Raw genomic sequence first — 71,549 nt, 5'->3', positions numbered from 1 at the left:
TGTGTGTGTGTGTGTGTGTGTGTGTGTGTGTGTGTGTGTGTGTGTGTGTATGTTATGTGTGTGTATGTGTGTGTGTGTGTGTGTGTGTGTGTGTGTGTCATTGTGGGTATTGCATAATTAGTGATGGGGGGGTTACGCGTGTCAACGTGAGTAGCACTGTGCCAAACAGCAGATCCAGTTTGCCTTCACAGGTAGGATGGACTGAGGGATAAAAAACACACATCTCAGGGGTTGCCAGCTGACTTCTGAAGCCTTCTGAAGCACGACTTGTAAAGAAGACAAGGGCATGAAATGGAAATCAGAGGCCGAGGCCGGAGGTGAGAGCAGCCCTCTAGCCTGCAAAGTGGCTGTTCAGGCTGGGAAAGGCTTGATGTCATGCTGAAGGGGCTGGTAGGCACTAAATGATGCTACAACTCTCATTCCCATAATGAACATACCACATCAGTTATTTATTTTATCCTCCACTGAATATAGGATTATATGGGATAGGCGAAGCGCCTTTCAGCTTCGGATGACATTTATATTTTGACGAAAAGTCTGAAAATAATCTAAATCCAGTGGTTCTCAGGGACCACCAGAGGTCCTTGAGGGGGTTCCAGGGGGGTCCCCATCAGCAAACTGATGAGTTGTTAAACTTCAACAGTATTTAATTGACAAGATGTTAACACAATAGAGAAGGTATAAGAACAATGAGTGTTTTGATTACAGCTTCTCTGTTATCTCTCATACCTGTATATAGCCTCTATGGAATTCTGGACAAAATCATATCCGTCAATAAACTATTTTCACATTTGGGTCTGAGCGACAACATCTCGTCAAATGGGGGTCTGCGGCTGCAGAGGCTCTGTCTATGTGGACTAATTTAGGGGGGTCCAATTGATATGAACTGGTCTATTGAACAACAGCTGTCTGAATGAAATGCCTTATCACTGCAGCAGCTCAAAGCACAACGAGAATAACCAATTGCCTGCTGGCTGCCATAGACTATCTCATCATAAAACTGTCGAATCACGCGTAAAAGAGCAACACGGACAAATAGCTACGGGAATGATCCCGGGGTTGCTGAAGCCCGACGCTCAACAATTCGCTTCAAAACACTTTGTGCTGCAGCCAAGCCTGATCTCACGCCGCCGACATAAGCAAAATACACACACACACACACACGCTGACACGCACACGCACACACGCGCTCGGACACACTCACGCACAAGATCACGCACACCCGCACACATAAACATCATATATTTCAACATACCCTGCTGTCAAACTGACATCCAGGTGAGGCGCGTTGATGTTGCGCACCAGGGAATCAAAATCCTGCTCGTGCCGCCGCCGCCGCTCCTCCGTCTGTATTCCCCGGTCGGTTTGAGAGACGGGTTGGTTAGGGAGTGTGTCGGTGTGTTTGCCGGTGAAAAGCCAAAGCCTCACAGAGCCTCAGCTGCATGTGAGAGGGAGGAGGGATAGAGAGAGTGTGTGTGTGTGTGTGTGTGTGTGTGTGTGTGTGTGTGTGTGTGTGTGTGTGTGTGTGTGTGTGTGTGAGAGAGAGAGAGAGAGAGAGAGAGAGAGAGAGAGAGAGAGAGGGAGAGAGCCTACAGTACGCAGAAGGAAGACGCGCGCAGTCAATCCGTGTGTGGGGAATGCGTAAAGCCGAGCCCCCTCACTGCAAAAAATATGTCCCTTTCTACAAGTCCTTGGGAAATAGGCTACTGATGGACATTCCCCCCCCATTTTCATAAACGATTAATCTACAGATTAATTGATAATAGAAAATAATCATTAGTTGCAGCACTAAAGATGATACCTGATTGATTAAATTTGCATTGGCAAATTAGTGTTTTTTCAAGAAAAGATAGGGGCCTATTCAGAGTACTGCATCATCAAGAGCCAAATTCACAACTGTGGAGTGGGCGTGGCTTCGAAGGTCTGGAGCAGGCTAATAAAGAGTCTGAGTCTGAGTCAATAGGCCTACCTGATCCACCAAGGCCTGTGGATATTTTTGCAGTGTATTTCCACAGTCCCTGTGATATCATCACTAAGTCAAGTGCTACAGCCCACATTGCAAGGCCCTTGCCTTTGCATACAGTGACGATTTGGATGACAGGCTTTATTAACACAAAGGAAAAGCGCACTGGCTCATCTGCAACCAAAAATAATGGAAAGGAATCAAGATGCAAATCACCACCTGGTGGCTGGGTGGGAACTGCAGTGTGAATGAAAAGAAAAGACGCTCAGTCCATTAAGAATGATCATGACCACTGATGAAGATGTCGTCGTTGATATGATGAATCACTATCCCCCTGACAAAAATAACTAAAGTACTAATACCATGATCATTTTATATATTTTTATTATATAGGCCTACATCAGTGGTTCTTAAACTCTTTAATGTCAAGGAATTAGACCACAGCCCCCCATTGATAAGGTTTTGTCCCTGCAGGTCCCCCACCTGATAAGGTTTGAGCTTTTGTGACCCCCCCCCCCCCCCCCCCCACACACACACACACACACACACTCCTGGCGCTTGGACTTAAGAAGACCTTCAGTCAGACCATTCAGTCTCTCTCCCTCCTCACCGATGCACCTTTTGTTCTGTTCTTTTTTTATCCAGTTTGTGTTGTCTCATCACTTTCCCTTTAGTTTTAGTTAATGAATTATTGTTTTAACTTTTACTTTGGTGTAGGATGCATTTGTTACTTCCTTGAGCCGGGGTTGTAACATACGGGGGGAGTCATATTGTACACCAAAGAAGTTAAAACAATAATCTATTAACTAAAACTAAGGGAAATAGACAATACAAACTATATTAAATAAACGAGAAGAAAAGGTGCGTCGGTGAGGAGGGAGAGAGACTGAATGGGCCGAATGGGCCTTCTTAAGCCCATGAGTGCATCTGTGGAGTCAGTGTTGATCTATGGCTCTGAAACATGGAGCCTTGAGTCAACAGAGGGAGAACAGACTAAACGGATGCTACACGCGGATGCTTAAGCGTGCCCTCAACATCCACCCTGGCATCCATACCACAAACGTAGATCTTTACCAAGAGCTGCCTAAGCTAAGTGAGAAGATACGACTCAGGCGGCCGAGGCTTGCTGGACACTGTTATAGACACCCGGAGCTAGCAGCACAGAAGCTGGTACTGTGGGAGCTGACACACGGAACTAAAAGAAGGGGAAGACAGCAACTAACATTATGTGGACACTTTAAGGCGAGACACCGGGCTGACTGCAGGAGAAATTGGAACGTGTACGCAGGCGAGGGAGGAATGGAGATCCATCATTTGCCCGAGGAACCCACTCGACCTGATGATGCATCAGGTGCACCCAATCAGCCTAACAACCCCAACATCAGGCTCGTGCAAGAGAGTGTGGGAGGGCCTTTTAGATGTTTTATTACAGACAGTGTATGAAACCCATGACCAAAATAGTCATACATTCTGTCAGTGTTAATTATGGTTGGAATTCTACTAGTGAAAATAAATTATGACCCTTTTGCTGGGGACCCCCTGCACCTCCTGAAGGACCCCTGGGGGTCCAGGGCCTACTTTGAGAACCACTGCTATAGATGATACTAAACAAATGTCACTGGAAGCCTATACTAGTAAGTTCATTATTGAGTTCTAGAGACATTATAAGCAACCATAGGAATAGGCTATTATACGGATTTTAGCCTGTAGTGATTTTTTTTGCACCATAATAGTGTATGCTCCACACACGGACATTGCTCGCTGTGACTTCTTTCACATCATTAAGTCTATATCTCACGAGTTTCTCCATAAACGGATCCGGATCCCTGTGGAAAAAAAGTGGCACTAAGAAATTCAGGAGGCCAGCATGTGTCTCGCTTTACAGTTCACACTAATAAATTGTTTTTCTATTTAAGAGCATTAAAATTCCCGGACTTAGTTTAACTTAAAACAGCACAGATAGTTTATAAAGCAAGAAATAATTTTCTCCCCGGTAATTTACAGAAAATGTTTAGGGATAGAGAAGGGAGGTATGAATACAGGGGGGAACCAAATTTCCAACAGCCCAGGGCACGTACTACTCTAAAGAGCATGTGTGTTTCAGTCAATGGTGTGAAATTATGGAATAAACTTCCGGAGGAATTAAAAAAAAAGCAGGAATATATATCAATTCAAAAAGACCTTTAAAAAAACTAAACTTGACATGTATGACCTCATTACATAGGGCTAACATCCGGCGGGATGAGTTGTACAGGCAGAAAGTCTGTGTTTATGAACCTATGTACAGTATATGTGTGTACAAGCATGCATGTATGTGTATATCAAGGTATTCTCTATATGAATTGTTTACTTAGATTATATTGCTTACTTTTAGTGATTTACTTATACTAAGTTATTGACCATGTCTCATTTTTTACTTATCTTATATTCTTTATCACAAATTGCTTTATTTACATTAAGTCATTGTTCATTTCTTAGCAACAATCGGTTACCATTTGTTATCTTTTATTTGTCACTTAGCATTAATTGTAATAGAATGGCACTGTTACACTGTCTTCTATCATGATTGATTGAGCATTAATGAGATGTAAGTGGGTAGTTTACCATAAGCCTATGGCTTCTCACCTATCCTTTTCGGTTGTTTTTTGTTAAACACTCGAAATAAAAATCATTCATTCATTCATTCATACAGTTCACAGGGCACACAAATGCCTCCATAGGGGAAAAAAGAAAAGAAAAAGGAAAAAAGTTTTCCTCCATGGGTTTGACACCAACTTTATTTGTCATCTGTAATGTTACTGCTAGCATTTCTGCCTCAAGGACATAAAAGATAAGATAAGATAAGATATAGCCTTTATTAATCCCACACGTGGGAAATTCACTTGATGGTCCTTGTCTCTTCCCATTTTCTTCTGTTGTTCAGTTGAGTCCACAGGCTCTGTATGCAGAACGCACCGTACTCAATGAGAAAGCAAGAATTTACATACTTTCAATATTTTCAAGCCTTGATCTATGCTTCAAAGCTCCTCTTTATGCACACGGGGATTGTTTTAGTTACAGGTGGATAAATCAATCACGACGGCTTCAAAGCCGGAATGTTTAATAATGAAGCATAATTCTCTCTTGAAGCAACAAAACACCAGCGCAGGTAACTCTTCAAAAGGGTGAGAATGAGGAAGTGGGGGGTAGTCAAGTGTATACACATTAAAGGAACACTCTGCCCATTTTCAACCAGCTTTGTATCATTAGAACATCAGTAGTATATCAGAAAACTGTAAACGGTTTTGAAGTCTGTCATTTAATTTGACAGTTATTGAGTGTTAACTCATTAACTCAAATCAACTCTCAATAACTGTCAAACTATTCATCATTCATCTAGTTTGACAGTTATTGAGAGTTGATTTGAGTTAATGAGTTATTAATTTGAGTTAGTGTGGACCAGTGATGTCACTGGTCCACACTTTAACACTCAATAACTGTCAAATTAAATGACAGACTTCAAAACAGTTGACAGTTTTCTGATATACTACTGATGTTCTAATGATACAAAGCTGGTTGAAAATGGGCAGAGTGTTCCTTTAAATACACAGCCTACTAAAGTTACAATGCATTGCTGGTCCATGGAGACTTATACATCAAGTCAATAAGCACTGTGTAGGTCAGAGACATGACTCACTGCTCCCTGGTTAGGGTTCGACTGATTTTTCCGCCACTAATATTTTTAGGAAGAACATAATGTGTACAGAAATATCTATAAAGGCGATTCCATCTGTATATATGTGTCTGTCTGTCTATCTGTCTATCTATCTATCTATCTATCTATCTATCTATCTATCTATCTATCTATCTATCTATCTATCTATCTATCTATCTATCTATCTATCTATCCATCAATCTATCTATATCTATAAATTTGGCAATGTGTGCTCTGTCTGTTTGTTCTCTGTTTCAATTTTTGCGCCGGCCACAGTTATGCCGTTTTACGTGCGATCGGGCTGAAACTTTCAGGGGGGTGTAAAGAGTGGGTGACCTGATGGATCCAGATTTTTAAATTAGGGCAGATGAATTGCCCTAAGGCTGAGGCTATTGTTCAGTGATGATGTCATCAGTGATGTCATTAGTAATGATGTCATCAGTGATGGTGTCATCAGTGATGTCATCAGACTGAGGCTAAGTGATGGGAGTATAAGTAGGTAGAATCGGGGAGGAACCAGATGGAGATGATGCCTTCCACCCCTTGGCTGTGTGGGTGACCTGATGGAGCCGGGTGAGGCCGCGCAGCGGTCGAGCCAAGGAATCACACACACACACACACACACACACACACACACACACACACACACACACACACACACACACACACACACACACACACACACATATATATATATATATATATGTATATGTATATGTATATGTATATATATATATAATCAAATGTGCAGAGAAAATCAAACTTGTTTGGCAGTTTGAATATCACGGAGGAACCACCATCAACAATGACTGGCTGAATTGATTGGATTTATATACCGCTTCTAGATACTCAAACGCTTCACATATCAGGGGAGGGTGGGGCTGGGGGGGGGGGGGGGGGTGCACCCACTTGGCAGGAAAGTGGGCGCACTGCGGACTATAGAACTGCTGAAACCACATAAATCCTGATTAGACACGTCCACTCTGTCATTACACCTTTTATACATAACAGTATGCATCTTCCTCAGGGTCAGGGCTGCCTGGGCCAACGCTTCCTCAGCACAGGGCCAGGGCTGCCTGGGCCAATGCTTCCTCACCACAGGGCCAGGGCTGCCTGGGCTGAATTACAGCTGATACATAATCTATGGAAGACCCTTCACAGGGCCTTTTAGAATTCTAGTGGCTATCAGGTGCAGGTTGCCAAAGACTTTGGAGTTCTCATGGTGAGCAGTGTTATCATGTACTTTTCCCAGAAATGTGTTTTAAAGAGGGTGGAATAACATAATTCAAAGACAGGATCAGTTCTCACTGTGAGCAATGTTTTTTTTTTTATATACTTAAGTTAGCAGCAGGGTTGAGATGACAAAAGCTATAGTGATGAACGCCACCTCCTCTATGGACATCATCAACCCCCGGCCCAACGACTGAAGTCAAGAAGAAGCTTCCTCAGCCATGTCCAGCCCCTAACATCTCGAGAAGGAACCAGACTCCAGCTGGGGTGGAAAAGCTAGAGAATGACCCCATGGGAATCCCTCCTGCTGAAGACCTACCTCCTGGCTCAGAAGCACCTTGGGTTCAGTGGAGGACACACACTCAACCACCTGAGAACGAGAACGGGATGATCAAAAGCTGCTCTGGTCAGATGGGGCTACAAGACTGGCCCGAACCACCTGTGAATGTGGAGAAGGAGACCACACTATGGAGCACTGCCTTGTCTGTCCTCTACCCAACCATTGAAAGAAATAGGAAAGTTGTATATAACCATTGTGCTTCGAAGAAACGAAGATAAGAAGATATCATTTACCCAGAAAATGTTCAAATTAAAGAGGGTAGAATAATTGAAATACACATACAATTGACTTGTTGAATCACTAACGTTGAGATTCAGCGTTTCTGTGGTTTGCAGAAACAAACGTAAACATGCCAACAAGGCACCGAGCCACCATGCTGCCCCACAATAGCATAATCTGTATATTAATTCCACTTAAACAGCTTTGACTCTACAGTTCTAATTAGCCATAGAGAATGCCCAATCCACCCTTCCATTATGCTTGCTGCTACTCGTCTTTTTATGTAAAACAGTCACATCCCAGACCGTTCTCCTCCCTATGTGACATTGTCTGGCATGAAATGATAAAGCTGGCCCGTCCAAGTGATTTACAGTGTTTTTGAAAAGACTCAAAGGGGGAGCTCAGGCATCCTGTCTCTTCCCCGTCTGATCCTTTCTCTCTGCTGGCCCCCTCCGCTATCTCTTGGCCAGGACGCGGCTATTTCCCTCTCTTCATTTGTTCCGCCAGCACATGACCTCTTGGGTCGTGGAGGGAGTGAGGTGAAACGTCAACTCGAAAAGGTTGCGTTGCGAGTGCGCCGGTCTCTGCAGTGCGGTCTAGGCCAGTGATTCCCAACCTGTGGTCCGCGGCCCCCTGGTGGGCCGCGAAGGTATTGCAAGTGGGCCGCCAAATCTTTTCCAAAAAAGTATGATTTTTGAAAAAAAAAAAAATCAAAAAAAAAAAAAATCATTTTTTTTTTGAAAGATTTTGAAAAATCATACTTGAAAAAGTATGATTTTTGTTTCTTTGATGTTATTGCTTTTGCTTGAATTGAAGTTTCATCTTTACATCATCTTTATATTGGGTTTGTGTTTATTTGTAACCCTATCGATTTAATGGGCTTTCTTCTGATATTTGGATTTTGTTTGGATCTGATATTGGATGTCAAATTGTTATGAGAATGCATTTTTCCATTGTTGAAGGATACCGTTATTTATTAATCATTTGTTAATTAGCCTGTTACAGACAGCCCCTTGCTTGTCATTTCTGACATCTGTGTGGTGCTGATGGACAGCTCCTTGAATGATTGGTGTGTGTGTGTGTGTGTGCGTGTGTGTGTGTATGTGTGTGTGTGTGTGGACAGCTCCTTGAAAACTGTAATACTGAAGGTGTTGCAACATGTTACAGGTGCTGTGTTAGTGACTGTGGAGCTTCCAACATGTTTCTCCTGTATTCAGTTCAGTCCTTTATGTTCAATTTTCAATAAAAAAGTGCTCTGAGAACGCATTATATGGCCTTTGTATTTATGGGGTCGGAGGTGGGCCGCGAACATTTTTGAGACATAAAAGTGGGCCCTGAGTTGGAAAAGGTTGGGAACCACTGGTCTAGGCAGTGAATGAAAGAAAGCGTCCCCCCAGTTGTCTGACTGCCATGCATATCTCCACCAAAAGGGTGACAAAAAAAGGTGACACCTACTCTTACAAAATGATTGATGGCGGAATATTAACGTTCTAACAAATGACGGTGCTTTTTAAAGGATGGTAGCAAATTTGGCAATATTCCACAGTTTTAAGGTTATTTGGCACCTGACCGCCATGAAAATAATATAATAATCACCAGGATTGGATGTAGCTGGATGAGTTTGTAGTGTTAGGAAGGATTTTCTTTTACTTTCCATTCATTTGACTGAGGCCATGGAATTAGCCTGAAAATTAACATTTAACACGTTGGTCAACAGATTCAACAACCGATCCTGCTGCTGTTATTTTCAGTTGACCGTTGGTCCACTGTTTTAGGTACTAGTCACTGGCGCGTATTTCATTATGTGTCACGTGTCCAAGTTGCACCAAATCTGACACTGCATGTCCTCGGGTCCCCCAGCCAGCAATACACCTCGCCAAGTGTGAAGTCAATCGGACAGACGGTCCTCGAGATATGCGAAGGACATACACAAGTCACAGAGATTCTTGGAATTATAGTATGCCATACTATAATTCCATATACCATACTAAGTATGGTATATTCCTATGGCATCTGCAGCCTCGCCTCACCCACATGCATTGCAGTTCTGATTGCAGATGGCAGCGCCACGCCCTTGCAGCTGCACAGGAAACCAGCCATGGCGTCCTGAACCCGTCCCCGGGACTCCCAGCATGCAGCAGCCCACATCTGACTCACCACGACAATAACAACAACAATAACAACCACACCCCGCCAACATCGGGACAGACTGCAAGGTGTTGTTAACCTCAGCTCTAAAATGATTGGGCAACACAAAGATGCCTAGTACAGTTTAATAGTGCACACGTACTCAAGAAAACAAAATGAGATAATCAACGACCCCACACATGTCCTTTGACCTAATGCCATCAGAAATGCGTTTTAGACAGTCTGCATGTAAAACAAACAGAAGGAGGTTTGGGTTTGTTCCAGAGGCCATTCGACAGCCACAGTAGAATTGGTGAGTTGACTGTGTGTGTATAGACTTATAACACGCACTTGCACTTCATAATTCAGGCCCTCGCACTTTGACCCCTGTATGCCTCTGTGGTGTCGGATATTGTTGGCCAGCTGGAGACGGGCCGCTGACATTAATCCTTGTTCTAACATTGTCAAATCTGTATCTTTTCATCTTTTCTCTTTTTCTTCTTAAATGTGTATGAATGAACTGTATGTATTTGTTGGCAACGTATGCCTGCCTCAAATTGCCCCTCGAGGGACTAATAAAGTATTTTTAATTGAAATGACATGACTGGCATCAACTTGACTCAAATCAACTCTCAATAACTGCAAAACTAAATGTATGCCTGCAAAACGGTTTACAGTTTTCAGATATGTGTGAGATCATGTAAAAGAAATCAGCATTGTTTTTCGGTGGAGTGTCCCTCTTAAGTGTAACAACGTTACTTCACCATTTAACGGAACCAAAAGGATGTCGCAAACCTAGGTTTATTGATCAAAGGTTGGTCTAGAAGAGGAAGAAAATCTGTTTAGTTTGCAATTCTTAAAAACATGCATTTTAAGAGGGTTACATTTCAACGGCAGACTCCTTTCAAATTCAGCCCTCTCTGGAAATCATTTTTCAAAAGCGCCACAGCTTGCAATGTTTTGGCTGTAGAAGGAGCACCAACAGTGTACGGAGTGGAGGGCATGGATGGCTGCCCGGGGCCCACAGCTGCATGGCGCTGGGGCACAGACAGCCCTTCTCTCCGGGGCACATTGCTCCTTTTATGCCCAAACACACTGCGCCATTGATCGCCCATCTCCGCTGCACCAACACAACTCAGGTCAACGCAAACTTCAGTGGTAGCTATACTCAACAGACAACATATGACAGCATCTCTAATGCAAACATTAATTTTCTTCATAAGTCTTGTCAACATAGCAGAAAGTCAATAAGGCTGCACAAAGCATGAGATATTATAGGGATAGGGGAAGAAGAGTTGAAAAAGTTATCACTTGTAGCAATAGGCTACACGTTTTCAAAGGTATTTTATCTTGCTACACATAGACAACGATGCATACATCAGAGAACATTGATTTGAATGATAAATACACAAGGGCAATAGGTGATTTGTGAAGGGTATCTAATGTGCACCTCAACAGATAACAGGACAATATTTATTAATATTTGTAAAAATAAATAAATGGTCCATAAGACTGTTCTTCTTAGCGAATGGACAAGTGAACATGGAGTGGATATCAAGAGGGCCTCAGGCAATAGCTGTTCTGCCTGCTGGTTTTGCATTGCTCTGACTGTGATTTATACAAATCTATTCGCCAATATATCAAAACTATAAATTGCCTCATGATCTGACAAACATTTATTTACTACAACTACTATTATGACTACTACTACTACTACTACTACTACTACACATCACTTATACATCCTCGCACATCCAATCTCAGCACTCTAGTGTCTCATCGGGACACATTTTATGGTACACGTACATCATCCTCACAGACTATCCGCACTGACAAACTCATACAGCCCGGATATTACTGAGGTGCTCTATCCCGAGCACCTACTGAGGGCCACACAGGGTCTTGTAACCAGTTCAAGGCATGGGAAGGAAAACGTAATCTATAGTAGTTTTCTGGAAAAATCCATGTCAACCGAAAAAATAGATGCTCTTAGGCTATAATAAATATATAGCCTAAGCCCTAAGGCAAACTATTTAGTGATTTTGAAAGTTTAGCATAGGGTAAGGTTATTCTAAAGCAGCGATTCCCAACCTGTGGGCTGAGGTATTGCTAGTGGGGCGCCAAATCATTACACTGTAAAAAAAAAAAAAAAAAAAAACAATTAAACAAGTTTAAATAACCCTTGCTGATGGACAGCTCCTTGAAAACTGTAACACTGAAATTGCTGCATTAGTGACTGTGGAAAATAAAAAGTGCTCTGAGAACACATTATTTGGCCTCCGTTTTTTTGATGGGTCGGAGGTCGGAGGTCGGAAGTGGGGCGCGAAAAGTTTGGAGAGTTTCAAGCGGGCCCTGAGTTGTTCTCTAGAGTGTTGTAGTCGGCGCGCAATCACAGTTTCTCGAGGTCAAAGTTGAGGTTTAATTGGCAGATAAGTTGAGGAAGTCCCTGCTGCTCTGCTATTGTGCAGCAGAGCCTTGCTGAGTTTGGGTTCAGAAAGATCTCTCTCTCTCTCTCTCTCTACCCCCTCTCTGGTCAGCTATCACTCTGCTGACCCAAAGTCGCCTGATTGATATTCACTGCACTTCCCCCGTGGCTGATGCACTGATGCACCGCCCAGTTTACAACCTCCGAGCGAGAGGAAAGCACATCGATACGAGGCACAGACTGAGGCACAGACTGAGGCACAGACTGAGGCACAGACTGAGGCGATTTTATGAAACTTTTCTAATTCCATCATTTCTTGTCCACTGCGGTGACGGTCCCTTTAGCGGTTTGATTGAACGCTTTGGGTCAGCGATCCTTCATTTAGCTCATCAACAACTTGAAATGTTCTTTTGATGAATGTATTACATGGCTGATGGTGGTTTTGAAGATAAATAATGAATAGCCACCCTTAATGAAACTTAAATCCCATCCGCTCTCGACTTGATTCATTCAGAATCCGAATTTTTTTATCACGGGGAATTGATCTTAGTCACATGGTAATGTGGCATGAAAATGAGTGCAAGAACTGATAAAACAATAATTAACCCACATCAGTAGCCATGAAGGCATTCGAGCACCTGGTCCTGGACTACCTCAAATCCACCACATCATCCCAATTGGACCCATATCAATTTGCCTACCGTGCCAACAGGTCAGTAGAGGATGCCATTAGTTTGGCACTCCATCACACACTCCTGCACTTAGAAACCCCTAACACATATGCACGCATTTTGTTCATTGACTTCAGTTCAGCCTTCAACACCATCTCCCCCAACAAACTATTCTCCAAATTACAGGACATGAACATCAACCCAGCCATAAACTACTGGATCCATGACTTCCTAAGCAACAGAACCCAAACAGTCAAAGTAAACAACCACTCATCCCGCTCCCTGTCCCTCAGCATTGGCGCCCCTCAAGGTTGTGTCCTCTCCTCCTGGTTCTTCTCCCTCTACACAAACCTACTCACTTCCCTGGTCAGTTCAGTCATGCTGTTCAAATACGCAGACGACACCACCATCCTAGGCCTCATCTCTGACAACGATGAATCTTCATACCGGCGTGAGGTGGACAGGGCAGTGGAGTGGTGCTCAAACAACAACCTCCTGCTCAACACCTCCAAAACTACAGAAATAACAATTGACTTCAGGACTGCAAAAAAGACACTCAAACTCCCACTAATAATCTCTGACCAACCCATAACCCCAACTGACTCATTCAAATTCCTCGGCACACACATAAACAATAACCTAAAATGGGACACCAACATCACCTCCATCACGAAAAAGGCTCAACAGCGACTGTACTTCCTCAGACAACTGAGGAAGTACAAGGTCAAACGCCACCTGCTGGTCCGCTTCTATACTGCAATAATCCAGAGCATCCTCACCTCATCCATCACAGTCTGGTTCGGCACAGCCGACAAATCCCTTATAAACAAACTTCAACGCATCATCAAAAAGGCCTCCAAAATCATTGGTTGTGACCTCCCCTCCCTGGACTCCATCTTCACCTCCCGTACCGTCACCCGTGCAGGCAAAATTGCCAAGGACCCCTCCCACCCAGCACACCATCTGTTCCAGCCTCTACCCTCAGGCAGACGCTTCAGGTCCATCCACCCCAAAACCACCCGCTTCAAGGACAGCTTTTTCCCAACAGCCATACGAACCCTGAACTCTATCGGACCCCCACTTCCTCTCCCCCCTTAGGCCTCACACCCTCTAAACACCTGTTGGACTGTTTGACTTGTTTGTGTGCTGTATTTATGTATTTTTGTTGGGAAGAGGGGTTAAATGTTAAATGTTAAATGTTAAATGTATTCATGTATGTCCTGTCTTTTGCAGAGCTTCACAGTAAACTGTACTGAAACTAAATACCACCAACCTGGTTGTGTGGCAATAAAAGTATCTTGTATCTTGTATCTTGTATCATGGCATTATACTCAGACAGATACATTTGAGGTAAACTAGGCATATACTATAATGCACTACAAAAATATACAATCAATACCCAATATACCTCAAAATACACTAGAAATCAATGTTTCTACAATAGAAACATTGCCGTTTTATGCGACTGCAGCTGAATAGAGATATCTGTTAGTGCAGGAACCCAGTTTGCCACCAGGCCAGTAATACAATGGAACATAGAATGTCAGCGTGAGTATTTTGATTACACAGGGACAGAAAAGTCCTCTAGTGGTAAGAGTGTTGAAATCTCTGGGGAGGGGGGATAATAAAAAAGAACACACCCTCGCCAAATTTCATACCACACACTTCATACTAACACAGCCAAAATGAGTGTAATACAAAGTGGAAATAATAAACTGAAAATGTAAATCAATCATGACAAAATGTCAAATCAGAGACTGAGAGGCTTACAGCCTGGTGAACCATGCAGTCAATCGAGCTCGTCTGAGACAGTGTAGCTGCGTCTTTCTGTCACTGAACAAGATTCGATATCAAAAGGACAAACATCAACAGCTGACCTGACACAATACCATGTTAGTCAGGGAGATTTTGACTGCTTCGCTTCAATTTGTGGTTTGAATGGACTCCAAACACCCGGCGACACCAGCCGCTTACTTGTGATTCAGCGTTGAAAGGAAGAACATTTTTGCTGTTTCCAAATGAAAGGCGAGATGTGTTTGAGGCCATCCCGTCCTCGAGGAAAGAGTAATGAATTTGCCCACAGGGTGCTTAAGCCACCTGTGTCATCATCCCAGCACTTGACTCCCAAAGCATTTGGTTTACCTTTAGAAAACCTGAGTTCACGGAGAGAGAGAGAGAGAGAGAGAGAGAGAGAGAGAGAGAGAGAGAGAAAATACCAAAATAAATGGTACTTGGTGAGGTTGTAATATGACTGGGAATTTTCACCTGCTGTTGGTCACATGAAAAGGTGAGCTAACACTCCAGTTTAGCAGCTGAAACAGCTTCAGGTTTTGCTCGTGGTTCAGTAAATGAAAACTTGTAGTCATACGTTGGGAATTGAATTGGGAATTGCTCCCAGACTTCCACACCCTGACTTTTCTCATTCCCAACTCATCCTATGTTGACAATTTGTCAGGACCCCTTAGCAGCACTTCTTACCGCACAGGGTATCACAAATGCCCAAATGCGTATGGCAACTTGTTTATCTAAATATGACTTATGAACAGGTGAAAAAAGGTGTGTGTGTGTGTGTGTGTGTGTGTGTGTGTGTGTGTGTGTGTGTGTGTGTGTGTGTGTGTGTGTGTGTGCGAGGTGGAAATACAGGCCTATGTGTTATTATAACTATAATGCATAAGGACTGTGATTATTGCTGTGAACTAGTGAGACTTTATTAAGCTCTAATTCCATATCTGATGCTTCTGTACTCATGAAGTTCTGCTGTAAAGACTCTTATCTGGTGTAGCTGTGACATAATGAACAGCAGACTTCACTATCAGTGTCGTCTCAAGGTCGTCTCTCTTTGCCCGGGACACCAATGTTCTATCTCGATTCTCTCAACACGAAGATTTACACATTTCTAATGAAAGTCATTTAGACAGAAGTAGACACCTTGATGTTCAAGGTGTCTGTGTCTACTTTTGTCAATGTCCTAATTTCTCCATGGAATCAATCAATAAAGTTGCATCTTATCAGAAATGATCTTGTCTTGTCTTATCTTATCTTATCTTATACAATTAGCCTATATATCCATCCTTAACATATTTCTCTTCTATTAAAATATTGATTTTGATGTGCCTCTTTTGATCTAATAAAGACAGATGGTGGAAATATTCTGTGTATTTATGATGCTGTTATGGATTTAACATGGACTCATCAAAAAAAGTGTTTAGAGCGCCCTAAAAGTATGTGGTGACCCACATTTAACAGCTAGAGATTGAAGGAGTCTCTTGTGCTTCAGCCCCTCCACAAAGGGAGGACCATGCTCTCAGAATGGGGCAGTAGAACAACAACAGTTCAATGGGTAAACCCAAAGAGGATCCTGGAGCACTCAATTCTCTGTAAGATTATTTACATTTTTTTAATAAGGTGCAGTGACTAACGTTTTAATGCACAGTGTCTTCATCAGAGTCAGAGGTTGACTCTGATGAAGACGCTGTGTGCGTTGAAACGTTAGTCACTGACTGCACCTTATTAAATAGTCATATAATGATTCCAGAAGTCATTTGTTCTGATATTTTCTCTAGACTGTGGACCTCTATACGCAATTATGGTGGGATCCTCTAAAGTGGGACATTTAAGATTACCCTTAGATTGAAACATTCAGAGCTAAGACAAACCAACTCAAAAAATCAAAATTATAGAAATGACACAAACAAAACTAAAAATATACAAAGAGAAAATGAGGGGCGTCCCCCGGTGGTTCACCTGGTAGAACGCGTACCATATTAAGGCTTAGTCCTTCACGCAGCCGGCCCAGGTTCCAATCCGACCTGCAGCCATCTGCTGCATGTCCTTCCCTCTCTATCTCCCTGCTTTCCCGTCGCTGCCGTCACATACTATCCTATCAAAATAAAGGCAAAATGGCCCAAAAAAAAAAAACAGTTGCGAGGCTGATAAACACCGTACAACCCTATTGGCCTATTTCGATTCCACTTTTAAATACCAGAATTTCACAGAAAGAGAATTATGCAGTCTGACAGTGACACCTTTTTTAGTTTCTTTGTCTGAGAAAGACAAACCATCATTTTGATAGGCTACTGTAGAAAGCCATCATGCGGATGTTAATGTTAAGAGAAATAAACTGGGCGATATGGACCAAAAATCATATCTTTGTGTTTTTAGGCTGGATGGCGATACATAATAGGTAGCCTAAGCCTATATGTCGGTATTTTCTACAAAGTGGGCTAACTTGGTGCTCAAAAAATATTTAAACAATGAGATTTTTGATAAATAATCATCAGTGTTGTTAACTAAGATTAAGTGGGTAAAGGCAATTAATAGAACAGAACAGTCTGGTAAGTTCAGATAATTACATAGCTTTACTATAATGCATATCCTATAAAATCAGGAAAAGACAACACTTATGCCATATCATGAATATTCAAAATCTCAGACAATATCTAGTCTCATATCACAATACAACTCAACAGAAGTAGTAATAATAATTGAATATAATTTGTATTAGTAGTAGGGGTGTCACGATACACTCAGTTCACGATACGATACGTATCACGATACTGGGTTCACGATAACGATACGATACGATACGATTTTAACAATATTTTTTTAAACTTGAATAATGACAATATATGACTGGAAAAGTAGTATTTTATTGGAAATGCACAAATACAAAACATGCTGTTGTGGGAAATTGTTATTACAATAACAACTAGAAAAAACATGAGATTGGAGATAAGGCTTATCTTGAAATAGAATGAGTTACACCGTCACTTAGATTTACTTTGAACTAAAAGGTTTCTCAGCAGTATAAATTCTCATTATGCATCTTCAGTTTTTCTTCAAACTCAAACAACAAGACTTTTCTTAATCTATTTTTTATGCATCTTCAGTTTTTCCTGTCAAGTAAACAGTTTTGCCAGAAACTCAATTGAATGGTTTCTCTCCTGTATAACTTCTCATGTGTCTCTTCAGAGACTTGTTCAACTGAACTACTTTCCACACATTGAACTTCAACAAACAAAGACGTTTCTTAGTCTATTTTTTGAAAAAAAAAAATTTTTTTTTTTTTTTTTTTTTTTTTTTTTTGCGATATGAGATTTCATCTCAACGATACATATCGTGACGTTTTACTATCGCGAAATTTCGTGGGACGATATATTGTGACACCCCTAATTAGTAGTAATAGTAATAGTGGAAGCAGTAAGAAGAAAAGGAGACAGTTATGGCCCAAAATAATTGAATCCAAAGCTCTCTGGACTGACAACACTGACAAGATTATGGTGACTATATACATATGTCACAGTTAGTAAAGTAAGATCTGTATAGGAATACTTTTGTTGTTTAGTATAGTATTCAGTACCATAGCTATGCGGATGATAAAAACAACTATATTGTCCCCTACTCTTGCAAATCAATCAACTGCATGGAAAATGTTAAACTGTGGACGTCACAAAGCCTTCTACAAGTGAACAAGGATAAAAACAGAAATACTAGTAATGTGTGCACAGGCTCTGAGAGACAGTGAGTCTGTGCTGACTGAGGAGCGGTGTTCAGCTCAGAAATCTTGGAGTTATTGTGGATGCTGACCTGCTTTTCTAAGGTCACATCAATAGTATCACTGAGTCATCCTCCTTTCATTTTGAAGAGTATTTCCAAAGTTTCCGATCTCAGTCCAACTCTGAAAAACTAGTAGATGCCAAGTCCTCTTTTCCTTCAGAAGAGGAGTGGAAGAGTTCTGCAAAATGCTGCAGCCCGTTTCTGACCGCATGACACCAGTTCTTTCAGAATTGATTTCAAGATTTTACTCCTGGTCTACAAAGCTCTCAATGGCCTTGCACCCCAACCTTGGGGTCGCGATCCCAAGGCTGGGAAACACTGAATTAATGTACTGTGTGGTGCCCTGCCCGATACCTTTTATGTATAGTATGACTTACTTACCAACTTAGTAGTAAATGTATGGATAGGGGAGTGCCATTTTAAAGTGTTTTTATGTACAGTATGTTGTGCATATGTTTGTGTATATTTATGTTTGTTATGTAGTTTTTATGTGTAGCCTATCATTTGAGTCTTTTGAATAGGCCTATAATCAGATTTTTCTGCGTTGGTTGTATATTGTCTGTTCATTCTGTGAAAGCAATTGAGCTGCATTGTAGGGAAGGGTGCTTGAACTACTGTAGTACTGTGGGAGATAGAGTGAAACTTATGATTCAGACTCATTATTTACTGGAACCTCCTTAAGGACCCCTGATGGTCCCTGAACCCCACTTTGAGAACCACCATACTAAAAAGTGGGAAAGCAATCAGATAAATCCTCTTACACCCTGTTTTGAACAAGTGTCGAGCAGGTAAGGAGACGCTGCTGTGTTTACTACTCGCCACTAGATGTCACTTACTACTGTAGATGTATCGAGAGCTCATTAAAGCTTTGACATAGATCTATGTCTATCTGCCTGAAATCCCATGTCTTTGGCGTTGACCATGGCTGCAAGCCAAAGTTAGCCAGAATAATACTGGAACTGACACATGTGATTTCAAAATAAAAGCATAACGACACTGTCAGTTTTGGGATATACAGACCAACAAAATTCATATCAAAATACTCAGTGAAATGACTACATTAAATATGAAATGAGACAATAGCTGCTACATAGATGGTTGTTTTTATTGCATTATGGGCATTGTATTTCCTGATGAGAGAGGTCAATTATTTTCCACCTGAAATGTGAACCAAAATCTGTGTGTGTGTGTGTGTGTGTGTGTGTGTGTGTGTGTGTGTGTGTGTGTGTGTGTGTGTAGGGTAGTGTCAGTGAAAATTGTTGATTGATTGATTGTTGATCATTATTGACTGTGTTCAGTGTTAGTGGGTGACTCTTTCCCCTCTGAGATCTGCTGGTGTTCCAGATGACACAGGGATGTTCTATTCTGCTGTGCTCCCAAGGTGCGTGGGAGTGAATAGATAACATTGTATTCTGCCTGGCCATCTGTGGGTATAGGTATGATCAACAATCAATCAATCAATCAATCAATCAATCAATCAATCAATCAATCAATCAATCAATCAATCAATCAATCAATCATTTTCACTCACAGTAGGAGCACCCAGGGTGTATATTAGCCCTTATTTTAGGATTTAATGTATTAAATAATATATACTGTATAGTGGTTATACACAAAGGCATATACATAAATTATAAATAGGAGAATCCACCAGATAATTTAAACAACTATCAATGAAACAACCTAAATTAGGAAACAACTTAAAAGAAAAAAGTGTCTTCAGTCCACTTGAGATGGACGATTTTAAAGTTGAGGTTTGGGTGGTGGGGGGGGATGGAACTGAGCAGTGTTTCACAAGATGAGAGATGTCCATCGGCCCTCTTCGGCCCAACAGACACCCAGCCAATTAGGAAATCATATTGCTGAGACCAGACTGGGACCCTCAGCCCATTATCTTCCTGCAGTCTGACAGCGGTGGAACAGCTGAACACGGAGGTGTTTCATTAGTGAATTGAGATTTTCTTCAGTTTGCTCTCAAGTCTTACTGGAACAAGCAATTTGCCTTTCTGTCATGTTAATGATACAACCGAATGCCTCAACGTTTATGTGTAACCATGATAATTAAAGAAGATATTTAAATGCGTATGAATGGATCATTTTGTGCTAGGAAGACACCGAATTCTCATTTGTATGAAAAGGTTCTGAACAAGGGAAGATTGGTGTTGACTGATGATGAAAGATTTGTGGAAGAGGCCCATTGACTTAGTGAAGTTACTGAAGACTTAACTTGTTCTCTAGTAAGAGGGGTTATGTTTTTATAGTTTTACTTTCATTGCGGTGTTAACTTCCTCTTTTTGTTGAAAATTGAAGAAGTGCAGATATAAGACGTTGAGATATACTCTGAATGTACAAAATATCAGAGACACTTAATCTTTTCACTAGGTACGGTGAAGAGGTGAATCCAGCTAAAAGCTTTTATTTCCTATTGATTTCCCTTATTAAATCTGTAATCACAAATGAAGAAGTAGAAATGTAGATAAGGATTGAGATTCGGATGTGGATTGTGCAGAAAGGTCTGCAGATCTGATCTGAGTTTGATCTAAAAGAAATAAAATAGATCTCTCTTTCAGTGGGAAGTGAGCAGTGTTTCACAAGATGGGAGATGTCCTTCAGCCCAATCAGTCTCTAGGACACCCAGCCAACGAGGAAATCAGACTGTTGAGTACGTACTGGGACCCTCAGTCCATTATCTTCCTGCAGTCTGACAGCAGTGGAACAGCTGAACATAGAGGCATTTCATTAGTCATTAGTCCACTACCCTCTGGCACCCCCCCTGCCAGGGGAATCTGCCATCTTAAATGTAATTCCATTACTGTGATAAGTGAAGTTTTCAAGATCGACCCTTCGAGGGCCGAGGGACGGAGTCAACATCAGTGTAGACTTCAACAGTAAGAAATGCATGAAACCAATTGTGAAGAACTGCAGTTTGGCAGTTAGTGTACTTCTCAAGGTTGCCACTGTTCAATATGCTTCCTGTTAGCTTGGTCACTAAGTCAAACATTTTTAGATAACAAGTGCAAACCTTTAAGCCCACGCACGGTACAGTGGTGGTGTGGCCATTCAGCTTTATGGCAACATGCCTCCACCACCCACATCTCCCAAAGCGCAAAGCACCCCTCGAATGCCGACTCTCTACGAACTTCCTATCCCTAGCTATGCCCCCACCCCCCATCCCCACCATTTATTTTTGTAGTAGTCTGTATTTAAGGCTCTGGAAGACAGAGAGTGGACTGTGCCCTGGGTTGCGGAGGTTCCCAGTGGCGTCTTACGGTGAAGAGGGGGGGCCTAAATAAGGGTAGTCTTGGACCAGGGAGAAGACGTCCAGACTGGCCTGACCTATGACCTGCTGACCCTCCCCGTCTCTGGACAACATCTCCACAATGGCCATGTGTGCTCTTCCTGCCGACCGGTCTCCAATTATCCCCTGGGTCCTAGAGTCAAGTATGCAGAGGCCCTGAAGGCAGCATCAGTCTCCAGCCCGTCAAAGGTGTGGCTTTCTCTGGCAGGAGAGAAGAAGTCCAGGCTGTTTCTTCCAACGCTGCTCAACTTGTCCACAACAGGCTCTGCCTCCTGGTGGCCTTCAGCCTCCTTGCTCAGCACCTCCACCCAACGTTCGTCTTTGGAGAGCAGGACCTGTGCTGGGGGCGGGGCCTGTGTGGCTGCTGGATAGCTTGGTGATGATGATGTCATCAATTATGTCACTCAAGCAATTGTGATGTCATCGGTGACATCAATGATGATGTCTCCTTGCCTGCACAGGCTAGAAGTAGGACTGGTAGAGTGAACCTGCACTCAGCCCAAGTAATTACACCAGATAGTGCAGGAAATTGGCTCGAGCTAGCGAAACTCCTGCAGAGCCCATAGGTGGATTATGACATGACGGGCCCCTGGGGCTGGATGCATAAAGGGCCTCCCTCACAGCGTACATACACACAATTAAGGCCAGAATAATAGCTAAGACACACTCACCTGCATCTCAACAGGATTTACAGCACCGCCACCTGAATGCTCAAAGCCAACAGCACGATAACAAGAAATAAACTCACCTGTATCCAATGCAGGATTTACAGTGCAGGTACACTCAATTAAAGGCAAAAGCACAATAACCTAATTGCCCATAAACCTATGGAACATTTGATCAAAAATATAGGGTTGGGGACCTACTGTAACATCCCCACACATCCACCCACCAGTTGAAAAAACTGGTGCTGGACTAAAAGAGACTCAAAGTAAAGAAAGGAATGTCCGCATCAGTATATTGAATAACTAAGTAGCCTAGATTTTAGTGTTGTGTAGCATACAGTTATTATAAAGTGTTCCTGAAAAATATAGTTTCTCAGTAGCAAGGCACTAGTGAGAAATACACCAATGATTCACAGCATGGACCAGTGGTCGATGACTTCATAACTTGGTGCGACGAGTCCTTCTTAGAGCTCAATGTGTCTAAAACTAAAGACATGATCATCAGCTTTAGAAAGTCTCCTCCTACTCCTACTCCTACTTGCATCAAAGGCACAGACATTGAGCTTGTGGCCAGCTATAAATACCTGAAAAAATAATTAAAGCTCGCACACTGCAAAGGCTCCAGTTAGGTGTGTTTTATTTTAATATACTATAAATACCTGGCTGTTGTTCTTGACAACAAACTGTGTTTTGATTCTCATGTTGCTGCCACATCAAAAAAAGTCCAGCAGCGTCTTTTTTCCCCCGAGGAAAATGCATTCCTTTAATGTCTCTTCTGTAATGATGACCCTTTTCTACAGAAGTTTTATTGAATCTGTTCTCATGTTCTGTATTGTGGCCTGGTTTGGCAACACGACCCTGGCTAATAAGAACAGGCTCGGTAGCCTTGTCAGAGTGGCCAGCAAGATTTCTGGGAGTACCCAAGCCCAGCTTATAGACCTCTATAGACTCATGTATATAGAGGTCATGTATATACTGTACATGTATATTTTTTAAACCTGTGGTGCAAAAGAAAAGGTGAGACGAGGTAGGAAGGAGAGAGTGGTAGCAAAGGTAACTTCAAGCAGAAGAGTTGAATTTAAAAAGAGGAAGGGTGAATGAGAAGAAGTAACAAAGGAGATTGTTTGGTAAATGAGTTGTGACACTTTGGGGTCTCTTCTTCATCCTCAGGATATTATGACACACTGCCTGCCTGCACGCACAGACAGGATATCAAAACGTGACAATATGTATCGCTGAGATTAAATCTCATATCGTGAGAAAAAGAAGCTGAACATGGTGGCACTGATCTGCATCTGATTGCATGCTCGCTCTCCTTTTCATTGCTTTGTATGAACAGACGAGGGACGTTACAGACACGGAGGATGAAAATGGTGAAATGACTCAAATTAGCGTGGAGGATGCCCCCTCAACTTACAAATCGATGGCAAAGAAAATTGTTAAAATATCGTATCGTATCGTGAACCCAATATTGTGTATCGTATCGTGAACGGAGTGTATCGATTCGTGACACCCCTAGTACACATAGTTAGGGGTAAAGAACTAGAACGGTTCTACTGTATTGGCTATGTGGGTAGTATGCTGTACATTTCTTTCTTTCATATTTGTTGTTTAAATCTCTATATGTAGATCTGAAACCTTTTAAGAGTATAGTTATTCTGATTGTATACTTGTGTATTAGCTAGCTCTCTTTCTCTTGCTGCACTTGTCTTTAGAGATAAGATGGTATTTTAATCCTGTATATTTGCACCATGTTACTTTTTCCCTATCAGGACACAAGGCCTGTACCTTCTGGCAGGGGGACTAACAATGAAAATCAGTCTTGTGACTGCAATTGTCGTGCATTTACATTTTGCTAAAATGTTCATTAATGTACACTGTCCCCTATTGAACAAATAAAATTGAATTGAATTGAATTAATACATCCCTCTACAGCCAGCTTGGGATTTTTAACAGGGAGGCCACGCCGTTAGACTCCGCAGCTTGTTTTGTTTTGAGTGGATTATGCCTTTAAGGGAACAGAGCAATGTGTTGATCGTCACTTGCTTTATCTGGGGTAGTTCTTGGTCAATGTCTTGCGTGCCCTGATTGACCAAAGTGAATTACAAGTCATGTGTTCCTCTTCCCCTTTCACTGTGCTTTGCTTCCAGCCAGGGTGACACACACCAGGAGAGGAGAAACCTTCTGGCTCTGCCACACTGCTGCTGCTCAAGATACTGTAAGTAATGCATCGTCAGTGAATTGGGGTTTTCTTTAGTTTGTTCTCAAAAGCGCAATTTGCCATTCTGTCCAATACCTCAATATGTATGTGTAGCCATGGATGAAAGAAAAGATATTTAATTGCATATGAATGAATCATTTTGTGATAGGAAGACAATGACTTCTATTTTGTAAGAAAATATTCTTAATAAGGGAAGATTGATGTTAACTAATGATGAAAGACTTGTGGGAGAGGATTTGTGTCTATGCATTGAAGACTGACTTAACTTGTTCTCTAGTGGGAGGAGAGTTATGGTTCTGTAGTTTTACTTTCATTTCAAAGTTAACTTCTTCTTTTTGTTGACGACTGAGGAAATGTAGATATGAGAGCTTATATACTCTGAATGTACAAGACATCAGGGGCACTTACTATTTCATTAGGAAGAGGTTAATCCAGGTAAGTCTTTATTCCCTCCCTTATTCATCATGTGACAATTGTTTTAATTCTTTTCATTGTTTTTGCAGTTACACAGCAGATTACCCTGATGACTGCTCTAGTCATCAGAAGAACACTTTTAACTTGTTAGAAGAGTTAGACAGCACATTACCCCTGTTCTAGTCATCAGAAGAACACTTTTAACTTGTTAGAAGCAAGTTGTTGTTGAAGCAACAGATACAGACCAGTGATAGGAAGGGAAAAATCATTAATTTCATTACGATATACTGGTATACTTGTTGCAAATTTTGTATGTTTCAAATTTTTTGTATCGATATTGTTGCAAATGAGTATTGTATCCATTAAAAAAGAATATGGTGGCTAACCTGGTAGCACACGTACGATGGAGGCTGTCCTTCGTGCGGCTGACACGGGTTCGAATCCGACCCGAGGTTCTTTGGTGCATGTCATCCCCTCTCTCTCCCCAACTTTCCTGTCTGCCTACTGTCCTATCTAAATAAATGAAAGCGGGGGAAAAAAAAAATTGATACTTAGCGATACTTTAACAACCTTACCAAACATGCAACATCCTAATATCCAAACAACCTCACCGGCAAAAACAACAAAGCACAGTTTTGGAAATTCACTCTCAAATTGATGATTGAGTTTTTCATGATTGACAAACAGTAGGCTACGTGACAACTAAGTCTGAGCTGTAAAGCCATAAAGGGTTTGTTTTGAGATACAATGATTTCTGATTATTTAGCCAAGTCAATATCTATAACAAGCTATGGTGAGAGAAATACCTACTCTAGTTGAAAATGGACAAATAAATTCTGGAATGGGGCTTTAATCTCAGTTTAATTGAATAATAGTCCCGCTTGGCTGCTGAATTAACACGGGTCATGTGTCTTTATCTGCAGCACTGACAGTCAGCTCTTTCACAGGCCTAAAGTTAATCAGGAATCCCCACCTCAAGGACTCAACTATCATGGTTTTTCAGCCTTCAATGGCCTTCATTATAAAAAAACGAATAAATAAATCGATAATTAACTGTATGCAGATCCAAACTTTTTAGATTATTGACATTAATTTCTAAAATAAGAGGGACAAAGCTCTGAGGAGAAACCACTAAAGGATGAATGAGGAAACTGCATGCAGCTCGATAAGGAAGTTATTGTTCACTGGGGGGAAAAAAAACAAAAAAAACAAAGCCTTGGGCAATCATGTGACCGTGCCAAAAGGTCAGGTGGTGACCTTTCTAGAATCTTTTGCTCCCCAATCTTTGCACTTTAGCAAACAACTTGATCACGATAATCACTAGTGCCTGTTTTATGAACATGTGACATTCATAGCATTGATCAGATCTTGTCCTTTGTATGCGACAACAGTCAAGATGTCCCCATGGTGCTGGCTGGCTCTGGTGGCTTTCATCCCCATGACCTATAGTGCCAACCCTGGCGTAAAGGCCAAGCTAACAGAGAAAGGCCTCGAATATGGTAAGGTGGTTTGTGGGAAATGTATGCAGATGAAAAACTTTCATTTCAGGGCCAAACAAACACACAGGATTTTCTGCTCCAACTTTCAATGCTTGCCTTTTTTGTCAGGCAAACAGATGGGGATGGCATCGCTGCAGCAGAAACTCAAAACAATCAAGGTCCCAGATATGTCCGGGACAGAGAAAGTGCCTCCCATTGGCAAGGTCAAGTACAGTTTGTCAAGGTAAGATTAGTCACTGCCGTAATACATTGTTTTGAGAACCGTTTGTATAAAAGGCTCTTCAGAGTGACATCTGTCATAACTATCTTTTTTTCGTACCCTCAATCTCCTGTTGTGTTTCGCAGAATGCAAATAGTGAATCTGGGATTACCGAAGTCTGCGCTGACCCTGGTGCCGGGTACAGGTGTCGGCCTGTCCATCACTAATGGCTTCATCAGTCTGCATGGAGACTGGAGAGTCAAATACTTCAGATTTATGTGAGTGAATTGAAGTAACACAGCTAGGGGCCGATTGAAGTGGTCTCTGCATTATGTATTTACTTCTGTGACTCTTCCTCCCTCACTATCTCTCTCTCTCAATAGAAAGGACAGCGGCTCTTTTGATTTGGGAGTCAACGGACTCACCATCACTACAACTCTATCCATCAAGAGCGACGAGACGGGCCGCCCGGTGGTCAGTAGTGTCAGCTGCGCGGCCAATATAGACAAGGCGAGCATCAAATTCCACGGTGGAGCCAGGTAAAACCGACTCTGCCAGGCAATGTAATGTCAAATACATATCGGGAAATGGATTTAAGAAGTGTGCTTTACATGTCATGTTTCTCACCTTAAGATGCTACACTTCCCTAAATGTTGCCTTCCTCTTACTTTCCTTTATTTGTTTATTTGGTCAGGACAGTACACTTAATGAACAGTTACCTATATAGAGTCATCTATGCAGTGGTTCCCAACCTTTTTTCTGTTATGTACCCCTTGAGCTGTTTTACCATGCCAATAGCACCCCTCACTCATGTCACTGTGTCCATAATTCTCCTAAAGTTGTTATATTAAACTTATATTAAACCTTTAGATGACCTCTCTAACACATCTCATTATTAAAATAATTTTAATGACTCATCTTTAATACAATTCTGACAGTTTTCAATTGGAAAAAGTAATCAGTTTTTATCATTTTGGAAATACATTGTAATCCCCAATCTTTCCAAGTACCCCCTGCAAGGTGCTGAAGTACCCCTGGTTGGGAATCACTGATCTATAGGATATCAGTAAATATGTCGGATTTAGCTAAAAGCTCATTTGCATCCGTAGTCCTGACTCTTATTTTTTTTTCTTCTCCTCCCGCCTCTCAGCTGGCTATACAACCTCTTCCGTAAATTCATTGACAAGGCCATGCGCAATGAACTGCAGAAACAGGTGAGGGCAGGCAAGGTTTATTCACATGAATACTTTTTAAGTGATTCCTCTTCCACCTTGGGTCCACAGACAATCAGGCAAACATACGTCGGGGACAATTTCCACAAAGTAACAGTTAGTAGAAGACAACCACATTCTATTAGCCTGGTAAAGCAGCCGGTGGTCACGTGAACTCAAATTTCGAAATGAAATGTGAGTGACTGGCAGGTTTACCAGGCTAGCATTCTTTCAGATGTGAGAGAAATGGTCACAATAAGTTTATTTACTCCTTTTGTTGTGCTAACATTACACCAAGATACACACCAGGGTCAGGGACAAAGAGTGGTTGAGGTTGAGCATCAATTAGAGGAAGAACTTCCTCTCCTGTTGTGTTCATCGATAAGAAATTAAGTGTTTTTATTCCAGAATGCTATTGCATTGTGGGAATGTTTTAGGCATTGTTTTGTCCATTCTATCAGTCAATGTCTAGCTTTTTCAAAAGCTCCTGGAGTGAATTCCTTCACTCAGTGCAGCTCTGTTCTTTGATGTTGCAGATCTGCCCTCTGGTGGCCGATGCAGTGTCTGATATAAACCGCACCCTGAAAACTCTCAATGGTAAGTGTTGTGGGAAACATACACCGGTATGTCTTAAATGTGGGAAACATGTCTTGAATCAGTACGTTTGAATGTTGAAATATGTGAATCAATTTCCGTCATCCTGCTGCAGTTCTAGCCAAGGTGGACAAGTATGCAGAGATTGACTATTCCATGGTGTCGCCGCCCATCATTTCAAAATCATCTATAGATTTGAGCTTGAAGGTGAGTCTGCCTCTATAGAGTTATACCCAGTCTGAAAAATCTTGAAGGACAATTTTGGAATTTTTCAACATGGTCTGGACCCTTTTTTTCATAACTTTTTCTAATTAATCTGAGCATTTTTTTTAATTGATCGAGGTATTGACCAAGATCGCTTCAGCTGGCAGCCGCGGTGTGTGCATGCCCCCCGCCTGCCTCGGCAGCCCGTGCACGTACATCCACTAAACTAGCTTATTTTTGGACCAGACAAGCTCACATTGTTATTGGAAAAGAGAGAAATGTAATGATTCCATTTACCTTGCAGCAGCGTGTTCACACGAGCTACATGTAAAGCCGAGGCAGGAGGGGCATACATGCACTGTGGCTGAAGCGATCTTGGTCAATACTGGATCAATTTCAAGAGAATCTGCTCAGAATAGTTAGACGTAAAAAGTTATGAAAATAGGGTCCAGGTTGAAAAAACACCAAAATAATCCTTTAAAGCAAATTAATGGGAGTACAAACTAAGGCAACAGTACCGGTACTTTGATTACAAAGTATGTCACCTGCCATCTACTGTAATTCCTGTTTCTCTCCTCCCGTCTCTCTCTCCCCTCTCTCTCTCTTTCCGTGCGCTTTAGGGTGAGTTTTACAACATTGGGGGGCACCAGGAGCCTCCATTCTCCCCCGGGCCCTTCTCCCTGCTGCCCCAGGTCAACAACATGTTGTACATCGGCGTGTCTGCCTTCACCGCCAACTCTGCAGCCTTCGTCTACAACAAAGCTGAAGCTCTCTGTCTGAACATTACCGATGACATGGTGAGCTGCATCTGATCCCTCATGAATCTACTTTCATGACAATGATGCACTGATCTAAACACACACTGATCTAAACACACACTGATCTAAACAGACTTCTCCGCTCTGTCCCGACAGATCCCGCCAATGTCTCCCATCCGGCTCAACACCAGAACATTCGGAGCTTTCATCCCACAGGTGATCAATAGGACCTCGTGTCCTGTTTGTATTTCAGAACAAGTTAGGCCATTCACGCATATACTGCATTTTAGAAATCGACTACTCCCAAAAAGTTGTTTACTCGTCACGGGAGAGAGATATTTTCCCCACCGAATAAAAATGATAAATTCTTGTCAAAAAGGTCTCAAAAACAGCCGGTAAAGGTTAACTAATGTAGGCGGGACCAACCTGGGGGTACGTGAAATAGCAGAGTCCGGATTGGCTCTGAGAGGCTGTTTACAAAATGAGCCGCAACTTGCCTGAGCTGGAGATGCCGACTGACCGCAGTAACACAGGCGCCCTTCTGTCTCTTAAATTCTCTTTATTTAACATGGCATAATGTAGAAAATGATTGTTCAAACAAATCTTTTTTTTTAATTATATTGTTTAATTATCACAGATGGTCTGATGCACAGTGTCGACTAGTGGTTTTGATAGTCGACTAGTCTGTGAAACCCCTAGAACAAGTACAAGTGTGCTCAACAGTTCTTCTGGACGTCTTGGTGTGTTTTACAGATTGCCAAAGAGTTCCCAGGTCTGATGATGAAACTGCTGGTGAAGACGGCGAGGGCCCCCGTCATGACCTTCGACACCAACAACGTGACCATCCAGGCCACCGCCACAGTGACGGCCTACGCCCTCCAGCTCAACGCCACACTTTCCCCTCTCTTTATCCTGAACATGGTAAGTTACACAGACGCAGTAATGGGACATTTGTAATGTTTAATGAGTCATTCAAGCGTGGGCAACCGATATTTGAATCAGTTCTTCAAGCTCAACACATTGTCTCTATAGGATGCCAGCGTCAGCGCCAAAGTGTCTGTGAGTGGAACGAAGCTGGCCGGAGCTGTCACCCTGAACAAGTGAGTTACTGCAGAGAGAGAAAGAAAAAAATATATAGAAGAGAAAAATTTAGACAATGGTCCTTCATGGCACTAATTTTGCCTAATTTGTGCAGGATGGATATGACACTGGAGAAAAGTTACGTGGGAGATTTTCAGGTGAGAAGCCGATACTGAAACGAGTCACTTTATGCAAAATCAATCTCGACCATGTTGAGGCGTATCACCTGAATTTAACTAAACCAGCTACACCCAACAGATCAGATCACTGGACAATATCTTCCAAATGGTCCTGAAAGTGGCAGTGATTCCCAAAGTGAATGGTGAGCTCTCTTTAGGTGCTTCTTTGCATTTTCACTGTTGCATTCAGGCCTGCGTGTGTACCAGTATGCAGAGTTGTCACATGACCTCTGCCTGCGTGTGCACCAGTCACATGACCTCGCCCCCCAATGTTTCCACTTCACCACATGTGTATTCTATTGTGCTTTACAGCTCGGCTTCAGGAGGGATATCCACTTCCTACGATTGGAAAGATGAAGCTTGTGAACACTCAGCTTCAAGTCCTGAAAGTCAGAAACTCACTTATTTTCTATAAAGCTGCACGTTATTTTAACTCAACTACTGTGTTTATAATATGACCGTCATAAGAACTAAACCTCCATCCGACAACAGCTGTTGTGCTTTCTATTCCTCTCCAGGGCTATATGCTGATTGGGACAGACGTCCAGTTAACAGGATGAACGGCACTTCTGAAAGCTCCCGGGATCCATTCCTCCACTGGTGTAAAAAGCCACCATGAAGGAACAACCACAGCCAGGGAACAACTGTCTGACAGACATGCAAGTTATTCCTAAAGAGAACTGCAAGAAGTGAACGATGCACAAGTATGACTTTTCCTGCCAGCCTAATGAATGCAGACCTCCAGGTTGTATTATAATGGGGGTTATCACTCCAGGCTTTTATCCTTTTTGTATTTTTTTTTATATTATTTTTTAATTTGGTTAAATCTGTAAAAATGAATTGAATTCATTTTCATGAGCAGTGAACTATTTTTTTTTACAGAGTTATTGCAATCATGAGGTAATAGTCTGGTATGTTGTCACCACAGGCATATTTTTAATAACATGCTCCTTGCAAAGTGGATCACAGCACCATCTGCTGGTAACTTTAGGCTATTTCCTGTAATAGAATCCTTCTGTTATTGCATCAGTGTTTCTGACTTTCTAGCTCGTAGGGCCATTCTGCAAATGTGCAGATACATGACCTTTTTACTACAGAGAAACCGATATAATCTTCAACAAAAACAAGGCAAATAGTTGTCAGCTTTTTCAGCAGCTGTTGTATAAAGGTCCTTACACATCGGGAGCGTTTTTTTTCGGGCGATTAATTCGCACGTCAATAATATTTTCCGAACCTATATCAGTTAATGCAACCGTGCACACCAACGGCGAAGTTTCGCCGAGCGTTATTGCGGCGTTTATTTTTTCCAACCACGGTCGATTTTTCAGAAATTCGCTTCCGACGTGTACACATCTGTGGCTGTGATTGACAGGTGGGTCAAAACAAAACTCGCATCGCAATTTCGTGCCGTATAATCGCGTCGCTCTTGATGTGTAAGGACCTTTAGCAATGCATTTAAATAATTCACTCATGTTTTCAGACATCATACATTATCTGTCATCAGTTTCCAAGCTGCACACCAGCTTAGCAGGCCAGGATGCCTTTTGACGTAAGCCCACCCCCCCCAAATATAAGAGTCTGTTTCCATTCCTGTGTGTGTCCCTCTTGTCTCTCAGGTGCATGTTTGAGTCACCTGAGTGTAGAGGACAGGTTGCAGCCTGTAGGTCAGAGTAGGGCTGTGCGATTAATCGATTTTGAATCGTAATCGAATTAATTAGTTAGGACGATGTTAAAAAAATGAAAATCGTAAAATCGTTTTTTTTTTTTTTTTTTTTTTATTATTAATTTTTTTTTTTTTTTTTTTTTTAATTTTCACTTTAACTAGGGTAAGTACGTTACGCGGGGCGGCTCTCTCTCATGTTTGCATGCTGCTACTTGTCCATTCTCCCTGCTGTAAAGTCTCTCTAGAGGCTGTGATACTGGCTAAAGACAGCAGCGCAATGGACTTATTTCAACACCTCCGACCAAAAAGCACAGAGTGAGCACTGAGCGCAGCTTGTTGCACTGCGGGCTGTAGCCTACAAGATAACGATTGCCACAACACACTCACGCACGCACACGAACACAGACGTTATCACCGGACGATGAAACGTTACCTTTACAGTTCACATAATAACAAAACAACACGTGAGGCTACCGAGTACTGATAGATTGGCTGTATTCATGGCTGTAAGTTATCAGCCTCAGCTGACTCACCTGTCCCTGTGTGTCTGAATTTCCCCCTAACTGCTATCGCAGTTCCACGCATTCCTGTTGTGACTTTGTGTTATTCTAGTACAGATATACCTCCGAGCACGGGTGGTCGCTTAGACACTAATATAATTATCTCACGGAGGAACACGCAAATCCACCAGTGTCAAGTTAGCAAGCAACAGCCAGGAAGTTAAGCATAGCAGCGGCAAGCTAAAACAGGAAGTTGAGTTGTTCTACCTTCAGAGTAAAAGCGTAAATTGTCAATTATGGAAAAAAGCTCTGCAGGGCAACAAATGTTTAGAGAAGTATAATAGTATAAAAATCGAAATCGAAATCGAAAATCGAGTTTTGAGAGAAAAAATCGTCAATTTTAGTTTTAGGCAAAATCGCACAGCCCTAGGTCAGAGGTCAAGCTGAAGCCACGTGTCCGTCAGGCTGGTGACTGAGCAGGGAGCCGTGGCTGAGGGCTCGGCCTCTCAGGCTCTGGGAGTTGGCTGACAATATCTATGTGGGAAACAAGACAGAACACACAAGCAGACGCACACAATGAAAGGATCAATTATTTAACGAATGAATAAACCTTTAAGTGTACTGGATACCGCCTTTAATCTCCAATCTGTGATTTCATTATAGTGATCTTTTGATTAAGAAGAAATGTATGTGTCCTGGAAATAATAACTTCATTGTACTTATTATTGTGCATTCATGCATTAATGATTTTAGATATATATATATATAGGTAAAGACTTATGATGGGGGAGCAGGGGGCAGACTGATGATTTGGGATTTTCCACTGAAGTACTGTAAGAGATGTGTTTAATTGTGTTCACTGATGATTTTGCTCCTTGCTTCACATTCCTGTGTGTTGTATTGACCTATGCGCTTCGAAGCATTAAAAGACCAGAAAGGCATCTCTCAATCTCGAAGTCTCTTTATTATTTTCACTACAGTATGATATGACTTTTCTTACACAGTCATACAGAGGACAGTGTGTAGTTTGACAGAGTGAGTTTTACATGAGTCTGTTAAAGGTTTGCCTAGAGTAGTGGTAGTAGTAGTAGTAGTAGTAGTAGTAGTAGTAGTAGTAGTAGTAGTAGTGGTGGTGTGTCTGTATTTTAAAATTGTGTCCAGTAAAGACAGTTCCAAACATATTTTCCATCTCCATCTCAAAGTCAAACTGTTAAAGAGCAGAAGTGAATGTATCCAGTCAGGGTCCGAAATGAACTTTTTTATTGTTTTACCGGCCAAAACAATAAATTGCCCTTTTGGGACACGCAGACACACACACATAAAATGAAATGACCAACATGAGAGCGGAGACATATAGATTTTACCAGTGAAGAGTTGCTCAAATAATGATATGCGGGAGACTAGAGACTTCCGTATTCCCTGGAGAGGCCTACACCTACCTTCACCAGTATGTAGTCTCCAGGCCTGATGGGGGCAGCAGAGTTAGAGTCTGCAGGCTGAACAGCAACATCCTCTTTGGGGAAAATCACCTTCACGTTGCCTTCACTCCGCCCACACAGGTCCCTGGCAGATCGTTTACTTTCCTGCACAAAGATGTAGACCACTCAGAAACCTGCACTGTACAGAGCAATGTTGTTGTCACTGGTTAAGTCAAGTGTTACTTCCAGTAACGAGCACCGGTAACGAGTACCATCTGTATTTACCACTTCGCTGCTGCTCAGCAGAAAGCTCCACGTTGGGACTTTAAGATGCCTTTAACACGTTCACTGCCATTGACGAGATATCTCGGCTTACAGAATCCAACGGTTCACTGCCAATGACGAGATATCTCGGCTTAAATTTTTTTTTTTTTTTTTTGACGGTGGGACGTGGATCAACACTCCCCACGTCTCCTATAAAAATATTGAAGCCAGCGAACGTGTACAACCCATTCCACGGACCCACTAAGTGGCGACAGTGCTCTCCCAGACTAGAGGAAGGCAAGCAAAAAGCAGTTTGAGGAAGCCATTCTCATGAAAATGGATTGGCGAAAACGCTTTCGTTTTCGCGCCGATTGCTGGCGGTGCGGGATTGCAAATTTGCATAATAGATTACGGGTGGAACACACTTTGAAACACGCAGCATAAATAAGACCAGAATCGCAAAAGCTTCATCAAAGCTCTCAACCGAAATCACAAGAAACGAGCGAGCCCATATCCAGACTTGCCGAGCGGCCGCCAGCAGACAGGCAGCAGCAGCAGAAGCAGTGAGCCTGGTGACGCGAGGTTACAGCAGCAACAGAAACGAGCTTGTGACACGCCCGCTGCAGCCAAGAAGAACACACACGGAGGGAGGAGTTTGAAGCAGAGGGGTGTTTCCTGCTGTTATGGAGGAAATTACTGTTCAAAACTATTGTTTAGATGTCTGACGTCTTACTGATGCCAAAAATGAATGGTTAAAGTGACTGTTCTATCGAATTTCACAAAAAGCCGTTTATCTCAGAATAATTTTCCAGACGCTGAAACCATGCTGTATTCAACTGCTAATGCTTACATAACTACTAACTCTACAAACTAACTCTTTTAGACAGAGAAAGCACACATTCTATTAGTTATTTTGAGATATTGTGTGTTCACAAAATCTTAGCAGAAAATAATCCTCGGGTCTTGAAAGATGAGCCAGAATCCTCAAAAAAACCCTCTGGCAGAACCTACCTACAGTAAAAAAAAACGGCTGGCAGTGAATGTGTTAATAAGAAATTGCAGAAAAATGACTATCTGGGTGGAAGTAAGTAGTAGTAAGTAGTAAGTAGTAAGTAGTAAGTATTCCCACTACACAGATTTTATCGAGAAAAGTGATGGACGGAACATTGGACATCCACGCTGTTTGGTTTGCTTTGGTTTCATTCACAGGAGAATTCACCCGAGTTATTATCAGTAATAAAGATGAAATTAGTTTTTTTTTTAATAGCATGTACTCTTAACAACCTACTGCTACTGCTAATCCCAGGGAGTAATAAATAAAGGAGAAACGCCATCTTAAACACCCACCTGACTCAGTCACATGACCTGGTCAGGTGGGACACCTCAATCAAGTGAACATCAAAAAATATATATAAAGTTAAAAAATATACAAATTAATCTAAACATAGAGGGCCCCATAAATGTGTATGGTACAGACAGAGAACAAAAAAAAGCAGTTAGGATAAAAGTCATGTTGAAATTGATCCTGTACATTAACACATTGAATGCCAGCCATGTTTTCATTCCTGTAGGTAAGTTGTGCCAGGGGTGTTTTTGACGATTCTGGCTCATTTTAGAACAGCCGAGGATTCTTTTCTGTTAAGAATTCATGAACATCAATCATCTAAAAATAACTAATAGAATGTGTGCTTTCTCTGTCTAAAAGAGTTAGTTTGCAGAGTTAGTAGTTATGTAGATATTAGCCGTTGAGTACAGCATGGTTTCAGCGTCTGGAAATTTATTCAGAGATAAATGGCTTTTTGTGAAACAGTCACTTTAACCATTCATTTTTGGCATCAGTAAGACCGTCAGACATTCTAAACAATAGTTTTGAACAGTAATTTCCTCCATAACAACAGGAAACACCCCTCTCATTCAAACTCCTCCCTCCGTGTGTCTTCTCCTCCTTCCTCCTAACAGCGGGCGTGTCAGAAGCGCGTTGCTGCTGCTGCCTGCCTGCCTGCCTGCCTGTCTGCCTGTCGGGCAAGACGAGTCTGAAAGGGATTACTGTAAAATCGCGTCGCCATTTCCTTGAATGGCTTGCTTCCGCGGTGTGTGTGTGTGTGTGTGTGTGTGTGTGTGTGTGTGTGTGTGTGTGTGTGTGTGTGTGTGTGTGTGTGTGTGTGTGTGTTCGCGCGTTGCTGCGCGGCTCTGGGGGGAAGGGATCTCTGTCCGTTCTGTGTGTGTGTCTCGGGCTTCTGACTGTAAAATCGCCATCGAAGAGGCGGCTGCTTTTGGTCCCGTGGCTTTTGGGTCCCATGGCTGTGGCTTCTCTCGGTCTCTGTCGCCACTTAGTGGTCGGTAAAATAGATTACACACATGCTCTTGCTCCAAATAGTTATCTCAAAGATGTAAAAGGGGTTGATTGATGTCCCACCGTCAAAAAAAAAAAATCTTTATGTAAGACGAGTTAGTCCGTCCTTGGCACTTAAGCGCTGGATTATGTAAGACGAGTTAGGTCGTCTATGGCACTTAATGAGTTAACACACATATTTGACACAAGTGGGCCAGTGTGCACTGGCCTACACTAGACTGCCAGACATAGCAGGTGTGTGGTGAGAGAGGGGGAGAGAAAGAGATACACATGTAACATCTACTGTGTTAATTGGCATGGCCAATTAATTAATTACAAGGTCCTGGGTTCGATTCCCACCTGGGACGCTGTGAGCGCTGAAGGAATGCGTGCCCGTCCACATGTCCTCGAGTGCCCACCGCCCGGATGGGGTCGTCAAAAGGGCCTTTCTGTGGGGAGTTTCTCCCCGTGCCTCCCGGGGGTTTCCTTCATATAGGAACCCCCTTCACCAAAACATGCAATATCCTGGTTGCTAATGTGGTTCCTCCTCTGGTCGTTAAGGGCGCCTGTTCGGAGGGAGGGGAACTGGTTGGAATAGAGGGTATGCACACCCACTGGAACACGGCCCCTCAATCGGGAATGAGTGTCAAAATGAGTGTCAAGTTCCTCCCTGAGCAGCAGGTGTCAGTTATCTAGGCTGATTACTGCATTCAAGCTCAGTCTTGCTGTGACTCAGTGGGCGTGACCCCACAGTGACTTCTGCCTCTGTGACATCACATGCATACCCTATAGCGTGAACCTCCCACGTGCTATGTCCTACCGGTGAAGCTTCCTCTGTCAGGTGAAAAGAAGCGGCTGGCTAACTGCCCATGTCTTGGAGGAAGCATGGAGCCAGTTTCGGCTCTCCCCAGATCGGCAGAGGGTGGAGTAGCAACCAGGATAAATAAATTAAATTAGCACTAATGGGGGATAAAAAAAAAAGTCTGTTACTGCTTTTTTTGTTCTCTGTCTGTACATACACATTTATGGGGCCCTCTATGTTTAGATTAATTTGTATATTTTTTTTACTTTATATATTTTTTGATGTTCACTTGATTGAGGTGTCCCACCTGACCAGGTCATGTGACTGAGTCAGATGGGTATTTAAGATGGCGTTTCTCCTTTGTCTAACTGTCTGAAGAAGGGCAGGGTGCTGCCCGAAACAAAAACCTAACTGGAGCCCTTTGCAGTGTGCAAACTTTTTACTATTTTCTTTGCATTTATCACTGTAAGTTCTGCACCTTCCCTACTAGGCTGGGATGTGCGTGTCTCCCTTCTACCTTAGTAATAAATAAAGGTACAGTATATTATTACTTATAAATTATTTGAGTAATGAATGAATCCACCACAGCTCAGAAATATATACTGAGACCAGTGTGCTCATCTTCTAGCTGTATTAGTCATGTTTTGTCAGTACTCACTCCCTCCACTAGGACGAGCTGTGTGCTGCCGATGAGAGCGGCGTTGACCTTCATAGCCTCTTCTCTGAATACACCGATACACTCCTCCAACCTGCGCCGCTTCACCTCCGCTGGAACGTCGTCCTGCAGACTATGGAAGGCGTGGGTTTTCTGGGGAGATGGTGTTAGAGACATTCATGGGGTTATTGAAAAGAACATGCGTGTGTAGTCAATGACCTTTGCTTTAAAGACCGTGGAAACCCAGTCTAACTGCCTGGAAGCAGGCTGCGGGTTCCATTTCAGTTGGCAGCGGAAGAAAACCCCTTTCCGCTCCCTGCAAGCTCTGCCATTGGCTCCGAACGAACATTTATGGATTTCTTTTCCGCTCCCTGTGGGTCACTCTCAAATGCCTTTCTCAAATGAAACAACAACACTAGCTCGTTGCTACACGCTGAAAACGGCAAGTTTTGATGAAGATTTGGATTGTGCAATAAAGCAGGCTTGCTTGGTTACTTGGTACTTTTGATGGATGGTTGTAAAGATAACAGAGCCTTTTTTCTCCACTAGCCCAGAGTGGAGAGAAAGAGTACTTCCACCCAGATAGTCAGCGGGAGGGAGTCTGGCAAGTGAGACTACTGGAAACCCAAATCCACAATAACCTTCCAACTATGTAATTTAGGGTCTTGTGTACATAATAGGAAGCGTCAAAAAGTATTAGAAATGAGCTTCAATCCAAATTCAAAAAAGTAAAAAATCAGTTTTTCTTCTTGTTCCTTCAAGTTGCATGTTTGAGCTTCACTGTGCAGAATGTCTGTGCAGAGTTTGACACTAGAAGACAGTTTTCACAATCGTCTGCTGAACATGGAAAGTTTTTCTGAGCTCATTGAGAAGGCGGTTTTCAAACGAGGATGATTCGTGACATCACAAATCCTGGAGCCAATCCCTGTCCAGTATTCAGCGGTTAAAGCCCCAACACATTCTCACTCCCAACTCATCATATACTGTCAGGAATCCTTCTTGCCGTCACTTTGTCATGAGTTGGTAAGTGAGAATGTGTTGAAAGGTCGCGTTTAGGGATGTCACAATATATCGCGATATCAAAATGTGACAATATGTATCGTTGAGATTAAATCTCATATCGTGAGTTAAAGAAGCTGAACGTGGTGGCACTGATCTGCATCTGATTGCATGCTCGCTCTCCTTTTCATTGCTTTGTTTTGAACAGACGAGGGACGTTACAGACACGGAGGATGAAAATGGTGAAATTACTCAAATTAGCGTGGAGGATGCCCCCGCAACTTACAAATCGATCGCAAAAAAATATTGTTAAAATATCGTATCGTATCGTTATCCTGAACCCAATATCGTGTATCGTATCGTGAACTGAGTGTATCGTGACACCCCTAGTCGCGTTGTATGTTGTGATTGGCTAGGTTCTAGATCACCCTGATTGGTTGTTTTGGATTTTTAAATGAGGGAGAAGGAGGGGAAGTCATCTTACAGATTTCAACAAGATAATTTAACTTTTTTTGTGGGGAAACCCATCAGACACAAATTATTATTCAAAGTTGACTTTGGCCCCTACAGTTGTTATGAAAAGGGTGAAATTAGCTATATAGACCAAAATCGTGTTTTGCCCCCGACTGGAAAGATGTTTAATCCTGTTACAAAGTCGGGCATTTTAACATGGGGGGGGGGAATGCCAACTTCCCCCGACCACCAAGTGGCCATTCGAGGAACTACAGCTTTTCACTTCACTTCCGTGTCATCAGAGCCACTGGCTTTAACTCTGAAATCAATCAAATAGAAAAACGTGAGGACTCACTTTTCTCACACTGTAGGCAAAAAGGAAGCCCACATTGTAGCCCACTTCTCTGATCAGAGACAGAGTCTCTTGGTGGTCGTCCTCTGTCTCGCCACAGAAGCCTGAGATGAAGTCACTGCTGAGGCTCACACCTGAGACACACACATAGTCAACCAGTCAAAGCACACATTACACACCTGAGACACACACACATAGTCAACCAGTCAAAGCACACATTACACACCTGAGACACACACACATAGTCAACCAGTCAAAGCACACATTACACACCTGAGACACACACACATAGTCAACCAGTCAAAGCACACATTACACTTTAAAAGAAAATACACAAATGTGCTTTTCACTCATTTCTGTCCTCAGACCTCCATCTTATATTATCAACAGGCAATTTCCATTGATGCACAACTTGACTTTTGGGATAATTGCTCCTTTAATGAGAGATTAAGTAAAATGGTAAATGGCCTGCATTTATATAGCGCTTTTATCCAAAGCGCTTTACAATCAGTAGGTACATTCACCCATTCATACACCGATGGCGGCAGGCTACCACGCAAGGTGCTGGCACACCATCAGGAGCAAGTTGGGGTTCAGTGTCTTGCCCAAGGACACTTCGACATGCAGACTGGAAGAAGCGGGAATCGAACCACCGACCTCTTTTATCCAAAGCGATTGGTGAACGACCCGCTCTACCTCCTGAGCTACAGCCGCCCCCCCCAGATTAAGTAATGTTTGGTCAGACATAGCTAGCTAGGACGTTTTCATTTGATGAAGATTATTGAATAAATACATGTATAAAGACAGTAATCCTAGTGTAACCTAACCTTTATTGTTATTATGATATATTAGTTGTGATTATATACCTACTGTACTTGCACTATCTGTTGTAATGGAGCCCCCTAGCATAAGAATTGCATGTGTGTACTTGAATCTTGAAACAAGGAAATCAAAACCCCCACCCCTGATTTTTCTCCCATATTCTCCCCAATTGTACTTGGCCAATTCCCCCTGCTGTCCTGGTCGTTGCTCCGCCCCCTCTGCCCAACTTTGGAGAGCCGTAGACATGCACATACTTCCTCCAATACAGACAGAGAGGAGTGTCACCGGCAGGACGTAGCGCGTGGGAGGATCACGCTATTCCCCCCAGTTCCTCTCCCCCCCAAACAGGACAGGTGCCCTGACCGACCAGAGGCGGCACTAGTGCAGCGACCAGGACTCATGCCCCCACTGGCTTCCCACCCGCAGACACGGCCAATTGTGTCTGTAGGAACATCTGACCAAAGCAGAAGTACCGCTGCCGAGAAGTGAAGCCAGGTCTCTCCTCAGTGGTAGCAGAGTGTTTTTACCTCTACACTACCCAGACACCACCAAGGAAACAAAAGCTCTGGGTATATACTGTAAAATATGGAAATTGTTCAGTTCAGAAGTTGTTCAGTTTGTATAAATGGAATGCAGCTTCAGAGTGAAAAGGATGCCTGCTGCAGGATGTTTGATCATAGGTTTCAAACTGAATAGCAGAGGGAAACTACATATTTAAATATAAATACAATATTTAATGATTGAATGATTTGTCACTGTGATCAGAAGAAGTAGAGGAATGACAGAAATTAATGAATGAAACTCAATATATGACTGATTCTTCCCTTTAGCTTAGTCATTTCATCAACACCAAAACATCTATGATGTAGCTTGAGTTCAGATTTGTGTGGTCTACCTGGGATAATTCTTTTGATGTTCTCCACAAGGTCAAGGTAGGCCTCTCTTGTATAGCTGCAGGTTGTGGAAAAGGCGTTTTATAAGAACATCTGCTGATATTTTCACAAGGCTGTTCTGCAAAACGTCCAACTTGTCTCACCCGCGACGCATTGCTTTTAGGACCTGGCTGCTCCCACTCTGGGCTGGCAGGTGGATCTGCTTGCAAATGTTCCTTCGCTCCTCAATCAGCTGCAAAACCTGTAGATGCAAACACAGACTGTGCTGAGCTTAATCAACCGAGCTAGCAGAAGGTATTAGCTACAGATACACATAGAGGGCGCGTCGGGGGTTACATAGTCTGGAGAGATGCAGCAAACACGCAAGTGACACTTTGTTGGGTGTATTTTTTGTCATGATAGTCAAGTATCAACATTAGCCTGTTCAAATAAAGTGTCACGCTTTGATCAAATGAATATCTAAAACTATGTCAAATATTGGATCCGTATGATACGGAGTGCTTTTTGCAAGATTAAAGACTGATACATAGGCATGATGACAAGCTGTCCTGTAAACATTGGGCAGTGGTGGCCCAATGGTTAGAGAAGCGAGCTTGTGACCGGAAGGTCGTCGGTTCAATCCCCGGGCCCGGCAGGATAAATCTGGGTGGGGAAAGTGAAAAGGCAGCGCTTGCCCCTCCCTCATTACCACCACTGAGGTGCCCTTGAGCAAGGCCCTTAACCCCAACCGCTCCAGTGGAGCTGATCAGTGGCCAGCAGATCAGACTGTGGTTGTACTGGTCAGCTTCCAGGTGTGAATGTGTGTGTGAATGTGAACAGGGCACTCCTGAAAAAGAGAGCATTGCTCTCAGTGAGACTCCCCCTGTATAAAAAAAAAAAAAAAAAAAGGTAAAACACTAGTCTCGGCTCCCAGACAATTGGAGAGCTCCGCCTACCAGTCGTCTAGGAACTTCTTGTCAAAAATGGTTTCTTGAATGCCGGTGAGAACGGCCACTAACAAACCCTACGACCCTTTGTCAAGTTACCAGAAATCACCCTCTCCCCCATTATCCTCCGTAGAACTGGAGATACAGCAAATCACTTTGTAATATGGAGAGAGCTTTTTAAAACATTGAAAATGATGCAACGTTACATTATTTGATTCCGTGTTATCATTTACAAGCACGCGGCTTCTGCATGTCACCGCTCCTTCTGCACAAAGGGCGCCCTAACGACTTTGGATTGGTTCTGCGACGGCGATTCTTTTTCATTCTCAAATAGTTTCACACCAGTTTTAACAAAGGAAAGCTGTGAGAAAGTTCTCAGGCTCTTGTTGAGCGACACAGATAGAGACTGAGAACTGAGTCTATGTACACGCAGAGAAAGCACCGCCACAAATGCTTTACAATCATCCTCAAGTCAAAAATGCAGTGCACCTCATCAGGGAAATCCTTGGGATGAGGTGACGTGAATCGGATCCTCATATCGGGATCGATGCGCGACACCCTGTCCAGCAGCTCGGCGAAGCGTAGGCCTCCCTGTTTAGTTCGGTAGATGGTCCTGAAGCCCCGGCTGAGCTGGGTGGGGTCCGACCCGCTGAGCTGGGGGGGGTCCGACCCGCTGAGCTGGGTTTCCGACATGTCCCTGTAGCTGTTTACGTTCTGACCCAGCAGCGTCACCTCCTTCACACCCTGAGACCACACACATGTACACATGCACAACACACATACACATGATGTACTGCAGGGATACCCAACGTGCTTTGTCCAGGCGGGGGCCACTTTTGTATAATGATAGGAGGCCAGGGGCCAGTTAACAAACAAACATTATATTATTTTTTCTGTACAGTAGCGGATTGTAGGTTTTTGGGGTGTCAGCCAAAGTTTAGTCTGACAATTATGTGCACACAGGATAGTTAGGTTAAGTTAGTTAGGTACATATTATATATAACTGCCTGAGTGGCAAGCAGATGGCGGCATTTGTCAATTTCGCTGGAGCTCAGTCAAACTTTATTTCACGTTAGTTTTCATTGTGAATTAGAAAATGGTTGGGGGGGCCACTCTGCACCCTATCGCGGGCCGCATCTGGCCCCCGGGCCGCAAGTATGTACTGTATGGTTATGGGATATTGATTCTGAGTACTATACTTTAATTAGCAACTGATGCAGAGTATCGATCCAAGCCATTACATTTTCTACACAGTATAGACTAAAGCTACCTTCACATAAGAGATCTCCTCTTCGCTCACCGCGAAGTTGAGCAAAGAGCAGCAATAGCTGTTGCTAAGCAACATAAATTCACGTATTGTTTTTATTGTTTCATAATGTGAAGCTCTTTGAGATTAAGGGCAGTACTTGTTACAACTTGCCTGGTCAGACAACATACGAACTTCCTCAAGGATGGAGCTCACGGGTCGACTCCTCTCTCTCCCTCGTGTGAAGGGAACAATGCAGTAGCTGCACATGTTGTCGCAGCCTCGCATGATGGACCTGCCAGGGCGATGGAAGTGCACAAGCAAGGGGTCATCAGAGGTTACAACATAATGACAGGACACTACTGTAGAGGATGAGAGTGTGTGTGTGTGTGTGTGTGTGTGTGTGTGTGTGTGTGTGTGTGTGTGTGTGTGGTGATGAATAACTCCCTACAAAGCCATAGTAGGTGTCTAACGATCTACACACTCACACAAAAGCGCTGTATCCATGAGGGGCATGGTGGACAGGCATGACGTCGGCGTAGGTCTCCTCTAACGACAGCAGCACGTTGCTCGCCTGTTGACCACCGTGAGCTACAGCCAAGAGGCGGGGAAGTAGTCCATGGGCCAAGGCTGAAATTTTGACATATCGGTACCACCTGAGGTGACCGCACGATTTTGTTATTTTTGTCTTCCTACATGTCTCTAGTTTATATTTTGGTATGATAACCCTTCCGATTTGGTAGCTTAAGGATAGTTATCACTCTGTAAACAAACCTAACCCCAAAAAATGACAAAACCCTGATTTCATCATATCTCCTGAACCACACATGATAACGCAGAAAATGTGATGTCTACCCCTATGTTTTCATGGTCAGGGATTACAATGACACCCTATACAACATCATAAACTGTTCACATGAATAGTTAATGGTGAATTCAGTGGTGTTTTGGTGAATTCAGTGGTGTTTTGAGAAGGATACAATGCAATTAGTCCATGGGCCAATGGTGAAATCGGTACCACCTAAGGGGACCGCGCAATTTTTATATTTTTGTCTTCCTACATGTCTCTAGTTTATATTTTGGTATGATAACCCTGCCAATCTGGTAGCTTATTGATAGTTATCACCAGTGCTGTAGTGGTAAAAAAAAAGGTGGGTAAACTATACTTTTGAGGCAGCTTTCTCACGCGGCACCGGCAGTGTTATAACGGCGGATAAATAAGCTTCCGTGACCGATATACAAGACAAAATATGAGAGTATATAGAACAACTTAATCTGAATCATATAGGCCTATAAGGTATATCAGGGGGTTCCCCCACATTTCTGAGTAGCCAGCCAGATAGAAAAAGTAGCTGGCTATGGGATGGGCCTTGCCCCTCAAGGGGGGTCCGGGGGGATTCTCCCCCGGAAGATTTTTTTTTTAATTTTAAAGTAAAATTCATCAACCTGGTGCATTTGAGAGCAAAATTAACTACACACATCTCTAATGTGTTGTGACTTTACAAATCATTAGGCCTAAACAATCAATATAAAATGTATTTATTGAACATTTGTTGAATTTCTCCAGGTATGAAAAGTTAAATTATACAGTAGGTAGCCTACTTTAAAGGACCTTGTATGAACCCAGTATATACAGTTTGAAGAGTAATATAGTTCTCTCTCTCACACACACTGTACCTGTGATTGTCAGCTTCAGCTTTATAGCTAAAAGTATGTAGACAGATTGAATCTGTGATTCTTGAATACCAATATACTGTATAATTCAAACTGTCGACAAACACATTGGGCAAGGATAGGTAGACAACATACTGTACATGGAAATAAAAGTGGTTCTGCCACTCTGGCCACTAAATTTTAGTCAGCCAATATTTATTTATACAGATCTCGGCACAACAAACACCAGTATGTTTCTAGATAGTTTTCAACATGGTTGTATTATATTGGCTTTATACAGTAGCACCTGGACTATTCAAGTCAACTCGCACGCACCTAATGTTACAAACTTTACTTGATCAGAGGGAAATCAATCATGTTTCTTACACCAGTGATTCACTCTTCAGTTGTAAAATGGTGAGCCTATATGATTTTCCCCACTCCGGACACACATTTTTAACCAACCTTACCTATGTTCAGCTCACCATGAGCTGGTCTCCAAATGCGCATTGCGCATCGCTGGCACAATGGCACCGTTAAGTTGTTTGAAGGGAGCGCTGTCTGGGCAGGCAAGCACAGCTCGATAAAGGCACCAACGTGACCGGGGCCGTGTACCTTTCCCGCGGAGCGCTCCACAAAAATAGGCTACGGTTCGCGGAGATCCTGGTCAGTGCCATGCCCATGAGTAATCTTTTTTATTTTCTTTTGGTGTGTGACGTGCTTGGCGTGGTCTCCGCATCAACGGAGTTTACGCGAACGTGTTAAAACTCGTGCAATAATAAGTGTGCATAAACGATTTAAACATGTGAGTAAACGATCTTAAAAGGTGCTTAAACGCTGCAGAGCATTGAAAAAGGTACGTAAACGCCGTTTACGTGCGTTTAGCCACCACTACAGCCCTGGTTATCACTCGGTAAAAAACCTTCTCCATATAAATGACAAAACCCTGATTTCTGTGTATTAGTCCAGATGATATGTGAAAATCATGTTCACCTTTTCATAAAAGCATGAAACTTGGTACGCTTATAGTTTGGGGCCCTGTAAATCTTCAGAAATTAAGCCATCACAAAAATGCTTCGTGGTGGCCATTTTAATTCCGCCATAAGTGAATTATGTAGTTTGCATCATATCTCCTGAACCACACATGATAACACAGAAAAGGTTATCTCTATCCCTATGTTTTCATGGTCAAGGATTACAATGATACCATATAGAACATCATAAACTGTTAAAGTAACTAATCAATGGTGAATTTAATGACGTGAGAAGGAAATCACAGTTTCTGATAACTGATGGTAGCCTATAACCTCAATTCCATGACCACTCTCTGGCTAACATTTTTTGATGAGTAATTTGGGTTAGGGTTACTTCTATGGGCCTTTTGTTAAAATAGCGCCGAGGCCCCTCCCAAACATCCTGCGACTTTCTGCCAGACGGCCAAATCCAAGATGGCCACTGGTACAATCTTGAAAAATTTACTTTTAAACCAGAGCACCTAGAATAATGTATGAAGACACTTTTCGGTGTAAGTCAACCACAAAGAATCTGATTCTGACATCAGTTTAACATTCTGACATAATTTTGACCCAGAATTCCAAGATGGCTGCCATCCAGTAGCGTGAAAACTTAACTTTTGAATGGCAACATATACGTATGTGGTGTTTGGGGTTTACCATTTTTAGAGTAAGGACGGAGATTAACAATGGTGAATTATAGCTATTTTAATTGCAAATTCATGCCTACCAAACATGGTTTAGTAATGACAATTATTGTGTTTTGAGGGTAATTTCATAATTATATTAGTCTCGCTGGCCAGCCTCCACTCCCTACCGGGAGAGCGCCACGGAAACAGGCAACTGGGATAAGCCCTCCTCTGCTCTACAGCTGCTCCCCATTGGAGCGACTGTTTCAGTGGCTGCCGGATGTCCGCTCCCGGCTTATTACAAACTCTGTCATTGGCTCCGACCACGTCAATCAGAGCAGCTTCCGCTCCCTCCTCCCTGTGTGTCGCTGTACATAGTGCCCTGCCGCCTCAGTGAAAACAACAATGCTAACTTGCTAGCAAGCCAACGGCAGAAACCTACACGCTAGCTCGTTGCTACACGCTGAAAAGGGCAAGTTGGATTGTTGGAAGCTATTTTCCAAGGGCACTGCCGCTAAGCGCCGCCCATCGCAATCCCACTATGGAGACCTGCGTGGGAGGGGAGGCTGGCCAGCGAGACTATGGGATAGGTGAAGGTGAATAGCCTATGTCCATTGTCCAACAAGTTTTCTCAATTTTCTCAATAATTTCCCTCTTTGTGATGTGATAAAAGTTTCTCAGTGAGTTATAGTTCATTGCCTCACTGAATTATCTGCTAATATCCAATTTTAGCAGCAGAATTTGATGTCCTGGCGTGGCACGTCCGTGTGTAATGACATATCCAAAAGGAATTTTACTCTGCGCTGCGCTGCACAGCATAGAGATTATGGTGCGCTCAAGCGCAGCGGAGTATTTATCGCGTAAGAGGTGCTTTTTTTTAGCGCGTAAGAGGTGCTGCCCCGTATTCTGCGCAGAAACGCCTGATTGTGGCACGCCTATGTCCAGTAAAATTATAACAGGCATGCGCTTGTGCACGCCCCCAATTTGCATTGCGCGCGGCGTACCGCTTTTGCGAAGATAGGGCCCCCGGGACTTGCAAGAATCTGGTCAACTTCTACTCTCCTGCAGCATGGGCTGATTTTAAGTCTGCAATGAGTTCATCAGAGGCAGGCAGACTGTAGTGTGCGGAGGGTTGGGGAGGCCAGGTCAAATGGGAAGGAGTTAAACTCATGCATGCAGGCATGGCTCAAAATGGATGCGAAAAGGTGCAAACACACCAGACGCTGAAGTGACGAAGCATCTGGAAGTGCAACCAGTTTCATGTTGGCGCACTTGTTAGCACATTAGACCGTTCAGTCAGACCAGCCGTGATGCGGCCGGCTCGCCCCATGCAGAGATTGTTTCGGCGTCTGATTTATTTTTGTGTGAGACCCACGAGTGATTGTGTGAAGCCAGATAGGAAGTCAGTACAAGTTGTCACCGGCGCGGAGCAAAGCAGTGCGTCTGGTGTGAATGGCCAGGGTCCTGCTCGAGCTGAATTTACACACAGCGGCACTTTGCGTCTGCAGCATCACAATCATCTTCCACCCTCCTCCTCCCTGCATGCATGCTCCAACCCGCTCTGACTGACTGGTGGCGACCATATATGGATTTCGTTTCCACTCCCTCCGTGTCGAATCTGTCTATCTCAAATGCCTGTGCCACTATGAAACAACAACATCAACAATGCTAGCTCGTTGCTACATGCTGAAAACGGTTGGATCTGGATTGTGCAATAAAGCAGGCCTGCTTGATACTTTTGGTGGATAGTTGTAAAGGTGAACGGAGCCTTTTTCCCCTATACCAGGGTGGAGGTATTAGCAGCCAGACTCTGCCGTTGTAGGGAGGGAGTCTGGCAAGCGAGACTACCCGGGGAGGAACTCAAGGTAGGAGCTGCTGAGATGGAGTGGAGCGCTACAAGGCAGTGATTGACCTGGTTGTGGTCAACTTGTAGACCTCCACGAGTTGCTGGAACATTGTGTTTTTGATGAATGTGTGGCCTTATTCAACGCCAACATCACATACAGGAAGATGCAGAAGAGCAAGCGCATCAAGAAGCTCTATCTCCAATCTGTAGGGCTGCAAAAACCCTACATCACTCTCGTTGACATGGGCATGATCTAGAGGATGGCAACTCCATCAGCAATTGGATCGGCAGACACAAGATGGCACCCCATACAAGTGGTCGGACTATGTCCACAAGGTGTCATCCATCATCCTTGCCCGCCATGGTGATGTTGACATATCATCTGTGTGATCGACTGGTATGACACAACATACTTGGCTAAAGATGATGAGCGGAATCTGATTCAGAATCTATAGCTACAGCTAATAAAAAGAGCTTATTTTAGTTATCTACTTTCATTAAATATTGTAATGCAAGAAATCCTGGGGGTAGTTGGTACAGCAGTACCAAGGTAAAATGGGTGTTGACATTAACATCTTTTCAGTGAACATAATTCTGAAATGACTCCCAAAACATCCACCATTGTTAATCTCCTTCCTTGTGGTAAACCCCAAACGCACAGTATACCTTCCCATCCAAAAGTTACATTTCCACAATACTGGATGGCAGCCATCTTGGAATTCTGGGTCAAAACTATGCCATAATGTCAAACTGATGTCAGATCGTGGTTGACTTACACCGAAAAGTGTCTTCATACATTATTTTATGTGCTCTGGGTCAAATGTCAATTTTTTAACATGGCGCCAGTGGCCATCTTGGATTTGGCCATCTGGCAAGGAAAATCCCAGGATCTTTAGGAGGGACCTGGGCGCTATTTTAACAAAAGGTCTATAATAAGTCAAATCACTCATCAAAACATCTTAGCCAGAGAACGGTCATGGCTTTGAAGTTATAGCATCGGTTATCAGATACTGTCATTTCCTTCTCACAACGTCATCAAATTCACCATTGATTAGTCACTTTAACAGTTTATGATGTTCTATATGGTATCATTGTAATCCTTGACCATGAAAACGTTGGGATAGACATCTCCTTTACAGTGTTAGCATGTGTGGTTCAGGAGATATGATGCAAACTACATAATTTGCTTATGGCAGAATTAAAATGGCCGCCACAAGGCATTTTTGCGATGGCTCAATTTCTGAAACTGTACAGGGCCCCAAACTATAAGCGTACCAAGTTTCATGCTTTTACGAAAAAGGGAACATCATTTTCACATATCATCTGGACTAATACACAGAAATCAGGGTTTTGTCATTTATATGGGGGTAGATTTGTTTACAGAGTGATAACTATCCTTAAGCTACCAAATCGGCAGGGTTATCATACCAAAATATAAACTAGAGACATGTAGGAAGACAAAAATAACAAAAATGTGCGGTCACCTCAGGTGGTACCGATTTTTGCCTTGGCCCATGGACTAAAGGTCCCGGTACGCATCTGGGCCGGCCAGAACGTCCACCAGCTTCTCCCGCTCCAAAAGCTTTGTCTTCAGCCTCTCTGCCATGCAACCTGGCCAGGCACACACAGGCATAAAAAACACTACCATTCATAGCCATAGTAAGACAACCAAATATGTGCAAATAAATTGGTGACACAACATACCTAAAATCCCAATTTTCATTGGCGTGCGGCTCTTTAAGCGTTTCCTCTTCATGGCTGTGAGTTGCTGTAGTCGATTCCAAATGGTTTGTTCAGCCTTTTCCCTGGCAAAGTGCAAGCATAGAGGTGTTTGCATTACTTTGTGTATTCGTAAGGAAAGAGTGCATAGTCCTCTATGGCTTGCATAAGTGCACAAATGCATAATTGTCAGACACACACAAAATTACCTTACAGAGCAAGTCACCAGAAGAACGACGTCTGCCTGTAAAAGTAAAGTAAAGCGTAAATACAATATACTGTATTGGAATGAGAAATGCTAAATAGAATGGGTGTCCCTGTAATGTTACCTCGTGTAAATCATTAGTGCGTTGATACCCCTTCTTCTGTAATATGGACCACGCAATCTCCGTGTCGTTGACATTCATTTGACATCCATAGGTTTCAAAACATACTGCAATAAGAAGACAAGGGGATTCATATATACGACGACCGTATCTACTGACTGGCACATACATCAAAGGAGCCATGCCTTCCAGAAATGCAAACGAACCTTTCCTTGAATTCCCCATCTCCGAGTCCTCGGAAAGATAAGCATGTCTGTCATTGTATCCCTCATTGGCAGCAGGGGTTTTGTTCACTGGAACGCCCTTGACAAAATCTTGAAAACTTGGACCAGAGGATAACTGAGTTTTGAACTTTTCTAGCGTTGTGCTCCTGGTCTCTCGTGAAATGACACTAACGTTAGCTAACTTGGAGCAATAGCTGTGTTGTATACACCGTATAGATAACCACTGTTGGGGAATGAGAATCAAATGTCTTAAAGTCCTATGGAATTCCATATTTTATTCCATAGACAAACTATGGCTTGTTAGCCAACGTTATGCTAACGCTAGCTATATTTAGCAGTGCAGCCCCCGGCATTCTTGTTTGCTCAAGCTAACGTTTCAGTTGTCGGTCGTAATGCTTTTTCCTTTTAGCGAAAATAGTTCGTCCAAATTGACAATGTAGGTTACGCTAACTAGCTAGCTAACGTTAGGTTAACTTGTCATTCAAAACGGCACTCATGGGATTGGGAACCAAAGACAATAAAGTGTCAAGATAATCCACTTCCTATTCCAACTGATGTAAAGACATGTCGAAGTCTAACGAGGCTAACGTATCGCAAGCGAAAGGGGAAGTATGTATGAGTGAAACGGATACACCTCTTGCTCTTGCATCGCCAAATATCTTTGGGAACGGAACGTAGGAACGTAAACAACTGTCCGTTAGCCAAAATGTCCCCCAGCACGCCCACCTTCTCGCTCCGTCTAGATACACCGCCTTCAAAAAGAGTTCCGAAGTCAGCAGTCTATTTTATTACAGCCTCGCATCAGTCAGATGGGCCCTACTTTCCACATGATTATAAATCACCCCATCTGTAGTGGATTGAATTTCTTGCAGGTACTACCTCCATCGCTTCATATTTTCCTCTTCCCGCCCCATATATATATATATATATATATATATATATATATATATATATATATATATATATATATATATATATATATGTATGTGTATGTATATATATATATATATATATACAGTATATATAGTATATATATATATATACATACATATATATATATACAGTATATATAGTATATATATATATATATATACAGTATATATATATACACAGTATATACAGTGTATATATATATATATATACTGTATATATATATATACCGCCCCTCCGGATCAGAAACGGATCCAGTTTCCACTCATTCGTTGATTATGACTCATTTTAAATCGTTCCCAGAAAGAAACCATGTTGTAGTCAGAGCCATGCATCTGGAGGAATGTCACCTAGTAAGCAAATCCTGCAAGAGCAATTTCTCCTGCATCTCCCCAGGCCTCGCACTGTCCAAGTCAGGACAAAACCACTGTCCTTCCAACCAGAGCTAGTTTCTACTTAAAAAGCAGATATTCACAATTCATATTCAAACCGAAGTATCAGAATTCATTTGTTTATTGTAGGCTTAGATAGTGAGGTAATATGCAGTTGTGCGGTGGTAGCATGGAGGGGGGTGTTTCCAGGACGCTGGATTACACCGTTAAGCCTTCTTGAGGTGTCGTGGGCCTAACTTAACGAAACGTCGGTGAAGGAAGGTGCCCACTTGAAAACCCCAATGACATGCTTCATACTGCTGTTGGCTAGGGTAGGTAACTGGTGATTTGTGTCTTGTTTATTAGTTTGTTAGCCTGTTAGCTTGTTTTATTCTGGATTGGGCTTCTAAATGTGTTTTTCCTCTGATTTTGGCACAAGGGATAGTAACATCTTGTCCTGTGTATTAATTAATACTAAAGCTAGCTTAGGCTAGTGACTGTTGTGAATAGTGCAGCTGACAACTAGGGAAAGACCTAGTGACAGCATGGAAAGACAGCTGACAGGAGGGATTAGACCCCACCGGGGCTGCAATGGGTTAGCTGCTCATTGTGGCAGTAGCCAAGGCCAATAGGCCATTGGTTACACCCAAACTTGCTACGAAACAGAATTATGAAAAAACACCCCTAGAGTCTGCGAGAGCGGGGGCGGAAGATGACTCACCTATGGTTGACACGGTTATTGACTCTGGAACGGACTTGACTATGAGTAGGGAAAACATGTCAGTGGAAGCCACTAGTTCAGATGTAGATGGAAAGAAGCGTCAGGTTTGCTTGTGTGGCTGGCAGAAGGTAACAACTTTGAGGGGCCTTAGAATCCATCAAGGCAGGAAGAGGTGCTTGGTAGAGGGAACACAGGGACCCCGCATTGATAATTATTTCTTAAGAAGTTTATCAAGTCAGTCGGGTGAAGTCCAGCGACAGGAAGTAACCCACAGCTCGCAGGACATCAGCACCCCTGATGTTGAGGCAGGTCCTAGCACAGAGGAAAGCAGAGAGGCCAGCCAGCCAAAAAGGGAGAAGATTAGCGGTCAGAAGCCTAGAGTTAAGTGGCCAGGTGCAGCGGAAAGTAGGAAGTGGGAAGATATCAATAGTGATTTGGTTAGGATGTTAGAGAAGCTTAAAGGAACTGCTGAGAGTAAGTTGGAGAAAATGGGAGATTGTATTTATGATTATGGTAAGGAAAGGTTTGGCGTCTTTGAGAAAAGGAAGAAACTAGAGGGTGAGGTAGTTAAATCTAGGCGCCAACAAGAGATAGATAGACTTATCCAGGAGAGAAGACAGCTTAAGAGGCAGTGGAGGAAAGCTACAGAGGTTGAGAAGGAAGGCATTGATTGCTTGCAGTCAGATGTGAGGGATCGGTTGGCAGTTTTAAGAAGAGCAGAGAGCATTAGGAAAAATAGGAAAAAGAAAGAGCGAGCTAGAATAGCATTCTATAAGGATCCATTTAGATTTGTGAAGTCATTGTTTAGTAAGGAAAAGAATGGTAGCCTTATGGTACCTAAGCAGAAGCTTGAGGAATATTTGGAGGAGGTTCACAAAGATAGGGAAAGGTTTAGAGAGATGACAGTCCCAGCTGATATTCCACCTATTGGTGAAATAGAGAGCCAGTGTGATGATAGCCCACCAAGGTGGAAAGAAGTTCAAGAAGTAGTGAGACGTGCAAGGGCCTCTTCAGCCCCGGGTCCTAATGGAGTCCCCTACCGGCTGTATAAGAGTGCTCCAGATGTGTTGCAGTTTCTATGGAAGCTGATGAAGGTAGTCTGGAAGAAGCAGGTTATTCCTAAGGCATGGCGTAGAGCAGGGGGAATCTTCATTCCTAAAGAAAGGGACTCGTTAGAGATAAGTCAGTTTAGACCTATCAGTCTACTTAATGTTGAAGGGAAGGTTTTCTTTAGTGTTGTGGCACAGATGCTGTCTAGTTATCTAGAAAAGAATAGGCTAATAGATACTTCGGTGCAAAAGGCTGGAATTCCCGGCTTCTCCGGGTGCTTAGAGCACACCAGCATGATCTGGCACCAAATCCAGTCAGCTAGGCGTGAGAAGAGAGACCTGCATGTAGTATTCTTGGACCTGGCTAATGCTTTCGGGTCAGTGCCGCATAGTCTGTTATGGGAGGCCTTTGATTTCTTTAGAGTGCCAGGTAGTATAAAGAGCTTAGTTAAAGCCTACTTCTTAGATATTCAACTCTGCTTTACCACAGCAGAGTACACTACAGCTTGGCAGCAGCTGGAGATAGGCATTATGGCAGGGTGTACAATTTCCCCATTAGCTTTTACCATGGCAATGGAGATCATTATTAGGGCTTCAAAATGGGTAGTGGGTGGAGAAAGGCTGCAGGGAGGGCTGCGGCTCCCTCCAATTAGGGCATACATGGATGACATGACGACTATGACGTCAACCGCTCCATGTACTAGCAGATTGTTGGATAAGTTAAATAGTAATCTGCAGTGGGCTAGAATGAAAGTGAAGCCAAGTAAGTCCAGGAGTATTTCAATCATTAAAGGGAGGGTAGTAGGTAAGAAGTTTGTTATAAATGATGAGGTGGTGCCTACAGTGTTAGAGAAACCAGTCAAGAGTTTGGGAAGATGGTATGATGCAAGTCTCAGTGATAAGGGACAGTTTGAGGAGGTGAGGCAGGAAATGATTCAAGGTATTTCAAGTATAGACAAGTCAGGGCTCCCAGGAAAGTTAAAGTTGTGGTGTTTGCAGTTTGGATTGTTGCCTCGGTTGATGTGGCCACTGACAGTGTATGAGGTTCCCCTTTCAAAGGTAGAAAAGCTAGAAAGGATGATTAACTCATTCATTAGAAAATGGCTCGGAGTCCCACGCTGCCTAAGCAGTGTAGCCTTATATGGGAAAGGCATATTGGAATTGCCATTATCTAGCCTGACAGAGGAGTTCAAGTGTGCTAAGGTTAGACTGGAAATGACTCTGACTCAGTCAAAGGATCCAGTGGTTAGGAGTGTAGCGCCCACAGTTAAAACAGGGAGGAAGTGGAACCCAAAGGAGGCAGTACAGCAAGCACAGTCAGCTCTTAGACACAGGGATATCATAGGTCAGGTGCAGCATGGGCGTGGAGGCTTAGGGTTGTGCATAGGGAAACCTGTGTGGAACAAGGCATCAGTAATAGAAAAGAGGAAGATGGTAGTTGAAGTACATAGGCAAGAGGAGGCAGTAAGATGTACTAAGGCAGTGTCGCAGGCAAAGCAAGGACAGTGGGTGAACTGGGAGAGTGTAGAGAAGAGAAAGTTGAAGTGGAGAGAGTTGTGGAGCATGGAGGCCAGCAGAATTAGATTTATTCTAGGGGCTACTTATGATGTGCTGCCATCTCCCCAGAACTTAAATCAGTGGTTGGGCGAGGATGGTGCCTGCCCGTTGTGTTCTAGTGTATGTACATTGAGGCATATACTGTCAGGGTGTAAGGTCAGTCTCTCCCAGGGGCGATACACCTGGCGTCACAACCAGGTGTTGAAATGTTTGGCAGCTGCAGTTGAGGAAAAGCGGCTAGAAGTAAATTCTCTAGTTGCTAGCAAAGAGAATAGACAGATCAAATTTGTACGTGAGGGAGAAAAGATTAGACCAATTAAGGTCAGGCACAAGTTAGGGCAGCTAAGTGTAGGTGGAGCCTGGGAAATGAGGGTTGACTTGAATGAACAGCTAGTCATCCCAGCATATATAGTTAGCACCCGGCTACGTCCAGACTTGTTACTGTGGTCTGAGGTAGAGAAGAGAGTTTATTTTATCGAACTCACAGTCCCGTGGGAAGATCGAGTTGAGGAGGCTTATGAGCGCAAGAAAGCTAGGTATGCTGAAATGGCAGCAGAGGCAGAGCAGCGAGGTTGGAGGGCTCGAGTGCGGCCTGTAGAGGTGGGCTGCCGTGGTTTTGTGGCAAAGTCCGTTATTGCCTTACTGAGTTGGGCATTCGGGGACGGAGCCTGAAACTTGCGGTTAGCAACATGTCTCAGGCAGCAGAACGAGCAAGTGAATGGCTGTGGATAAGGAGGAAACATGCTAGCTGGGGAGCTCGCTAAGGTCAGATTGATTGTTTGTTGTTGGTCATGATTAACGGTCCGCATCAACAGGGCTGAATCATTGACAGTGGTCGTGTAGTTAGGGATTGTTTGTTGTTGGTCATGATTAACGGTCCGCATCAACAGGGCTGAATCATTGACGGTGGTGGTGTAGTTAGGGATTGTTTGTTGGTCATGATTAACGGTCCGCATCAACAGGGCTGAATCATTGACAGTGGTGGTGTAGTTAGGGATTGTTTGTTGGTGGTCATGATTAACGGTCCGCATCAACAGGGCTGAATCATTGACAGTGGTGGTGTAGTCAGGAATGTCATACCGAATCGACCTGGATAGCTAGGCTTAGATAGTGAGGTAATATGCAGTTGTGCGGTGGTAGCATGGAGGGGGGTGTTTCCAGGACGCTGGATTACACCGTTAAGCCTTCTTGAGGTGTCGTGGGCCTAACTTAACGAAACGTCGGTGAAGGAAGGTGCCCACTTGAAAACCCCAATGACATGCTTCATACTGCTGTTGGCTAGGGTAGGTAACTGGTGATTTGTGTCTTGTTTATTAGTTTGTTAGCCTGTTAGCTTGTTTTATTCTGGATTGGGCTTCTAAATGTGTTTTTCCTCTGATTTTGGCACAAGGGATAGTAACATCTTGTCCTGTGTATTAATTAATACTAAAGCTAGCTTAGGCTAGTGACTGTTGTGAATAGTGCAGCTGACAACTAGGGAAAGACCTAGTGACAGCATGGAAAGACAGCTGACAGGAGGGATTAGACCCCACCGGGGCTGCAATGGGTTAGCTGCTCATTGTGGCAGTAGCCAAGGCCAATAGGCCATTGGTTACACCCAAACTTGCTACGAAACAGAATTATGAAAAAACACCCCTAGAGTCTGCGAGAGCGGGGGCGGAAGATGACTCACCTATGGTTGACACGGTTATTGACTCTGGAACGGACTTGACTATGAGTAGGGAAAACATGTCAGTGGAAGCCACTAGTTCAGATGTAGATGGAAAGAAGCGTCAGGTTTGCTTGTGTGGCTGGCAGAAGGTAACAACTTTGAGGGGCCTTAGAATCCATCAAGGCAGGAAGAGGTGCTTGGTAGAGGGAACACAGGGACCCCGCATTGATAATTATTTCTTAAGAAGTTTATCAAGTCAGTCGGGTGAAGTCCAGCGACAGGAAGTAACCCACAGCTCGCAGGACATCAGCACCCCTGATGTTGAGGCAGGTCCTAGCACAGAGGAAAGCAGAGAGGCCAGCCAGCCAAAAAGGGAGAAGATTAGCGGTCAGAAGCCTAGAGTTAAGTGGCCAGGTGCAGCGGAAAGTAGGAAGTGGGAAGATATCAATAGTGATTTGGTTAGGATGTTAGAGAAGCTTAAAGGAACTGCTGAGAGTAAGTTGGAGAAAATGGGAGATTGTATTTATGATTATGGTAAGGAAAGGTTTGGCGTCTTTGAGAAAAGGAAGAAACTAGAGGGTGAGGTAGTTAAATCTAGGCGCCAACAAGAGATAGATAGACTTATCCAGGATAGAAGACAGCTTAAGAGGCAGTGGAGGAAAGCTACAGAGGTTGAGAAGGAAGGCATTGATTGCTTGCAGTCAGATGTGAGGGATCGGTTGGCAGTTTTAAGAAGAGCAGAGAGCATTAGGAAAAATAGGAAAAAGAAAGAGCGAGCTAGAATAGCATTCTATAAGGATCCATTTAGATTTGTGAAGTCATTGTTTAGTAAGGAAAAGAATGGTAGCCTTATGGTACCTAAGCAGAAGCTTGAGGAATATTTGGAGGAGGTTCACAAAGATAGGGAAAGGTTTAGAGAGATGACAGTCCCAGCTGATATTCCACCTATTGGTGAAATAGAGAGCCAGTGTGATGATAGCCCACCAAGGTGGAAAGAAGTTCAAGAAGTAGTGAGACGTGCAAGGGCCTCTTCAGCCCCGGGTCCTAATGGAGTCCCCTACCGGCTGTATAAGAGTGCTCCAGATGTGTTGCAGTTTCTATGGAAGCTGATGAAGGTAGTCTGGAAGAAGCAGGTTATTCCTAAGGCATGGCGTAGAGCAGGGGGAATCTTCATTCCTAAAGAAAGGGACTCGTTAGAGATAAGTCAGTTTAGACCTATCAGTCTACTTAATGTTGAAGGGAAGGTTTTCTTTAGTGTTGTGGCACAGATGCTGTCTAGTTATCTAGAAAAGAATAGGCTAATAGATACTTCGGTGCAAAAGGCTGGAATTCCCGGCTTCTCCGGGTGCTTAGAGCACACCAGCATGATCTGGCACCAAATCCAGTCAGCTAGGCGTGAGAAGAGAGACCTGCATGTAGTATTCTTGGACCTGGCTAATGCTTTCGGGTCAGTGCCGCATAGTCTGTTATGGGAGGCCTTTGATTTCTTTAGAGTGCCAGGTAGTATAAAGAGCTTAGTTAAAGCCTACTTCTTAGATATTCAACTCTGCTTTACCACAGCAGAGTACACTACAGCTTGGCAGCAGCTGGAGATAGGCATTATGGCAGGGTGTACAATTTCCCCATTAGCTTTTACCATGGCAATGGAGATCATTATTAGGGCTTCAAAATGGGTAGTGGGTGGAGAAAGGCTGCAGGGAGGGCTGCGGCTCCCTCCAATTAGGGCATACATGGATGACATGACGACTATGACGTCAACCGCTCCATGTACTAGCAGATTGTTGGATAAGTTAAATAGTAATCTGCAGTGGGCTAGAATGAAAGTGAAGCCAAGTAAGTCCAGGAGTATTTCAATCATTAAAGGGAGGGTAGTAGGTAAGAAGTTTGTTATAAATGATGAGGTGGTGCCTACAGTGTTAGAGAAACCAGTCAAGAGTTTGGGAAGATGGTATGATGCAAGTCTCAGTGATAAGGGACAGTTTGAGGAGGTGAGGCAGGAAATGATTCAAGGTATTTCAAGTATAGACAAGTCAGGGCTCCCAGGAAAGTTAAAGTTGTGGTGTTTGCAGTTTGGATTGTTGCCTCGGTTGATGTGGCCACTGACAGTGTATGAGGTTCCCCTTTCAAAGGTAGAAAAGCTAGAAAGGATGATTAACTCATTCATTAGAAAATGGCTCGGAGTCCCACGCTGCCTAAGCAGTGTAGCCTTATATGGGAAAGGCATATTGGAATTGCCATTATCTAGCCTGACAGAGGAGTTCAAGTGTGCTAAGGTTAGACTGGAAATGACTCTGACTCAGTCAAAGGATCCAGTGGTTAGGAGTGTAGCGCCCACAGTTAAAACAGGGAGGAAGTGGAACCCAAAGGAGGCAGTACAGCAAGCACAGTCAGCTCTTAGACACAGGGATATCATAGGTCAGGTGCAGCATGGGCGTGGAGGCTTAGGGTTGTGCATAGGGAAACCTGTGTGGAACAAGGCATCAGTAATAGAAAAGAGGAAGATGGTAGTTGAAGTACATAGGCAAGAGGAGGCAGTAAGATGTACTAAGGCAGTGTCGCAGGCAAAGCAAGGACAGTGGGTGAACTGGGAGAGTGTAGAGAAGAGAAAGTTGAAGTGGAGAGAGTTGTGGAGCATGGAGGCCAGCAGAATTAGATTTATTCTAGGGGCTACTTATGATGTGCTGCCATCTCCCCAGAACTTAAATCAGTGGTTGGGCGAGGATGGTGCCTGCCCGTTGTGTTCTAGTGTATGTACATTGAGGCATATACTGTCAGGGTGTAAGGTCAGTCTCTCCCAGGGGCGATACACCTGGCGTCACAACCAGGTGTTGAAATGTTTGGCAGCTGCAGTTGAGGAAAAGCGGCTAGAAGTAAATTCTCTAGTTGCTAGCAAAGAGAATAGACAGATCAAATTTGTACGTGAGGGAGAAAAGATTAGACCAATTAAGGTCAGGCACAAGTTAGGGCAGCTAAGTGTAGGTGGAGCCTGGGAAATGAGGGTTGACTTGAATGAACAGCTAGTCATCCCAGCATATATAGTTAGCACCCGGCTACGTCCGGACTTGTTACTGTGGTCTGAGGTAGAGAAGAGAGTTTATTTTATCGAACTCACAGTCCCGTGGGAAGATCGAGTTGAGGAGGCTTATGAGCGCAAGAAAGCTAGGTATGCTGAAATGGCAGCAGAGGCAGAGCAGCGAGGTTGGAGGGCTCGAGTGCGGCCTGTAGAGGTGGGCTGCCGTGGTTTTGTGGCAAAGTCCGTTATTGCCTTACTGAGTTGGGCATTCGGGGACGGAGCCTGAAACTTGCGGTTAGCAACATGTCTCAGGCAGCAGAACGAGCAAGTGAATGGCTGTGGATAAGGAGGAAACATGCTAGCTGGGGAGCTCGCTAAGGTCAGATTGATTGTTTGTTGTTGGTCATGATTAACGGTCCGCATCAACAGGGCTGAATCATTGACAGTGGTCGTGTAGTTAGGGATTGTTTGTTGTTGGTCATGATTAACGGTCCGCATCAACAGGGCTGAATCATTGACGGTGGTGGTGTAGTTAGGGATTGTTTGTTGGTCATGATTAACGGTCCGCATCAACAGGGCTGAATCATTGACAGTGGTGGTGTAGTTAGGGATTGTTTGTTGGTGGTCATGATTAACGGTCCGCATCAACAGGGCTGAATCATTGACAGTGGTGGTGTAGTCAGGAATGTCATACCGAATCGACCTGGATAGCTAGGCTTAGATAGTGAGGTAATATGCAGTTGTGCGGTGGTAGCATGGAGGGGGGTGTTTCCAGGACGCTGGATTACACCGTTAAGCCTTCTTGAGGTGTCGTGGGCCTAACTTAACGAAACGTCGGTGAAGGAAGGTGCCCACTTGAAAACCCCAATGACATGCTTCATACTGCTGTTGGCTAGGGTAGGTAACTGGTGATTTGTGTCTTGTTTATTAGTTTGTTAGCCTGTTAGCTTGTTTTATTCTGGATTGGGCTTCTAAATGTGTTTTTCCTCGGATTTTGGCACAAGGGATAGTAACATCTTGTCCTGTGTATTAATTAATAATTGTAGTAACAGCTACGGAACAAAAATCCTCTTTAGACATGCTTTACAGAATGTACAAGTAAACAAGTTTCAAAAATACACGTGAACAAAGTGCAAAACTTCAACAATACAAAAAAGCAGCATTTGATATTGCCAGAACATTTACTGCTAAACTTTGGTATAAAGTCATAAGGACGTTAAAAGAATAAGAATACAAATACACATGATGCTATGCTGTGTTGGCAAAACATTGAATCAACGGATGCCCACTGGACATGGGACTGGTCACTGTACCTTTTAATTTCAATTTCTGTCACTCGGAGGAGCACAGAACTGACATCGGACAAAACGTAGAAAACACTTGGAAAATATGACAAACCGCTGCCACTGGAGCAAGGTGCATCAAAATGACTTTAGTGTCATGGTCTAACGAACGGACAGAAAAAAATAGCAGTTGAACTCTTTCACAGGCTGTGAATGTGTGGAGTTGGTACTCCAAGGCAAATCTGATCCAAGAAATAGAAGATTTCTTAGAACAAGAAGAGTGTATTAAGAATCACACACAACTCTTGTATGCAAGTACCAGTGGAGGTGTACCAAATGTTTACTTACCAGTACATGTACATATAGTATACAGTATATATATATATATATATGTGTATATATACTGGATCCGTTTCTGATATATATATATATATATATATATATATATATATATATATATATATATATATATATATATATATATATATATATATATCGTTTCTGATATATATATATATATATCAGAAACGGATCCAGTACCCAATCATTCGTTGACTCATTTGGCACACTTTTGTTTTTTTGTTGATCGAAAGAGAGAAAATGTGCTAAAGGAGCACATTTCCTCCTCCTCCTGAGTGTCCACTTCAATGCTAGCTGTGTCCACTTCAATGCTAGCTGTGTCCACTTCAATGCTAGCTGTGTCCACTTCAATGCTAGCTGTGTCCACTTCAATGCTAGTGTCTATGGCATCTGATGGTCGCTCTTCAGTATGACCACAGGGCACTTCATCCAGTTGGTCAACACAGGCAACTTCATCAGCCTCCACATCTGGAATAAAGATGGTGGAAAAGTGAACACAATAACATTATTATTTGAGCATTATTATAATTGATTCGTCAAATACTTGAGTCAGGGTTCAGCTATTTTTTTGATAATATACATTAGTCTTCGTTAGTGTTGTTTCCCCAGGTGTCATATTTTGGCATGAAATAAAATTAAATATCTATCTGACATTGTGCATGATTTCTCTTTCAAACAGTCTATATCTTTTTTTTATAATATTTTTTTCCCCGATCTTTTATCCCATTTTTATCCCCCATTAGTGCTAATTTAATTTATTTATCCTGGTTGCTACTCCACCCTCTGCCGATCTGGGGAGAGCCGAAACTGGCTCCATGCTTCCTCCGAGACATGGGCAGTTAGCCAGCTGCTTCTTTTCACCTGACAGGGGAAGCTTCGCCGGTAGGACATAGCACGTGGGAGGTTCACGCTATTCCAACCAGTTACCCTCCCTCCGAACAGGCGCCCTTAACGACCAGAGGAGGAACCACATTAGCAACCAGGATATTGCATGTTTTGGTGAAGGGGGTTCCTATATGAAGGAAACCCTCAGGGGGTATGGGGAGAACATGCAAACTCCACACAGAAAGGCCCTTTTGACGACCCCACCGCAGACGGGCACGCATTCCTTCAGCGCTCACAGCGTCCCAGGTGAGAATCGAACCCAGGACCTTCTAGCTGTGAGGCGACAGCTCTACCACTGAGCCACCATGCCCCCCCAAACAGTGTATATCTAATATGAGCAAAACATACTATTTTTAACAGCTATGACATTCAACAAACTCTCACTCCATCTCCAAACATCTGTGGACAATCTCCACAACTCTTCCAGGCTTGGGAAACACAGGCAGCTGGAATCTTGTTCAGTGTATTTTTTTTCTTTTTTCAGATTCCCCCCCCCATTTTCTCCCCAATTCTTGGCCAAATTTCCCCTGCTGCTCCGGTCGCTGCTCCACCCTCTGTTGATCTGGGGAGAGCCGTAGACTAGCACCATGCTTCCTCCAACACATGCACAGTTTGCCAGCCACTTCTTTTCACCTGACAGCAGGGAGCTTCACCGGCACGACGTAGCACATGGGAGGATCACTCTATTCCAACCAGTTCCCTTCTGCCCCGAACAGGCGCCCCGACTGACCAGAGACGGCGCCAGTGCAGCGACCAGGACACATAGCCCGAATCCGGCTTCCCACCCACAGACATAGCCAATCGCGCCTGTATGGACGCCCGACCAAGCCGGAGGTAACACGGGGGGGGGGGGGGCGCGAACCTGCGACCTTCGTGTTGGTGTCAGATAACAGTTGACCCTACTGACAGCAAGACTGTTTTGAGCTGACAGTCAGGATAACTTGACCCTACTGACAGCAGGACTGACCTGAGCTGACAGTCAGGATTTTCTCTCATAACTGAGTTGGGATATAAAGTATATCCAGAATATAAAATTGCAAGCGTTTTACAGCATTGCACATTTTTTTCCAATGGGAAACATTTAAAACATTTCTAAAGTTTTGGAGGTTGGGAGCACAAAGTTCAGTTGAAGCCTGTGCTGAGTAGACTAATGTTAAGTTCTTTTAAATTAACTCATTGAGTGCCAGCCACTTTTGGAGAACGGAAGCTCCCAGTGCCAGAGTTTCAGAGCGTTTTCAGTGATTTCTCGAGGCCCACAGAATATTGTGTGATATTACTATGTAAACACGCACAAAGAACGAGGAGACTCTCTTCTATCATCTGCAAAAAAAAGTTTATTGATACCATTTTCCGTTCTTTAGTTATGAGCCAGAGAAGATAGGCTGTTTTGAGCAAAAAGACAGGTTTCAAATTATAAGCTGAGATATTCAGCCTTTTGTGAAATGAAGCATTTCAAGCACATTCATCACTGACTCTAGCTAATATTTTCTGATGTAGTGACGTGGTGTAGTTCTGTGGAGCCTGCGTGCCCCACCCCCCTCTCCCCCCCTCAGCTGCAAACTCCTCCCCACACGCACCCAGTCTATTTTCGGAGCCTCCGTTTTTGCGCCGGGCGGCTCCCGGGCGGCTCCCTCTGCAGACAGAGCAATCTATATGGCTCTGGCTGCAGCATGCATCGGTTTCTCTTTGATCACGGCTTTTTCCTGCAGTTTTCCGGACCTTTCTGTAATCTGGAGAGCACTGTCGCCACCTAATGAGTCCGTAAAATAGGTTATACACCTTCAATAGCTCCAATATTTGTACAGGAGATGCCTGATGCTTTGATCCACGTCCCACCGTCAAAAAACGCAATTGACGAACATACTCGTCCTTGGCACTCTACGTTACTAAACGAAATGACGAACATACTCGTCCATGGCACTCAATGAGTTAATGGATTTTGATCTCCATAGGAATTTGAACTTGAGCATCCAGCCCTTGCCAGCAGCCCAAAGGTGAAAAGTCCAGCAAAAGCAACGACGCCATCACCTAAGACGTCCCCAAAGGCTAGGACCCCTTCTCTCAAGACTCCATCAACTGCGAAGATGTCCCCAAAAGGTACACAGCCTATAAAATAGCACACAGTGTCAGTGTTGTTAAGATCATAATATAGCCTATGTATACAAAATCACATAATCAAATTCATTGCATTGAACTGGATGGTAATGTTAAGTGTGATGTCGAACAAAACTGATATTTTCAAATAATATTCCTTATAATCTTTCAAACCTCATTTTGTCGGTTTTTAAATAAAACTAGCTTGTTACTTAGACAACAGAATTGCATATCACAATATCGGCATATCATGTCATATCGTATCATATCTCACTGTATGATTCCACTGAAAGATGATGAACGATGATGTTGAATTATTGCCCATCCCTACAACTGTACACTTTATGAGTACTGCAGATGTGGGCCACTTCTGGCAAAGATGTGGCTCAAAATAGAGATCCTTATTAGGATTCACATTTTAAAGAAAGAAAGAAAGAAAGTGTTTTGTGGCATACAGGTGCAGCAGAGGTTACATCTCACTAGCACTTACAGTGTGAGGTCTGCCTTGCCGTGAGACTCTCGTACACGTGCCACCTGGAGATCCGGGCACAGCTTCTTTGAATCATCTGCCCACATGTTCCTGGTGACGCCATGGGCTCTGGCCTCGTAACTCACCGCTATTATGCTAATGGAGAAAGATGTTAGATTAGCTTAGATGTTAGACATATAGTGAGAGAAGTGAGAGAGGAAGCAGATGAGTTACCAACACAGAGACAGTGATTTAAATGATCCATGCAGCTGAACAGCCACTATCTGGAGTGAGTGAGTGAGTGAGTGAGTGAGTGTGTGTGTGTGTGTGTGTGTGTGTGTGTGTGTGTGTGTGTGTGTGTGTGTGTGTGTGTGTGTGTGTGTGTGTGTGTGTGAGAGAGAGAGAGGGGGAGGGAGAGAGAGAGCGAGAGAGCGAGAGAGATTGAGAGAGTAAAAGTGAAGGAGCTGTTACAAAGTACTGGTAAGTTCCTATGTAACAGACATTATGTATCCCCTTTTTTAGAGAAAGTTCATGCGCTAAACCACTAGGAAGACAGAGACTGGTGCTCAACAGTTGAGGAACCACAGTAGTAGCATCAGAAGGAGAATACTGGAGCACTCAGGTCGTCTTTAGATGGTTTATTATAAGGTGCAGATCAAACACTGACGTTTCGACACAGTCTTCTAAGTGTCTTCTTCAGTGGGACCCTTCAGAGGGTTCTTCAGAGGGACCCTTCAGAGGGTTCTTCAGAGGGACCCTTCAGAGGGTTCTTCAGAGGGACCCTTCAGAGGGTCCAATGAAGGGTCCCTCTGAAGAAGACTTAAGTGTCGAAACGTCAGTGTTTGATCTGCACCTTATAATAAACCATCTAAAGACGACCTGATTGCTCCAGTATTCTCCTTCTGATTATGTATCCCCTGTTTACTTTGTTGTTAGATCAGTTATATATTTTGTTGATTGAGAGAGAGAGAGAGAGAGAGAGAGAGAGAGAGAGAGAGAGAGAGAGAGAGAGAGAGAGAGAGAGAGAGAGTGTAAGTGAAGGAGCTGTTACAAAGTACTGGTAAGTTCCTATGTAACAGACATTATGTATCCCCTTTTTTAGAGAAAGTTCATGCGCTAAACCACTAGGAAGACAGAGACTGGTGCTCAACAGTTGAGGAACCACAGTAGTAGCATCAGAATTGGAGAATACTGGAGCACTCAGGTCGTCTTTAGATGGTTTATTATAAGGTGCAGATCAAACACTGACGTTTGATCTGAGAGAGAGAGAGAGAGATCTTTTCAGGACTGATGCTATGACAGTTGCATTGACCATACAGTGAGCAATGAGCATGTCTGTGTGTAGAAACTCACCCGCCTCCCTTCCACGTCTTGTACTGAGCCACCGCGCAGGCAGTGTTCCTCAGCGCTGGGTTCAGCCTCTGCTCCACCTGCACGTAGAAACAGTCCATGTCCACCAGCGCCACCACCCTCTCCTGCCCGTACTCCATCACCGCGTCTGAGCCGAGGAGGAGAGTCAACCACGTGGACTAAGGAATAATGGATGTTTCGCTGTGAACTCACGTTCAGCACACATAAAAAATAATATTCACGAATCGATCATAAGTTGCATCCTGCTCGTTTGGCTTCGTATTTCTTCTTCTTCTTCTTTAGTGTTTTATGGCGGTTGGCAACCAACTTAAAGGTGCATTACCGCCACCAACTGGACTGGATTGTGGAACAGGGGATTCAAAACGAAACAAAACAAACAAAACCAAAACAACTACTCTTAAATTCTTGTGTCTACCCCAATTCCTTTAAGAAATTTAATAACATGCATATAAATGCTACCTGCTGCTTTCCCTAATAAACCTGGCAATGAAAAATCTTGATGTTTTGCCATTCTCAATGCCTGAAACATAGTATTCCTTTCTGTATCGTATTTCCTACAGTGTAAAAGGATACCAGTTTCTGGTTCGCTACAGTGTATACATTTCCCATCAGGGCTTCGTATTTCGCGGAAGTTCGATGTATGTAAACGTCATCATAAAGCGACGAAGACTATTAGACCAAAGAGTATAGACAGGAAGAGCAAACAACAGCGTGCGTGCATTTTTTACAACAGTGCTCCCGCCATCTTGGCCCGAACCATGACAACCAATCAGAGGTAGCATAGTCTCTCCAAAATGGCAGATTTGCTGTGCGCTGATGTTGAACAACGAACACCGTCAGTTCTTATTGTAGTGAGACAGCAGAGTGCTGTCTCCCTGCAAGGACTAATCAGAGACATGACTTACACCTGAGAGTGATCAGAGGGGCCACGCTCACTGAACATTGAAACGGCAGTCAGACTTTGGCTGCAGCGTTGCTGGAGGAGCGTCTGTAAGCGTAAGCCGGGCCTGGCCTGCAAGCCTGCCCCGCCCCCCCCACCCTCTCTCCACCACGCCCCCCCACCCTCTCTCCACCACGCTCTCCCACCCTCTCTCCACCATGCATTGTTGTTCAAACAGCCTCTGATCCTTCTTCCAAGTGGCATCACAAACTGATCGCTACCTTTAGCTACAGTACTGGTATAGTTGCATGATGCAAGTCTAACTGGGCACCCCCATACTAGAAATATCACACGATTCACACCTTATTATAGTGAGATACTGCATCAGTAATTGTGAAAAATAGTACAAATGCATGGATCCCTGGGGAAATAGCCTATTAGAAAGTGCCACCAGGACTAAGACAGTGATGCTTACATTGCCTTCCATCCTCTAGGAATGGGCGGTCGGACTACGACCAGATCCGGGGACTCCGCCCCCCCCACCCACCACGCTCTCCCATACAGGCCGGGCCTGGCCTACGGGCCGGGCCTACGGGCCGGGCCTGGCCTGCAAGCCTGCCCCGCCCCCCCACCCTCTCTCCACCACGCTCTCCCACTCTCTCTCCACCACGCTCTCCCACCCTCTCTCCACCACGCTCTCCCATACAGGCCAGGCCGGGCCTACGGGCCGGGCCTGGCCTGGCAAGCCTGCCGGGGAAGCAAAGCGCTTCAATATACCATGGAAACATGCCCGTGACACACCGTCGCACGAGGAGGACACACTATTTAAGGTGAGTAAACATCAACCTCGACATTGCCGTGGCTCAAACACCAGAGCTTTGTCAACATCCTTAGCTACAGTTTAAATGGGAATGCCACCTATTTTAAGAATTCAAGTATTATTCCAGTATAGTTAAGATAATAGGCTACTTGTGGACATGCACCACTTTTTCCTGAAGCTAGAAACTGGAGAACTGATCCTTGAATGGGACTCTGAATTTGTTAGCTGACAAGATTTTTAAATTCTGGTCTATCCCTTCTTAGCACTGCAGTGATGAAATACAAACTTAATTTTGGCGTGACAACTCAATTTGGCATCACTGTCCCATGCATTGTTGTTCAAACAGCCTCTGATCCTTCTTCCAAGTGGCATCACAAACTGATCGCTACCTTTAGCTACAGTACTGGTATAGATGCCAGTCTAACTGGGCACCCCCATACTAGAAATATCACACGATTCACGCCTTATTATAGTGAGATACTGCATCAGTAATTGTAAAAAATAGTACAAATGCATGGATCCCTGGGGAAATAGCCTATTAGAAAGTGCCACCAGGACTAAGACAGTGATGCTTACATTGCCTTCCATCCTCCAGGCATAGGCAGTGGAGACGGAAGTTCCAAGAGGGGCATGATGCACCCCGATGGAGCCTCTGAAGATATGTCGTCTGTGACATCCCACAGCCGCTTAGTAACCCAGGTAAATTGATTAAACTCCAAGAAAACAGGTTGTGTGTGGGCCCGGGGCTGAGACAAGATCATAGATGGAGAGAGAGAGCTTTCCAATGGATACTTGCCATAGGAGAAGGAGAAGTAATAATTAATGTAATGTAATCTGCTGGTGGCTGTATTTCTTTCTTTCTGGTGGTGATGAGTAAATATTATGGTCAACAGTAGGCCCCGGCTGGAAGATGGTGGACGCAGACGAGGTTTGGGCATATGTTGGCCTCTTGCTGCTGGCTGGTGTTTATCGCTCAGCCCATGAGTGCGCCCGCAGCCTGTGGGTGGATGGCACCGGCAGGGCCATTTTTAGGGCCACGATGTCCAGGTCCCGCTTCGAGGACATCTCCAGTCACATGAGGTTTGTTTTCTCTTTTTTCTTTTCTTGAATAGTCTATTTTTATAATTATTGAATATAATTTGTATTGACAGATATTCTATTTTCCTCAGATTTGATGACAAGCTCACAAGGAGAGTTCGGGCCAGGACCCACCCAGACCGCCTTGCCCCAATCCGGGCGTTCTGGGACTCCTGGCACCGCCGTCTTGCCATGTGTTTTTACCCGGGCAGGGAAGTCTGTGTAGACGAGATGATGGTGCCATTCCGCGGCCGCTGTCTGTTTAGACAATATATCCCCTCCAAGCCATGCAGATACGGCCTCAAGGTGTGGTGCCTCGCCGATGTGGCTACCTCCTATGCTTGGAAGCTCGAGGTAACCTATATTTTTTATCATCATTATTACATTGCAAATGATTATTTTTTATGCCTTGTAATCCATATAAAGGCATATGCCTTTATCCCATGTACTGTATTCCGAACCTATAGGTTTACACAGGGAAGACAGGAGACCACGCTGAAAAGAACCAGGGGAAGAGTGGTGTTGCAGCTGACAGAGGGGCTGCAGGGCACCGTAACCACTGACAATTTCTTTACCAGGTATTTATGCATTTATTTTATTTTATTTTACCTTATTTTTTTTATGTTGTAAATGCTTACTTACCCTTGCAGCTACGGGCTGGGAGTGGAGCTGCTGCGGCGGAAGATGGCGTTGGTGGGGACAATCAGAAAGAACAGGGCTGAGGTCCCCCCAGCGCTGCGGACTGCCGCGAGGCGCGACAGATTCTCCTCCCTGTTCGCATTCCGGAGCGCAGCGACAATCGTCAGCTACACCCCAAAGAAGGGCAAAAATGTTGTCCTTCTCTCCACCGCGAGGGAGTTGTCAGCCAGGATGACAAGAAAAAACCAACCATCATCCTGGACTACAACAAGCGCAAAGGGGCAGTCGACAACCTCGACAAGGTGTGTAGCAGTCTTCTTATTCAGTGACTATGATTTGGGTCAATAATGATGTCACTGATGATGTCATAGATATTGTGACATCATCAGTGGGCCCACTTACTCCCTTTTATATAAAGGATTATTCTGTTACACTATTTTAGTATTTTACTCAAATAGCATATTTGCTTACTGAATTGTGCTTGTGTAACCGAGTTGAATCAGCACGGATTCCTCGTGAGTCCCGAGTGGTAGCGAGTGGATTGGTTAAACTCACTCCCCAGGTATAAAGGCATGTTAACCAGCTCCGCCAAGGGAGCTAGCTCTCTTGGTGTTGCGGTTAACATGCTGGACTCCCAAGCCGAGGGTCGGCAGTTCGAATCCACCCCTGGACAAGCCCTTAACATGGGTTGCTGCAAGTACCACCTACACAACGCCGTTACATTGGTGCCGTGACCCGGATGTCCAGTGGGTGTGGAGTGAGTTTAAGGGGGTGAGTGTAACCGAGTTGAATCAGCGCGGATTCCTCGTGAGTCCCGAGTGGTAGCGAGTGGATTGGTTAAACTCACTCCCCAGGTATAAAGGCATGTTAACCAGCTCCGCCAAGGGAGCTAGTGTTGCGGTTAACATGCTGGACTCCCAAGCCGAGGGTCGGCAGTTCGAATCCACCCCTGGACAAGCCCTTAACATGGGTTGCTGCAAGTACCACCTACACAACGCCGTTACACTTGTCTGAAATCCCCCCCTCTCTCTCATATACAGTGTGTGGGGACCTACACATCACGGAGAAAAACCAATCGCTGGCCGATGGCGCTGTTC

General features: G+C 43.6%; 4 protein-coding genes across 7 annotated transcripts in view; 1 reads left to right on the top strand and 3 right to left on the bottom strand.

Moving 5' to 3' along the window:
- Window positions 1-1,377, bottom strand: part of LOC310798301 (band 4.1-like protein 1) — a 108,702-nt gene extending 107,325 nt beyond the window's left edge. For all 3 annotated transcript variants that reach the window (XM_083660806.1, XM_083660808.1, XM_083660807.1), the window contains exon 1: window positions 1,256-1,377. The gene's annotated coding sequence lies outside the window, so the exon portion shown is untranslated. The remainder of the gene's footprint in view (window positions 1-1,255) is intronic.
- A 22,958-nt stretch (window positions 1,378-24,335) lies between these two features.
- LOC310798208 (bactericidal permeability-increasing protein-like) lies at window positions 24,336-33,645 on the top strand. Of its 2 annotated transcripts, none has more exons than XM_083660686.1 (17): window positions 24,336-24,406; window positions 26,215-26,322; window positions 26,431-26,545; window positions 26,668-26,799; window positions 26,905-27,060; window positions 27,672-27,735; window positions 28,269-28,329; window positions 28,442-28,533; window positions 29,151-29,327; window positions 29,445-29,504; window positions 30,042-30,209; window positions 30,321-30,388; window positions 30,484-30,526; window positions 30,627-30,690; window positions 30,860-30,936; window positions 31,066-32,211; window positions 33,141-33,645. In XM_083660686.1, the coding sequence occupies exons 2-16, from the start codon at window positions 26,220-26,222 to the stop codon at window positions 31,105-31,107; spliced, it is 1,422 nt and encodes a 473-aa protein (XP_083516812.1). In that variant the 5' UTR covers window positions 24,336-24,406; window positions 26,215-26,219; the 3' UTR covers window positions 31,108-32,211; window positions 33,141-33,645. The 2 variants fall into 2 exon arrangements, with proteins under 2 accessions (XP_083516812.1, XP_083516813.1); XM_083660687.1 differs by lacking the exon at window positions 24,336-24,406 and adding an exon at window positions 24,755-24,844.
- On the bottom strand, window positions 32,303-51,705 carry cdk5rap1 (CDK5 regulatory subunit associated protein 1). The gene is made up of 14 exons (XM_083660688.1): window positions 51,265-51,705; window positions 51,062-51,165; window positions 50,942-50,976; window positions 50,718-50,818; window positions 50,539-50,624; window positions 44,361-44,485; window positions 44,047-44,167; window positions 43,116-43,370; window positions 41,844-41,941; window positions 41,703-41,758; window positions 39,989-40,119; window positions 38,185-38,334; window positions 34,150-34,293; window positions 32,303-33,244 (listed from the first exon to the last, which is right to left on the bottom strand). Exons 1-14 carry the CDS (start codon window positions 51,551-51,553, stop codon window positions 33,149-33,151), a joined length of 1,791 nt encoding a protein of 596 aa, XP_083516814.1. The 5' UTR covers window positions 51,554-51,705; the 3' UTR covers window positions 32,303-33,148.
- A 10,893-nt stretch (window positions 51,706-62,598) lies between these two features.
- On the bottom strand, window positions 62,599-67,119 carry LOC310798089 (DNA polymerase eta-like). The gene is made up of 3 exons (XM_083660583.1): window positions 67,019-67,119; window positions 65,687-65,821; window positions 62,599-62,685 (listed from the first exon to the last, which is right to left on the bottom strand). Exons 1-3 carry the CDS (start codon window positions 67,114-67,116, stop codon window positions 62,673-62,675), a joined length of 246 nt encoding a protein of 81 aa, XP_083516709.1. The 5' UTR covers window positions 67,117-67,119; the 3' UTR covers window positions 62,599-62,672.
- Between the last annotated feature and the right edge of the window lie 4,430 nt (window positions 67,120-71,549).

Source organism: Poromitra crassiceps (genome assembly GCF_964638095.1).
Source record: "Poromitra crassiceps genome assembly, chromosome: 25".
NCBI classification, from domain to species: domain Eukaryota; kingdom Metazoa; phylum Chordata; class Actinopteri; order Beryciformes; family Melamphaidae; genus Poromitra; species Poromitra crassiceps.
This window is presented reverse-complemented; position numbering and strand designations above follow the sequence as displayed.

Coding starts and splice junctions, on each gene's coding strand:
- cdk5rap1 (XM_083660688.1), bottom strand. CDS start 51,553: ATGGAATTCCATAGGACTTTAAGACATTTGATTCTCATTCCCCAACAG. Junction 51,166..51,264: donor GATGGGGAATTCAAGGAAAG/GTTCGTTTGCAT, acceptor TTCTTATTGCAG/TATGTTTTGAAACCTATGGA. Junction 43,371..44,046: donor TTCGTATGTTGTCTGACCAG/GCAAGTTGTAAC, acceptor GTGTGGTCTCAG/GGTGTGAAGGAGGTGACGCT.
- LOC310798208 (XM_083660686.1), top strand. CDS start 26,220: ATGTCCCCATGGTGCTGGCTGGCTCTGGTGGCTTTCATCCCCATGACC. Junction 27,061..27,671: donor AAATTCCACGGTGGAGCCAG/GTAAAACCGACT, acceptor CCCGCCTCTCAG/CTGGCTATACAACCTCTTCC. Junction 29,328..29,444: donor TGAACATTACCGATGACATG/GTGAGCTGCATC, acceptor CTGTCCCGACAG/ATCCCGCCAATGTCTCCCAT.
- LOC310798089 (XM_083660583.1), bottom strand. CDS start 67,116: ATGGACTGTTTCTACGTGCAGGTGGAGCAGAGGCTGAACCCAGCGCTG. Junction 65,822..67,018: donor AAGACGTGGAAGGGAGGCGG/GTGAGTTTCTAC, acceptor TTTCTCCATTAG/CATAATAGCGGTGAGTTACG.